Source organism: Notamacropus eugenii, chromosome 3, assembly GCF_028372415.1.
Source record: "Notamacropus eugenii isolate mMacEug1 chromosome 3, mMacEug1.pri_v2, whole genome shotgun sequence".
NCBI lineage: Eukaryota > Metazoa > Chordata > Mammalia > Diprotodontia > Macropodidae > Notamacropus > Notamacropus eugenii.
The window spans coordinates 72,981,352-73,053,440 of NC_092874.1; the positions used below are offsets into that span (position 1 = coordinate 72,981,352).

General features: G+C 39.6%; 1 long non-coding RNA gene across 1 annotated transcript; it reads right to left on the reverse strand.

The window, feature by feature from the left end:
* Positions 1-23,580: 23,580 nt before the first annotated feature.
* On the reverse strand, positions 23,581-44,654 carry LOC140532885 (uncharacterized). Its single transcript, XR_011976720.1, has 4 exons — positions 44,416-44,654; positions 43,611-43,788; positions 24,602-24,689; positions 23,581-24,418 (listed from the first exon to the last, which is right to left on the reverse strand). It is a non-coding gene; the product is annotated as an uncharacterized lncRNA (long non-coding RNA).
* Positions 44,655-72,089: the final 27,435 nt, after the last annotated feature.

Below are 72,089 nucleotides of genomic sequence, written 5' to 3' on the forward strand. Positions count from 1 at the left end.
CCTATGCTTTTTTGAAGTCCACCAGAATATTTTTTGGTCTTGGGTATGAAGACATGGGTTAATTTCCCTGTATTAAAGTGGAAACACCATAGTATTTGGAGTCGAAGGAGCCATATTCAAACCTGGACTCTGCTATAAGTATATGCCCTTGTGGCTTTGTATACATCACCTCTTCCTCTTTCTAAAATGAAGAGTTAGTCTACTCTAGATGAACTAGATGATTTGTTGGGAAGGGAGAGACGGTGCTATTTGACACAGTAGAAGGGAAGTGGGCTTTGTACTTACAGGTTCTTTTTGTTCAGTCATGTCTGACTTTTCATGACCTCATTTGGGTTTGGCTTTTTTTGGCAAAGATACTGGAGTAGTTTGTCATTTCCTTCTCCAGATCATTTTACAGATGAGGAACTAAGGCAAATGAGGCTAAATGACTTGCCTAGGGTTACAGATTTGAACTCAGGAAAGCAAGTCTTCCTGATCCCAAGCCCGTCACTGTATCCACTGCCTACCTAACTGCCCACAGGACTTGGGTTCAAATGCTTCCTCTGACCTTTATCCCCCATGAAAACCTGGTCAAGTCTCTTATCTTCCCTGGACCTTGGTTTCCTCATCTGAAGAGTGAGAGACTGGACCACATGGCCTTTGAGGTCCCTTTCAGTGCTGAATTTATGATCCTTTAATTCCAAAATTTCTAAGGTTCCTTTCAGTTCTAAATTTCCTAAATACTGCAATCTCTCTGGATCTCAGTTACCTCACCTCTTAGATGAGAGAGTTAGACTAGGAGATTCTGAAGTTCCTTTCAGCTCAAAATCTGTGATGAATGACTAAGTCTGGAGGATATCCCAAGAAATTTTTTTTTTAGCATACTTTCCTTACACCACACATTTTACAATAGCAGAGAAATGAATACCAACCAAGGTCTGTTTCCTTCATTCAGACAGGAAAATGTTGGGAACCTTTGCTTTAAAAAAAAAAAAAAAAGGCATCATATTATCTCAGGGCTAACATATGGGCAGATCTACCCTACTGAGGTATGTATGTATGTAATCTTGAATCAAGATGCCTCATGTCTGATCCCTTATGGTCTTCATGGAAGGGATCAGACAGGGAGAAACTGCTTCTCGAGCAAATCAACAAATTAGAATGAACAGACTTGCAATTCCTTTTGTAAAGGTCAGTGCTGTCAATGATTGTAATTCTTGTGAATATAATCAACTGAGCAGTATGCTAGAAGCATCTGCCTCTCCAGAGCTATGTTTAAGTCATCCAGTGGGAAAAAAGAAGAAAAAATAATCGTAAAAATGCGCTGGTCAAATAAAAATAGAGATAGTGTCCTTGATGTAATTGAAAGCTGTGGCACAAATGATTTTCTTTTATGGGTTGTGTTAAAAATAAATGGCTTTAGTTTATAATTGTTGATTTTTTCTTTTTCCAAGATCTAAGACCTAGCAAGGAAAGGAAATTAAGCAAGGGGTCAAAGATAAAGATGGGCCATTTGCAAGTATAGAAAGAGACAACAAATATTTTCAAAGGTAGAAGGATTAAAACTCAACTGGAGAGGAGGTAGCGGGATGTCTGTGTTGCTTCCTTCAGCCTTGCACACACTGTGACTCAATTTGCAGGACCTCACAGATTGGCAGGGGAGACCCTAGTGCTGTCTCTTCTGATTAGGTCCCCTGGAAGCAGGAGTGGCTCAGTGAAATTGGCTCAGTAGTCTATCAGTAGCCGGCTTACCCAACAACTGTGGAAAATTATTAAAACGTACAGAGAGACAAATGACTTGGGAGGGCGTAAAGATAGTGGCTTTGGAAAGCTCAGTAACAGTATATCATGTTCTTTCTTTCCTTCCTAGGGGAAAAAAAGATGGGGCATCCTAAATGTAGTTCAGATTGTAGTTAAATTGTTGTTTAAGAAAGAGTAATGTTAGAAATGGAAGGGACCTTAGTAAACCTCTAGTCTGGAGGTTCTTATATGTGTCATGCATTCCTTTGACAATAGTCTGGTGGAGCCTATGGGCTGTTTCTCTCAGTAATGTTTTTAAATGCATAAAATAAAATACATAGGGTTACAAAGGAAACCAATCACATTGGAATACACTGATCAGATTGAAAAAGAATTACAATTCCTAGGTTAAGAACCTTTGACCTGGTCTAATTTTACAAATAAGGAAACTGAGGCCCAAACTTAATGGTAAGCATCAGATACAGGATTTAAAAGCATATCTTTTGGTTCCATTTAGGTTCGTCTTCCCTATTTATAAATTAGATTTTAAAAAATCATTAACTTTGTGTAGTGTCACATTTGTGTGTGTTCTCCCCATGAATGCTTCTTTCCTTCATGAATTTCATGACCTCTCTTTCTCCAAATACCTATAGAAAATTTGAAAATGGGCCTTTCCTAAATTCCTTTTCATCAGTGTTCACATCATGCAGGTCTCAAGAGGAAGCTTCTGAGAGTCCCCAGGCTGTCCTGCATATGATCAAGTGTATTTCTAGGGAAGAAGACAGATGGCTTCCTTCCTTCTTTCTTTACTTACTGATGACCTCTCTTTTCACTAAGTCAGTTTTTAACAGTTTAATTTGCAAAGACATAGGGGAAAATAGTTTGGGCCAAGCTTCAATGATTCTTTTCTCCATGGAATAAAAATCCCAAACTTCTCAGGTGAGTCTTAAAGGCTGTTTGCTATCTGGTTTCAATCCACCTGCAAAGCACTCAAAAGGAGAAGAGCAAGATGGTGGAGGGCCGTCAGATGATGTCATCTAGAGACTGATACCTTTTAACTCGACCAGTTCAAAGTTATTCAATTAATCTTCTCACTTTCTCTCCTCCTCATACTCTCCTGTCCTGACCTTCTTTGTTCAAAAGGGCCAGAAGGATTGATTGAGGGTGTTTTGCTTAAACAAAGAAAAATTTAGGATAGGATTATTGTCTTCAAATATTTACCAGGCTGTCATGGGGTATAGAGATTAGATTTGTTAGATTCTAGAGAGCAAAACTAGAAAAAATGAGAAATTGCAAAAAAAAATTTTAGACTTGCAAGAAAAAAACATACTAACAAATAGAGTGACAATAATCTAAAGGGGAAGGGGATACAGTGGGTTTCTCTTCACTGGAGGGCTTCAAGTAAAGACTTGATGACCCTTTGTAAAGTATGTTGTAGAAAGGATTCTTGTTCACGTGTGGGTTGGACTCAACAGGCTTGGATGTCTCTTCTTTTTTTAAAAATTAACTAATTTTTAGTTTTCAACATTCACTTCCATAAGATTTTGAGTTTTAAATTTTCTCTGCCTCCCTCTGCATGTCTTTTCTAATCTGAAGTTCTGTGATGAAATTTTATTCGTGATTTTGCCCTTTGTGATGTAACAATGCTTCACACATAGTAAATGCTTACTGAATGCTTACTATACTATATGCTTCATTCATTCTCACCACACTGATTAATTATCCTTTTGTTTCATTGTCCCATGGCTCCATGAATGGCTCATGCTATTTTGTTCAACAATAAAAACACATTTATGAAGCACCTATTGTATACAGAGGTCTGTGTTATACGCTAGAGGAGATAAAACATTTAGGTAAGACATGACCCCTGCTTTCACGGAGCTTACAATTTGGTAGGGAATAAGACACAAATATCGGTAGCTATAATTCAGAGAATTACAGAATAAATCCATTAGTCATTTGAGAAGCAAAATGCTATGTGATGCTGAGGGGAAAGGTCAAGAGTAGACTCTGGGCACGATCAGCTCAAAAAGGGCAAGTGCATCAGGTGATCAATACCACTATGGTATCACATCCAGATAGAATTGAGTAGTCCTTGGGTCAGAAACAGAGTTAGGAAGTAGAGAGGCCAATGGGAAAAAATCCATTCAATGTGTTTCTGTCCAAGGAGGTCTCAAAGGGACTAGAAGCTTTGATAAAGAAGCCCTCTAGATGGGGACCTTTTAACTTGACCAGTTCAAGGTTATCTTTCAAGGTAAATCTTTCCCCTTTCTTCATCATATTCTCCTGTCCTGACCTGGTTTTAAAGGGACACCTGATCTCTCCTTGTTCTGGATTGCCAGGCCCAGATGCAGGTCCCCTCCTCTCTCCCTTTTGGATCTGTGACCCAGCACTGGGTAGTGAGTGACAGAGCTGTCAGTTGGCATCTGCTGCTGCTCCCTACACAAGGTCAAGACATTCTATCCCAGCTCGGAGTCCTCTTCTTGCCCAGATACACTGTTGTTGACTTTTTCATCCCTTGCACTGGAAAGTTCCGACAGCAGTTCCTGGCTAAATTCCATCTTCAGTGTCCTCAAAGCTCTGGCTTTCTATGCTGTCCTGGGCTGGGAAAAAAATGACTCACTGTGATTTTGATATAATTTAAGATACAATAATACTAGGCTCCCTTCACTGTTTAGGCTTTATAATTTGTGGTAGCTAACTTGGATTCAAATTCTGCTTCCTGCTTTTACTACCTGTTTGATGTAAGGTAATCATTCAAACTCTGTGGACCTCAGTTTTCTTATCTATAAAATAAAAGACTTGAATTAGGTGGTCTCTGATGACCAATCCAGCTATAGATTGGTACCGCTGTGATCTTTTGATATAATAAGGTAATTTTCTCACAACTTGAACATTTTTGAAGATGGAACACAGAAGCTGGAGGTATTAGGCTCCCAACACAGACTTTGGATGAACTCTATTATCTCTTTAGAATGCATTCATGGCATCCGCATGTGAATGTGCATACATGTGCATGTGTGTATACATGTGCATGTGCATGCATGCATGCATGTATGTGCATACGTGTGCATGCAGGTGTGTATGTGTAAGAGAAAAGGGAAGGGAAGAGGTTATAACAAGGCCAACACTCACCTTTTATCCTGTATTATATCCAGCTTTCCCTGTATATGATTATGAGGACATGATATGCCTTTTGCCATATCTACAGCTGGGAAATAGCAAGTCTTCTTATAAGGCTGCTCCACCGTAGTTATTCACATTGGGACAGGATTTTTTAATCCATTCAGTGCTGGTTCATTTCTGTTCTTGCTCTTAAATAACCTGCCTTTGGCATTCAAAGGCTGCTGTCTACTTAGGAGCCAGGACTGTAGCTAATCTGTTGAAAGCCTCTGAACAGACCCCTCATCTGCTCAGGACATCTGCAGGAGAGTTAAATCATTTTAGGTTGGGAATTAGGCTAATGTTCTATGCTAGGAACATCATGAATCCTGCTGTTCTGCAATAGGTTGTTAATGATGGAAGTGAATGGCATGGCAGATATACAAAAGAAAAATAAATCCGTCTTGTTTTATTAGAAGCCTGACACTTTCATTTACAGAATTTATATATCAGACCCTTTCTTTCATTCATTACAGATGCATTTTAAATATGACTTTGTTAGGTTAATAGTCCATGCCTTTAAAAACATAGGAGTGGGTGAAAAGGGGAATTGGGACCACTTTGCAGGAGAAAAGAAGCGGCACACAGAATTTATCAAATGATAAGATGAACCCAAGAAGACAACAAGTCGTTTCTTGTCAAAACAAAGGAAATTCTGATATGCCTGAGAGATTCTGAATTGAAAATATTTAGTGCAAATTATTTCTGCTCTGTTGCCTATCTCCGCCCCCCCCCCCCCAAAAAAAAACCCTGCCCAATTCCCAAAACATTTACATGAAAACCCAACTGAGAAATCTAGGGCATATTCCATTACTGATAACAGGTCAATCTTTGGCTGTTTATACTGCATGTGCGTTTTGCTTGTGGATTCATATTTGTAGAGACAATATAAAAGGACTTGGATATAGAAACGGAATAGTGGTGCTACAGGCTGGTGGGGGGTGATAAGATATTGACTGGAAGGGAGAGGAAGGCAGAATTCTGGCAGGAAGGGTCAAGGCTAGATTGAGCATTCTGACTCCTTTCCCTTTCCCAGGGATGCCAGGTGTTCCTGTTTTTATTGGGATAGTTCCAATTTCAGACCATCCATTCTCAGCTATACTGCATTTACAAAACTCACTTCAATTTTCAGGAAGCTAATCTTTCTATTTATTCCATATGGCACTAATTCTTTCATTCATCCCAGAGGCCTTGAGTACGTTTGCTGTGAGTTGCATGGAATATTTGCCTTTCAGTATAGAAGAACCCAGTTAGAAATATGTTGGAAGATACAAGTCAGTGTCTGAAGCAACAGTCAGATAAATTGTAGATACTGATGACCATCCACATTTCTAAATATAGGCAAGTCACTTCACAGGTTGGAGTTTCAGATTCTTCACCTATGAGCTGAAAGGGTTGGATTCAATGTTTTCTAAGATCTCTTCCAGCTCCCAGAACACAGTCTTCATGTCTTTACTTGTTATGCTCATGCCCACTAGTAGCTAGAGGGGTTTTATCTTTATATTCTCTAGATAATGATATCTGCTATCATCTATCACTTACACAAAGCCACTACAAAGTCTCATGCTGAGAAGGGAAAACAAAAAAACAATTTATTGGCCTTCACAACAGAAGTAAAACAATATTTCTTTCTGAAATGATTGAATCGGGATCCTATTTCATGGTCCTCTAGCATTTATTCATTCATTTTTGACAGCATGGGCCATCATGACCAGTATCTGGTTCTATTAAATAGTCAGGTGGTCAGTAGGTGGTGTCAGATGAGCTCTCGATCATGGGCACCACTCAACATCAGAAGATGCTCCGGGATAACCAGTGAATTATATGGTACTACCCTCTTGCTCTTCATTAGCAGACTTCCACTGATCATTTGGTTACGCTCCCTTTGTGGGGAATGTCACAGCTAGTAAGAGTCTAAGGCAGGATCGGAACCCAGGTCTAACTGATTCTGAATCCAATGCTCTGGCAACTCCATGTTGCCACTTTCAGTAAGTGCTTGCCATGTGCCAGGACCTGTGCTAAGTTTTGGGGAAGATATAAAGAGAGATAAGTCATTTTCTCCTCGTGGAGAAAGTTTATAATTGAGTAGAAGAGAAGAGAAATGTCTACATGTAACCATAATACAAAAGTAGATTATGACAAGGACAGCTAGATGGTGCAAGGGATATAGAGCATTGGGCATGGAGTCAGGGAGACTCAAGTTCAAATCCATCCTCAAACACTTCCTAATTGTGTGACCCTGGGCAAGTCACCTAATCCTGTTTGCCTCAATTTTCTCATCTATAAAATGAACTGGAGGAGAAAATAATAAACCATTCTGGCCTCTTTGCCAAGAAAACCCCAAATGGGGTCATGAAGAGTCAGACGTGACTAAAAAATGACCAAACAACAAAGAATATGACAAATGCATAAGGAAGATGTCACAAGCATCCCCAATAGCAGTTCATATTTAAGTAGCAGTTTAAGGTCTGTGAAGCATTTCACTGACAACCACTGTTTAAGATGGGTTGTAGAAATGTTATTATCCTTATCATATATTTAGAGGGGCTGAGATCACATCACTCATCAGCCCTGAAGTTAGGATTCAAACACAGGTCTTCTGCTTCCAAATCACTGCCCTTTATACCACACTAATTGGGGCTAAGGGGAAAGGTTGAATCAGTCAGGTCTTAAGGAAGGAGGTGGTAGTTGATCTGTGCCTTTAAGTGGGGAATATATCATTTCCCAAACCATATCCTTCCTTTCCCCTGCTAACATAACCACCAGACAGGGAAAATAGCACATGTAACTGCTCACTTAGGACCCAGACCTGAGTTCTGTTCACCATCACTTTCTCCTGAATTGATTTCATGATCATCATCATAATTCTAAACAGATGTTTTATTAAATACCAATTAGACCTATTATAAAATGCAGCTAAATGATTTTCTTTCAACTCTGAATTTCTAAGCCTCAAAGTGGATTGATTATTTTATTAATTAAGGCTAGCATATGCTTTGAGAGCAGGTGATTTACATTTGGATTATACTTTTTGGTGGTGGTGGCAGTGGTCTGGGCTGATCACTGAGATGTATAGGCCCAGAAAGTTCTTACCTTATGATTTACATTATTGATAAATATCATTCAGGATAATATAATAATCCCTGGAAAGAAAGTTGGCAACCTCGCCCCTTCCCCCTTTTTTCAAACTGTGACCTGAGAGTCTGGTGACAAATCTCAGCCAGCTTCCCGTGGCATGTCTAAGCCATAGTTTCTGATTAGCCTTTCATGGGTATGGACTAAAAGTTGTACAGCCAGGAGGCTTGGGCCTCTCAGCAGAAGTCAGGAGAGTCCTCATTCCTATCATGCAGCTGAGTAGATGGCTGCTCTGGGGAAAGTCAACTAAGTCTAATTTCTGGAAGGTTTTCCACAAAGTGGTGATTTGGAACAATAGCCCTTTCCCTCTCCCTTCCTTAGAATGACTTGTCATTATCAATGAGTATCAAATTCTCAAGCCTTGCCAAGTATTATTATTATTATTATTATTAAATACCTAGATGGTGGGAAAAAGGGGTGGGTCTGGATTCCTGGGAGGTTTCAGTCTTCTCAAAGAGGAGGATAGCCCTGTATTTAAAAAAAAAAAAGAAAAAAAATGGCAAAACCCAAACAGACATGCTGGAGCAGGGCTCTCTGCCAAAGACTGCTTCTTCTCAGGGTTTTTCTTCCCTATTGTGATTTACTAGCCTTGTCTGCTTCTGTCTGTGGGTACTCATTCAAGTGAAGTTTCTTTACCACACCGATTGACACGATAGAATCTCATCCTGAGTGGGAGAATTTTACATGGATTATCTTTTGCTGAGCCTGAGCAGGGGGGGGTGATAGGCCAGTGGATCATGGTGACATTGGCTTGTTGGTAGAAGCTCTATTTAACTTGAGAAGGAAAAATGTGAACCCAGCATAGTGGTTCCCTCTCTCGGCTTCCCCTTCCTCATTTCACACTCCCCTACCCTATATTCTATCAGGAAAAATAAAGTCTGACTCAATCTTTAAAAAAGGATCTTAAAATGGTTTGTTTGTGGTTTCCTCATTTCCTGTGACTATGAGAAAGTTTGACCTTGCTTATTTTCTTTTTAATACAATTTATTGGCAACAGAGAGAAAGGCGGACCTCTCTCTACTGAGTGACATGACTAAGGAAGGGTGCTGGGTGGTTATTTGTTGTATAAACACTGTAAAAATGAAGACAAAGAACTTTTTGAAAACCTGACCTTTTTCTACTCCTTCATAAACTAGACTGAAATGCCATCGCAGTTTCTGAGCATGGTAATATAATAGAAAAGACACTTTCTAAGACCTATTCCTTGACCTTCAAAGTCACAGGATAGGATGCTGGCATATTAATTATTTTATGGGAGTGGTGAACATTTTTTAAATGAGCTGCCCAAAAGTATATGCAGTAACTTCTTCAGATTTTTACTTTAAAAAAAAAAATTCTTCTCTGGACTGTTCTGGAAGGTTATCCTTCCAAACGTGCTCATTGAGTTTAAAATGCTTGCGTAGTTTTACAAGCCAGGATCCTGTTAGATGAGCTAGCATTAGGATGTGGAGGAGAAAACTTGGAGGACTTTAGAAGGACATGCCTTTCTGGGCAGATGATGCTCCACAGAATGTCTTTCTCATCTATGAATGGGACAGCAGTGTGAGATTTGGGAGCCAAATTGGCTCTTTGTGGTTTTGGGTCTTCTGGGCTTGTCTGCCTTTGGTCAGTGGATTGTAGCAGGCCCCTGTTGCTTTTTATTTCAAACTAATATTGCCCTGGTGATTAAGGCTAGTCTTATCTAAAGTGATAGAAATGGGAGGGAGCTCCCTGATGAGGAGACTTTCTTTCCAAAGTGGGCTAGAATCTTTTCTGCAAATCAAACTTTTTAAAGAACACTGAAATGTTAAGAGACTTCCCCAGGGTCGGGTATACACTGGGACTTGAACTCAGGTCTTCCTGGCTGCAAGGTCAGCTCTGTATTGATTACACCATGCTGTCCCTCTGTTTACTGTGTTAACATCCAGGTCTACTCCCATCTATAGGGAGAGGAAATAATCATATATAAAGTGTGATTTGAAGTATGCCATTGACTCTCTTATCTCATAATGTTTTCCCTTAGTGGCCTGCCTCCATTAATTTCTTTAGGTTTTGGCAGAAAGCTGTAACTAGGCCTGGGTGACTGGGCCTTTTCCCCAAGGCTCTTGACATTGAAATCATCACCATGCTTATCAATATCATCTTCTTCATCATCATCATTTATTCCCCCTCCACCATCTTCAATTCTCAGTTCTTTTCCTAGTCTATCTCCATTCCCTCATATGGGATTCAGTTCCCCAATCTCCCTTATCTTTCTCAATCATTGTGCTGTTTACTTGTTTCCTTCCATTAATTCCTATCTGCTCCCAGATGTGGAAGTCCAAGGACACAGTCAGAACTCTATGGAGGATGGAGTGTCCCTCCCCTTCAGTGACTATACCTGATGAGACAAGACTGTACCTGGGCCCCACAATGAAGATGAAGCTGGGCTCTGTTCACCCACAAAAGTAAGGTACTAGGGCCTTCTAGAATTTTAAGTGAGCTCCTCCTTAGCCTGGCTTCCTTTCCTAGCAGCAGCCTCAGGGGTCCTGAGGTTTCTATCTCCCCACAACAGGATCTTTCTCCTAGAGTGTTTTCCCTCTCCCTGCCCATGCCTTTGTGTATACCTGGTAGGTCTCTCTCTCAAGTAAGTGTTGTAGGTGGGACAAAGATAGAATGGACCTAGAGCTCTGATTTTGCAGTAGGTATGGTATACTCTGGAGGGGCGCTGGGGTAGGGCATCTTGGAAGTCAATGGATTAAAGCATTTAAGCACTTGTGGTTGCCTGGAGATAGAAGAGGGGATATTCTGAAAGGCAGGAGGGAGGAAGAAAAGGAATATGGCAAAGCTCTGACTCTATCTACATCCTGATGGGGAAGCCATGAGATCGGGTGGAAATTCTCTCTGTAATCTGCCCATTTGGTGACCTAGGAAGGCTACGTCTTTGACAAGAAACCTTGGCCCTCTGTAAGACAAGTTCACCCTTTTGCTCCCCCATATCATCATGCTTATACGCCAACTCATCCAAGCACCATCTAGCAATCATTCAGACACTTTCTTGAAGGAGTGATGCTTGTTTAATGTTCAATTGCAGTTTGAGCAAGAGAAATACTGAGTGTTACAAATATGAAGGGCTCTTTAAGAGTGAGATCAAATGCCCCAGGTTGCATTTTGGAAGTTGTTTTCATCATGTCATCGAAGGCATATTGTCTGGAGTCATCATAAGACAAGACATTCTTGGAGGGACTCCCTCATTATTTATTGAAGGTGTCAAAAAATTAACTGCCTCCAGGTCTTTTTAGGGCACATACATTTTCCAAAGTACCTCCTAGAGAAACACAAGCAAGAGATAAATTTGCTCCTCATTTTCAGTGGTGTCCCTCAGAGCACACATTCCATTGGTTTCCTCTCCTGCTGATCTCTTCCGGGTTGTAGAGAAAATAGCACTAAGCAATAGTGTACACGGGTTGTTTGAAAGGTGTCTCGCTGCCTCAGTTAGGCCCATATTCAAAGGCGCCTAAAAGTATTTGACCTGGGTCATCTTGATGAAAAGAATGCAAGGAAAGGAAGTTGGAAATGCAAAAGGCTCTGCATAACTTCGCCATGTGACATTCTCCTGCTTCCATTCCATAAAGGAGCACAGGGCTCTTGACTTAACTGCCCTTGACTACAATGCAACAAGGTAAAAAGAAATAGCTTCTTCGCAGCTATTTGGGAACCTCTTTTAACTATGAGGATTAGCACAGCTTCCTAGAGGGGGCCATGTGCCTCAAAGGAGATCATGGCGGGCTCAGAAAGGCTTCAACTTTTGCTTGGAGAGCCGACAAAAGAAAAAAAAGCCGCATATTAACCTCCCTATGAAGGCCAGATTGAAGCTGTACTTCCCAGCCTCTGGGAGCAGCTTTATTAGGTCTCTGTCTCTGCCTTTCTGCCTTTCTCTCTATCTCTCTTTTATGAGAATATAAACTATGAATAAAGAGCAAGGATTAAAGAGCTTTAACTAGAGGCTTATATGTCAGAAGCAAGCAAGAGTGGAGAGGGGCAGAGGATTCTGGGGGAGGGGGAGGGCAGAGTGCCCCTAGACACTTAGGGATGTGTTCCACACTCCCAAAGAACTAACTGATATGGTATGGGACAAGGCTGAGTAAGAGAGCAAACTGAGGTGAGGAAGAAGCTTTGGATGACACTGTCTGCACACCCTTCAGATTTCTCCAACTCAGCGCGAGTCTATAAAATAGGGATGATAATGGCATTGGTCTCATAGAGATGCGAGGATCTAATGAGATTATATCTATATATTGCTTTGCAAACCTTAAAGGTCTATATATAATTGCTAGCTGTTGTTATTAGTTTTGCTAAGTCTACTCAGCAACAAGTGGGGGGATGGCCGAGGATGAGTAAAGGACAAGTTGGCGATGTCTATCCCCTCTAGATTCACCCCTAAAGGACAACCTCATTTTGGCTCTGTCCCCAAGCAGAGATTTCAGAAAGATCATTCTTGTCCTTTGTAAATAATAGAATGAAGAAAGCTCTTTCTTTCCCTGGGGTCCTTAAATATTGGAACTGTATTACTGGTCTGGGTTAAGATGAAAAAGAAAATAATTTCATGCTGTGTTTATAGGATGCTAAATGCATCCAGTTGAGCCCTGCAAATAGACTCAGTCATTGTGAGTGATAACTCCTAGTCCTGGAATCTTCCCATTCTAAGTCTAGAGCCCCCCTTAGATTGTGAGTGGAGCAGGTTGGAGGATATTAGATACCTCTCATAAAACCTTAAACCCTTTGCCTCTCTCTGTCATTTGAAGTGTCTTCAGGGAACAAAAGCTAATTTTCATATTGATTTGAGAAAATCATCATTAAAAAGGTAAATATCCTCAAACCTGCCTCTTGGAACCTCTAGTTCCTTTCAGCCATCAGTTCAGGTACTATCTTCTCCAAGACTATTTCTGACCTGGGCTGGTTTGCATCTCCTTAGGGGTAGCCTGGTGGCCCTTCACTCCTGGGGATTCATCATATGGTGCTGTTCTTAGTATGCTCATCTTATCAGCTTTAACTCTTCTGTGCCTGAGAATGTTGGAACTCAAGCAATCTACCAGCTTCAGCCATCCCACTAGTAGGGGCATAGTAGCAACCACTCGTTGGCATGAGTTGGGCAGGTGCCACCACCTCCAGCAGTTACTAGTATCCCTAATCCATCACTTTAGATTTTTTTTACTGTCCCTAGCATATTGTCAGATACACTATAGGCCCTTAATCAACTCTAGTTGATTGATAGAAAACATAGTGAATTACACATCTAAGTTTAAGAGATTATTCAATCCTTTATATTATCCATTATCCTTCCATCACTTTGGATGATCAGGATTGACCATGGTAATTATTCACTACTTAGAACCGTTTGAAAATGTTATGCTTTTCATTTGATTGAAATATAGTGAATCAGAATGACAAATTAAGTAATGATTTAAAAATAGAAGTGACATGGATAGAGAACAGGGCTCAAAGCACTGAAAACCAAGGTTCAAGACCTGCCTCTAAGAAATACTCTCTGTGTGCCTATACTGCATGTGGATGAGTTCTGTTTTTTACCAATACCATTAACAAGCTAGAGCTAATACAGCAGAGGTCAACCAGAATAGGAAGGCATCTTGAAAACATGCCACATAAGGATTAGAGGAATTGGCAATATTTATATCCTAGAGAAAAAAAGACTTGGAGGTGACCTGACAGATGTCTTCAAAGATTTGAAGAGCTGTCCTATCTAAGGCAGAAATGATTTGCTTTCCTTGGCTCCAAAGGCCAAACTAATATCAACAAGTGGAAAATTAGAAAAGAAGCTGACTTTATGTTACTGTGAAGAACTTCCTCTCAATTGAAGCTGTTTAAAACCATAATGGGCTGCCTCAGGCAGTAGCAAGTTTCTCATAATTAGAGGAGATATTTAAACAAAGATTGGATGACTATATCTTGTGACTGTTGTATAGAAGATTCATTCTTCAGGTATGAACTAGTTGACCTCTGAGGGTGCTTAGAGACCTAAAATTCTCTAGCTTTATGATTCTCAATTAAGTGCATATAGCAATGGACCTTTGTTTCAGGGAAAAGCTTAGGATCACTTAAAATAACTTGTGGGCTCCCAAAGGGTCTTCTTCTGTTCAGTTGTGGACCTGACCTATTGTCCATCTTTAGTGTCCATTCAAGATTTCTGTACTGATGGACAAGTTGTCCATCTAACTGAATGTCGTCACTGTTCAGGTATTCTTAATTCACTTACTTTTTTCTATATGGATAATTAGACCAAACTCTTTTGTATGATTATGAGTCTCATTTAAGAGACTCTGCAATATTCTGGAGCTTGCTGGAATACAATGTCAGAGCATCTGGAGGACCACACCATGTAGAAGAAATCTTTCTTCTTTGCTGGATTTCCTTCATGTCCTTTGACAAGCATTTGTCTATAATTATCCCTTCCACATGGTGACTTTTCCATCACAGTTTCAATCTATTGTGGGCTGGTATAAGAAATTAAAATATTAAATGGGGATTTGGGGGGAGTTTTGTGGAAGAGGCAGACAACATGTGAAGGCCAGTAGACAACACTGAAAAAGTTCCAAAATTAAGAAATGTATCAAATATATGCATAATATAGTATAATATCAACATGTTTTATCTTTTAATACCACAATAATTCAGACTTTTTCTTAAGTTGAGGGCCAAAATATTTTTACACAGATTTTCCAGATTGTGGGGGCTCCGTACCCCTAACTCCTGCCATGTGGAAGGGATAACTGTATTGTTTTTTCCTCACTTGGTATAAATCATCAGAGGGTCATGGGACAAGTTTATTTCTACTGTTACTATCTTTCAAGGTATCTCATGATTTTGACATATGCATAAAAGAAATCTTGTGGGAGGAGAGCCTTTAAGGTAGAATTTTGTTCTACTGAAACAAGTGCTTTAAAAAATATCAGCAAATAGTAAGCATAGTGAAATCTTGCATTCTTGACATCTTTCAGTCAATAATGTGACCTACAGATATGGAATATCACTAAGAAAACTTGTTTAAAAACATTCCCAAGTTTGTCTTTGATATGTTTATAGATTATTTTAAAAAATTTATGTAGATTACAAAGTAAGCACGCGGGCTTGTTGATGGTTGCCTTTGTTTTTTAAGTCAAAAGGTTCAATTTTGCATCCTTTGTTACATTTATTTCCCATTTTGGGGTATTAATAACTTGTTTAAATAGGTCAGGTTGATAACATTTTAAATGCATTTCAGATTTTTCTCATTTTTATCTTTGAATTTTAATCTTTGCTTGTAGACAACTGATTCAGAAATGACTCCCATATCAGTAATGAATCATTTCATTTTTGTTAATAAATATCAATCAATTTCATTTTTATTAATGTACAATGATATTCAATACTCAAATTTCTAACATCTTTCATTTTTTTCTTGAATAAATTGTTCATGATATCTCAGTATGAGACTTCTTTGTAGTCTACAAATCAATAGCTCTTCTCATTCTTTACTCTTGAACCATATTTTTCATCATACATGCATATGTATGATGAAAAATATGATGTATTTTCATCTTTTATGTGTACGTATACATACACACACACACTCATACATATTCACATTGCCCTCCTTTCCATTGAGGTCAATGAGTACCAATATATATATTGATTTAATTTGGAAGGTCTTAATTTTTTTTATAGATGTCTCCTTCTTCTCCCCCCCTTTGTATCCCCCTTTGTATTGGATGTTAATGCATAAGCTGAAATGATTTACATAATGCATATTTTTGTAGATAGCTATCACAGGCATTGCAATACCAGGTAACCAACTGTCCCATGAAATGGTGTTTCTTATCTTGAATGCACAATAAAACTAACTGACAATTGTTTTATTTTCTTTTCAAGGAGAACCTGTAAATTAGTTGCAACTTCCTTTAGAGCAAAAGTGCCAAGGCAAATATAATTCAGTTACTCCAATAATGCATGCACATTGCGCCAATCAAGGAGCTCACATTTAGAGTACCAATAGCTAACTAAGTTCATGCTTCAAAATTAGGGATTTTTAACTTGGCAACTATGAACTGTTTTTGTTTTTAATTTTGATAACTACAATTCAAAATAATGAGTTTCTTTGTAATCTTATGTATTCAATTTTATGCTTTTAAAAACATCCTGAGAAAGGGTCACAAGGCTTCACCAGACTGACAAAGAGGACAATGACAAAAAATTTTGGAACCTGTATTCTAGATGGTCTAAAGATAATGTGAATCATCATACACTCTTCCCTTTTTTGTCACTTTACACCATCACTGTAGAAGTGGGAGGCATTTGTAGAGGACTGGGGACCATTTTGGCATTTTTTTCCCCTTTAGTTTTGTAAGAGGCCATGGCCAAAGAATTCCCATCAAGTGGCCAACTTACTGGTGATAAGCCTATTTGTACTTAGCTTGGAAAGTAGACACAGCTGTTGTAGGACTATTTTCAAGATTAGGGAAATAGCACCAGGCATACTTCAGGTGAGGTGCTGCTATGGCCAAAATGTTGTCATCATTGATTTCTTTGCTTTTATATCAGCTGTATACTGGAGCAACCAGAGTACCCTCTGTTTTAACTCTGATATCTTGAATTGAATACCTTCTTTGGTTATCCCACATTGCAAAGGCAAGCAAAGTAGAAACTTTTGCTGTTTTTGTTTTACTAAAAGTACCTCTGAATAGTGTGATTAAGGAGCCATTGTTGGGCCTGGGAAGATTTGTAGGAAAGTCCATGCCTTTTGTTAATGAGGCATTGGGTCTCAAGGGATGTGATGTCCTCTGGCTCTAAAAAGTATATAAAGACCCTGAGGTGCCGTTTTATTTTGAGGCTTACTTACTGGAAGTGTTTGGCCAGAAAAGGATTCTGAGAAGCCACTAAGGAGCCCTCCAGATTGGAAAACCCAGATGTTGGTGCTTCCCTCTTTGATAACTATGGTCTAACAGTTGGACCTGTCTATTGATGGTCAGGCAGAGGAAGCCATGTCTGTTGATCTTTGATTTCTCTGTATTTTCTTTGAAGTTCAGGGTGCTGACTCCCCTGAACTAGGTGAATGATAATTGTGCTTGGTTAAAGGAATGATATATGTGCTTCATTAAAGTGATTGTTAACTTCTCAAAAGTTGCCTTTCTTTTTATGAATACAGATCTAAGAACCTGTGATAGCAGGCCCCCCTTTGTATGTTGTGATGCTTACTGTTACATGCATCTACTACATTCTTATTTCTAGTATACCTACGCTTTACCTTCATCAAGACCTCTAAGTTCTAGGATCCTCTCTGTAATCCAACTTAACCATTTTATTCTGGCTTCACTTTCCTCCTACATGAGCTTGATGGATGTGGAATTAGCTCTGCTGGAGAAAGTCAAGATATACAGTATGAGCTTAGACATCCCCTCTCAAGTTAGTACGTCCAACTAGCCTAATTCTGTTGTCATTGGCAGTCTCGAGAGAAACACCTTGTAATACAGCTTGTGTTCTGTGAAATGGAATCATAAGATCAAAGATTTGGATCAGGCAATTCCTTTTAGGGCTTAGAGGTCATTTAGTCCAACTCTTATTTTTTCAGTTGGGGAAACTGAGATACAGAGAGGTTAAATAATTTATCCAAGGTTATAGGGGTATTGGAAGGGACTTCAGAAGGTCTACTCCTCTCCCCACCTTTCCCCATTTTGCGTTTAAGGAGCCTGGAGACAAAACTTCAGTGATCTATCCTAGGTCACATGCATAAAGAGTAGAAGAGGCAGGATTTGAACTGGGGTCCTCTGGCTCTACATTCTTTCTCATGGGTATGTCCTATTTTCCCTTAATCATCCTTTATATCTATATTATTCACAAATTTGTCCCCTAATTCTTTTTAAAATGCTTTCTCATTCCCTAAAATGATCACCTTTTGGAGTAATGAATTCCCAAAGATTTATCTGATGAATAAAATAGGGCTTCTTTTTATTTGTCCTAAATTTACTTTAGTTAAGTTTCAAAGGTCTCCCTTCTTTCTCCATAGCAGTTGCCTTGCCTTCCTCTAGAGAGAAGTGATTTTTTTATAAGGATAGTTCCAGGGTAAAGTCCAGCCTAGAATTTTAATATCCTTTTTTATTAAGAAAATTTGTTCTGTGAAGTCTGAATTCAGTCAGAGGATCCCACTTGAGGACCTAGAGGGCCACATGTGACCTCGAGGCCATAGGTTCCCCTCCCCTGGAGGGATTTCCAAAGATGCTTGATTTAACCCTATGGAGTTGTCAGAGGGGTCTCTGAAACATTCCTGTGTTAAACATATTTGAACTGTTTGTTAAAAAAAAACAAAAATCTTGTATTTTCAGAGACTTATAAAAAATTGTTTTGGATTCTTTATCAGCATCACATGTTTTATATATATAGGTAACAGGAAACAAAAAAAAAAAAACTGGCAGTGTTTTCTTTCAGAAATGATTAACAATCCTATCATTAAGAGAGGAAGCTGTGGTACAGGGGAGGAAAACACTGCACCTGGGCTCAGAAAACTTGGGTTTGGATATGGGCTTTCTCAGCTACCAGGCGGTGACCTTGGGTAGGTCAACGGACTTCACTCTCCTCTCTATAAAATAGGGATAATAATACTGGCAATCGCTTTAGAAAAGAAAAGTAATTAAAAAGAAACAAATGACTTAAGTAACATACTCTACAATACACTGAATGTATAAGGATTTACTGACGTCTACAGTACTCTGTATTCTCCCACTCTTCTCCTAAGAGGCGGAAGGTATGAAGGTCCAAGATCTATTCTTTCAGGCCTTTTTTAGTTTTAGTTACCTAGAGTTTGATTTCCTTTCATTAATCTTTTAAAACACTGTAGTCTTTGCATATATTATTTTCTTGATTCTTTCTTTTGCTGTGTCCTAGTTGCTACAAATACACATACATATGTATACATACATACATACATGCATAAGCACTCCCATACATGCACATATAGTGTCTTTGACTTCCTTAGGGTATATACCCAATCTGAATAGTTTAGACATTTTTTCTGACATATTTCCAAATTTTTTTTTCTAGAATGGTTGGACCAATTCACAGTTCCATCAACAATGTATTAGTGTGCCTATCACAAGCCCTTCCTTCCACATGAATTATTTACATCTCTTAATATCTTGTCCATGTAATGGATAGAAGATGAAATCTTAAATTATTTTAACTTCGTCTGTATTAGTAATTTGGAGCATTTTTGCATGTATGTACTAATCTTGATAATTTTCATTTTTTCCCTTACAAAATTTTATTCGTATCCTTTAACCAATTCTCTCTCTATTTTTTTTTTAAAACTTAGATCTATGATTTCATTGGTATGGGGAACTCATAATAAGGAACTACCTCTACTGATGCAGCATAGTTCTGTCTTTGTAATTTAGTCTTAAATACTTGCCTGGGGCACTGGGAGATTGGAACCAGGGGTTCCATAACCAGTTTGTGGCAGAAACAGGATATACATTCAGGTCTTCCTGAAAGAGGCCAGCTCTCAATTCATAGTCCCACTTAATGCTTCCTAGTCCCAGTTTCCTCATCTTTAAAATGGGGATAATGGCAGCATCTGCCTCACTGAGTTGTTATGAGGATCAAATGAGATAACATATGGAAGTGCTTTGCAAACCTTAAAGCACATTATGATGGTAAAGATGATGGGTTAAAATGACATTGAAGACTGGTTCTAGCTCCAGGAGATGTGAAGCCTTTCCTTTTCATGATGAAGTTGCCACCACTTTGAGTTTTGGGAGATTTGCCTTTGAACATGTGTGTTATTCTTGATAAAGTGGAAATTTCCAACTGTTCTTTCCTACTTCTATTCCTGAACAATCTTTGAGTAAATAGGAATTTTTTTTTCTAAGAAGGGGCAAATTGATGCAGGTCTCACTCCTCTGAACCTTATGGTGTCATCCTGATTTGGGATTATAACATAATCACAAAATTGTGAGATTTTTGAACTGGAGGGCATCTTCAACCCCTTATTTTACAGATGAGAAAATTGAAGCCCAGAGAGGTAAAACCACTGGCACAAGGTCATGTAGTTGGGGAGTAGCAGAACTGTAGGTGAAGTTTTAGGTGTCATGACCTTCGATATGAGATGGAGAAATTTTCCCATGAATGGTGATATGCTTCCATGCCAAGTAAATGCAACTAAAAGATTTTCTGCCTTTAGGCCACACGCATGCTTCTGTAGCAGCTCCAGATTCCAGGGCTTCTACGAATTTTGCCTCCCATACTTGTCCTTCCACCCATGTCCATTTGGATCCCAGTTCTAAATACAGGAGCAACTTCCTTAATTTGAGATTCTTTGGGCCACTTTCTTAGCAGTGGGAAAATTCCTGCAGAATTACTGAGAATGGTAAACTCATCCTTTGTCTCCTCAATGAAAACCTCACCCTTTGTCTCTTGAACAGCACATAAATGCAAACATTTCACTCATGGAAAGCACTTAGACATTCTTGATGTAGACAGACGTCTCTTTGTTTCCAGACCCATCCTCCAGCTGGGGACACTCATTTGTAGACCTGCTGTCAAGTCAGTGGCCGATATGCTCACACTCGATGTTTTCTTTCTGTTCTCAACTAAATAGTCAATTGTTCCTTGCCATCTGGACCCTGGTCACCAAAGAATTATAGAACAAACAGATTCTTTCTATTTTTGGTTTCTTATTTAGGAAAAATACAGAGGGAAAACATAAGACCGGAAGACGGCAACTATTATACTCGCACTTAAGATTCCTTTTTATTTCCTTTCTTTTTAGTTGAAAGCCTACTTCTTTTTCAATCATCCAGCACAGATGCTGATCATTTTAATCAGATTAGGGAAGGTGACTAGGAATTAGGTCTCATTTCAGACAGCAGAAATGAGCTGATTCCTGTGTTAGACTTGTTTTTTAATGGTGAAATTCTGGTTCTTAAGGAGAAGACCAAATCACTTCTCCTTAAGCCCCACTTTCTTCATGTATAAAATGAGAGAGGCGGACCAGGTGATCTCTAAGGTCTTTCCTGGCTCTAACTCCCGCAATCCCTTTATCCTTTTAAAATAGTTATAGCAAAAATGAAAAAACAGCTAGAGCTCAGTGAAGGGGATAAGGAGAGGAGGAAAGAAACCTAAGAAAGGATCAGCTAATGTTTAGGCTTCCTGAGGGGAGAGAGCTTTAACAGGAAAGGATGTGAATAGCTGGGAAGACTTCGATAAAAATGAATAAGCTGTAGGGAAGAGAGTCTTGAAAGGATTAGAAGGTAAATGCCAATTACAGGATGAAAGAGAAAGAGGCCTATTGCTAAGACAAGGTGACATGGTGATTTTTGCAGCTGAGAGAATGATTAGATTGTAGAGGTGATAATAATATACAACTGAGAAGGCAAACTTTAAAGAAACGAATAAATAAGGAGGCAAGGTAAAATAATTAAAATCTTATTTAATGAGCTGGAGATGAAGACCAAAAGAAAAAAAAAAGAAAAAGAAAACAGAACTGAAATATGCTGAAGGAAAAAATGAGTAATCCCTCCTCCCTGTGATGAGGGAAAAGGAGAGAAGAAGCCTGATAAATAACAAAACTAAAGGTTTTCAAAGAATAAAGAGCTGGCCAAATGTGGTTAATAGAAAATTTAGTTTAAAAAACCTCCTTTAATGGGTCTCTTCGATTCGTAAGGTTGCAAGGTGGAGATGTAACCTTCTGATTATGAACTAGTCTTGGAGACCTGGAGTTCTGCTTTCTACTTCCCTTATTCTTAATACGACCTGTGACCATTAACAAGTTTCTTGATTTTTTTCATGTTTCCATTTTGAAAAAAGGCAATTTATGAATGTTCTGAGTGTGAATTGAACAGACCGTGTTTTCAAAAGGCTTGAAAAAATTATAATGCAATCACTTGTCACCCTAAACCATACTAGCAAACAGATGAATGGAGGCAGTTTAATTCAAAAAGCAAATTGTGTTTTTGAATCTCACTAGAGTGGGCTACTCACACTTAACACACGTATATACATACATGAATGCATACATATACACACATATACATGTATGTATACATGTATGTGTGTGTGTATACACCCACACACACATGCACCTACTTAGAACTTGTGGAATTTTCCCACCGGACTGTAAGCACCTTAAAGGTAGGGATTGCCCCACTTTTGTATTTGTATCTCTAGTACCTCATGGATCTTACAGAAAATTCAAGGAAGGCTTCTAATTTACTGAGTAGATCCTCCATGGTGAAGTTTCTGGAGAATATGAACAGGAGTCATACAGGATGGAAAAGCATGGGGTGGGTTGAAAATAGCATCATCGGAGGGACCTTGCAAATAGATGAGATCACAGATCCATTTGAACATTTGAGTATTAAGTGCAAGACTTATGGTCCCAATTTTAGTCAAGTAACTTCTGATCATCGTCACTCTCTCCTCTCCCACTCAATAAACTTTAGCAGTTCCTGTTGCTTCTAAGATCAAATGCAAAATGCTCTATTGGCATTCATAGCCCTTCATAACCTGGTGCCCTTCTATCTTTTCAGTCTTCTTTACATATTATTTGTAGACATATACTCCTAGATTCAGTGGCCTCCTAGATGTTTTACACTTCATATTTTGGCCACTAGGGGCATTTTCTCTGGCTTCCCCCATCCCTGGAATGTTCTCTCCTCCACTCAGCTGCTGACCTCTCTGGCTTCCTTTAAGTCTCAACTAAAATCCTACCTCCTACAGGAAGCCTTCTCCAAACCCTCTTACTTCTAGTGCTTTCCCTCTCTTTGTTATCTCCTATTTATTCTGTATATAGCTTGCAATTTGTTTGTATCCTGTCTCTCCCATTAGATTAAGAGTAAGCTCCTTGAGGGTAAGGGCCTGTCTTTTGCCTCTTCTTTTATCCCCAGTGCTTAGGATGGTGCCTACCACATAATAGGTGCTTAATAAAGGTTTGCTGATTGATCAACTTAACCCAAAGTCATACAACTAGTATCTACTAACCAGTCAAATAACCATGGCTGATGGGGGTGGGGTGGGGTAGGAGTTCTTCCTCATCATGTATGGAAAGTCTGGGTTTCCCCATCTTCATGTGAATGCTTTCTTGCCTTCCTGGAAGGTTTAGTGTACTCAATGGCCTTGATGAGACCCACCTGGGGTGGGAATTTCTGTGTTGTCTTGTTATCTTCACTCTTCAAGGAACATGGCAGTCACTTGTTTGTCTTTGGATACATAATTAGCTTGAGCAGGGATGAAGGCACTGGGTTCATCAAGGGGAATCTGCCTGTGACATGAGTGCCCATGTGCTTGACTGAGTCAGTCATTCTCTTGCCTTAGGGAAGCAGCTGCTACGGGAATCCAGATTTGGGTCTGGGCTGGGATGTAGGCAAGAAAGAGAAAGAGGCTGCTCACTGGGGAGATTGTAATTGGCAGTCCATGTTTGGTTGATGGCAGAGTAGACAGATGTGTGGTCAACGGGTCAGGTCAGGGGCAGAGAAAGCAAGAGGGTGGTGAGGGAGGGGCTGAGCTGAGGTCAGAGACAACAGCCAAACTCTGTCCCTGAAGGGTGAGTTGTGTTGACAGAGGCTTGCTTTCAATCACCCACATTTAATAGGATGACTCAGGAATTTCTGGGTAGGGACAGTCTATTCAGCATTAAAAGGGACTTGGGGGATGGAGTGCCATAGATTTTCCAGAGCCCTAGTTTGTTTGTTTGGGTTTCTTTTGATAATAAGAATTATCTTCTTCTGATGGGGGAGGTGGTGCTGTAACCTAGGGTAGGTGGAAGAGTAAGAAAGATGGATGTAATACTCCCGAAACCTTAGAGGTCATCACCATCTGGTGTGATTACCAGGCAGTCTGTAAAAGAGCATTTGCTTGGAACTTGGAGCAGGAAAAATGGAAGAGAGGAGATAGTTTCAGATATATTTGTTTTTGTCTCTGATTATTTTATAAACTCCTTTAAGGCAAGGTGAATGTTTTTTACCATATCTCTGTCTCCCACAGTCCTTAACACATAGTGAGTACTCAAATACTTGTTGAATGAAACATACAGTACTTTTTTGTACTGTTACTTAACTTTTCTTATGTACATGTCCTATCTCTCTGAATAGACTGAACTCTCCCAGGACCTGCCCTGTGTATTACACCAAGGTTGTGCTGTGCATATGAATGATGCTCAAAAAACCCGTATACTTAGAGGTAGAATGTTATCCACTGCAATCACTTTATTCCATACATGAAGAAATTGAAATCTTGAGAGGTTAGTAATATACCCAAGATCTCCCAGGTAGTTGAGTAGCTGAGCTGGGACTTGAACCCAGGGTCACACAGCTGGTAAGTTATTGAGGTCTTTCTTACCCCAGATCACCAATGTTCTCTCCACTACACCATTCCATATTAAGACGGGTTTGGTTCCAGACCACTGCAATCAAGCAAATATTACAGTAAAATGAGCCACACAGATTTTTGCCTTTCCAGTACATATAAAAGCTTACATTGTATTATATTCTATTAAGTGTGTAATAGTATTATGTCTATAAATAATGTACACATTCAATTAAAAATACTTTTTTTTGCTGGAAAAAAATGTAACCATCATCCGAACCTTCCTCAGGCTGTAATCTTATTGTAGAGTCTTTCCTGGATGCTGATGGCCGCTGACTTTCTGAAGGCTGGGGTGACTGTGAAAATTTCTGAAAATAAGACAACAATGAAGTTTGCTGCATGGATTGACTCTCCCTTTCATTTCAATACTTAGAGGCCATTGTAGGGTTAATAACTGGCCTAATTTCAATATTGTTGTATTTCAAGGAATAGGAAGGCTAGAGAAGAGGGAGGGAGAGGGGGGAGGGGGTCAGTGGAACAGTCAGAACACACACCATGTTTATTGATCAAGTTTGTCACCATATATCAGCATATATATGTATACATATGTGAGTATATATATATATATTTGTGTATGTGTGTATATATATATATAATGTATATATACCTTATATCAGTAGTTAGTTGAACCCCAACATCAAAGATCACTAATCAGAGATAACCATCAGCAAATATAATAATATAATGAAAAATTTCGAAATATTGTGAGAGTTACCAAAATGTGACACAGAGACATGAAGTGAGCATATGCTGTTGGAAAAATGGTGTCAATAGACTTGTTTGATGCGTTTAAATTTGCAAAAACAAAAGCAAAAACAAAAACTAATCCATAATATCTGTGAATCTCAAGAAAACCAAGACCAAAAAAACGAGGTATACTTGAGGGGCTGATTCTCCAGGGCCACCCTGTTACGTGTTGGCATTTATTTAAATTTTCCCTTCCTCTCTCCAATTTTTTATTTTTTTCTTGAGAACAAGGACCAACGTTCCTGATTGCGCCTATTTTAGGAAGGCAATCTGAAAGGTTGTTTAGTAACAAAGCAGAGGCATATTTATTTACTCATTAACAAATTTGCTTCTTGCAGCTGCATGTCCTGGATTGTTGGCTAATTCTTAGTTATTCAGCGTGCTTCTCTTGGCAGCAGCATTGTTGGTTTTAGATTTTAAGTCCTTAGGGGAAAGAGTGGGATTTTACTTGCTTATACTGTACCCAGCACATAGCCATGGCCATTTGGCAATCAATTAATAGCTGTCTTCAAGAATTTGAAGGGCTATCATGTGAAGGAGAGATTTGGTTTATCCTGCTTAGCCCTAAGGGATAGAACTAGGAACGATGAATTGAAGTTACAAAGAGAAAGATTTAGCTTCTGATAATACTCAAAACTTCTCAGCAGTTAGGGAGGGGGACTGGATCCATGACTCTTCTGGATGAGAAAATTCTCTCTAACCATCCATTAGGCAGTGGATGTTGGTGTTGTCGTCTGCTATGGATAGAAAGTCAGAAGTTAGGAAGACTCATCTTTCCAAATTCAAATCTGGCCTTAAACACTTCCTAGCTGTGTGACCCTAAGTCATTTGACTGTTTGCCTCAGTTTCCTCATCTGTAAAAATGAGCTGGAAATGAAAATGGCAAACCACTCCCGTATCTTAGCGAAGAAAACCCCAAACAGGGTCGCAAAGAGTCAGACATGACTGAAACGAATGAACAACCATAAAGCAATTAGTTCCCATTAGCATCTTGTTTTCAATTTACAATCCTATGCAATTAGAGTTTGAAGGACTTCACCAAGGTCACATAGTATATGTTAGAGGTGGAATTTGAACCCAGTATTTCTGGCTCCAAGGCTGCCAATGAGAGGTATTCAAAATTGTAATATCCTGTGTCAGGGGTTGGTGGGCTCCTCCTCACAAGAAGTCTTTGAGGAAGATGATCATTTCTTGGGTATGAGGTAGAGGGAATTTGTGGTGAACTTTGTGCTCCCTCTCAAGTCTGAGATGCTCTGATTTGTTTTTAATACTACCACCTCTAGAAAATAAATCTATGGAACTGTAACTCAGGTAGGGAAACTGAAGTTATGATGCAGAGTGTAGACATTTAGAAGTGCTAATGACACTTCCAATCATTTGGCAGGCACCTAGTTAGAATATCACCTAGTTCTCATGAATAATTAATTAAAACAGGAAGCTACCTGATCATGTGTGACTCTCTTTTCTCTTCAGAAGCAAACCTCAGGTAAAGTCTACTCTGGCTTGTTCTATCCTTGGACCTCCTCACTAATATTTGAAGGTGAATTTTGTACCATCTGCCCTAAGTGCAATAATTACTCCTTGTGGATTTGTAAAGCAACCAAAGAGTTACTGAGAACCTAGTGAATATGTATGAGGTACAATATTAGATGCTGAGGAAGATACAGAGAAAGATAAGACAAAATCCCTACTCTCAAGGAGATTACAATTTAATTGGAAAGAAAATATGCAATATATATGTATATATATATTGCACAAACTTATGTAGTCATCATATGAGAATATATGATATTTGCTAAATAAATGGTACAAATACAAGTTGCATTGGAGTTAAAAGGAGGAGAGAGAAATTGTCGTGAGTTGCAGTGGGCTTCAAAGATGATAGAGAGTTTCAGATGGTTTAGTTAGTTCACATGGACAGAGAGGGTATAAGAAAGTATTCCAGGGAGGAGGTACAGTATGAAAGTCACATGGAGGAGATTTTAAGATTTAAAGTTATAAGGGACAGTGAAGAAACACTCTAGCTGGAGCAGAAGTTTGTTGTTATCCTGTGTTGTTACATAATCTGTCTGGGTCTCAGTTTCCTCATCTGTCAAATGATGGAGTTGGACTCAATGACTTTTAAGCTCTAAAACAATGTGATCCTAAGACCCTTTAATCAATCAATCAATCAATACACATCTATAAAGCTTCTGCCACGTTCCAGGCACTGTGTTTCAATGATGACTTGAGAAAAATTGCCACCATGAATATTTCTTTAAATTGCTGGAAACAATATCTACAAAAGAAAGCTTTGGGAAATGCCACCGAGTTGTTCCCTCAGAGGACGACTCCTTTTCTCATCTTTCTCTGTTGTTGTTATTGATGTTTGTGAGTAGAGCTGTTCCTGAAGAGCAGCCCTCATTTTCACTCAAGCCCTGCTGCAATCCTTCTGAGTCTGTATGAACCAGGACACCTGGGAGAAACCAAAGACAGACTGGCAGGATTTGCAAAGTCCCCAGCAACAACCCCAACCAGAAACTTATTTTAAAATAAACATTCAATATTTATAATAGATCAATGAAGGATGCTCCTTTATATAACTAACATCTAAGACATCAGAAGCATCTTTGAAGCTTGGGTTATATTAGTCAACTTCCTGTTACACATGATACCTAGGTCTGAGCGCTTGGGAAGTTAGTGTGGACTGAATGCGAGGGTAGGAGAGGAAAAGAATTAAGAACTACTAACTAAGGGTTAGAAAATGATACAGAAAATGTTAAAAATTCAGATTAAAACTGAAAATGTACCCTGTATATGTGTGTACATGTATATTTAAATGTTTTATATATATATTTCTTCTAGAGAGCTAGTTGTCAAACATATACTAGTATACCACTGATGTCCCTCTGAGGGTCCAGAAGGGAACAAGGCAGAGCTGTTCTGGTGAATCTTGTCTGGGGACCTGGGCTGTGGTAGCCCGAGAGTGGAGGGGGATGGAAGGGGACCATTCATGCACCATTCATGGTGATCAATCCATATTCAGATATTATGTCTTGCCTTTTGGTGGAGTGCTGCCTCGTCCCCTTCCTCTTCCACCATAGCATCATATGCAACTTCATCTTTTCCTTCTTCCTGATCCTAAATGCTTCTATCCTTGGCATTTCAAATTGTCTGCTTCTAATAGACATTACATAAAAATTTTAACATTAAGTCAGATAGATGGCTAGGATGATGTGATCAGTATGGGGTCCCTTGGCAATATGTGTATGCTGGACACATATCCTGCTATATGCTTCTTCATATATATTCCTGATCTTGATGTATTTCCTATGCATGTATCTGATGTGTTTTACCTCAGATCACATATATTCTCTTTGTATTAATATCCTCCCTCCCTGGTGGTGTGGTAACCTGTGACTCATGCATGTGTGTAGGAGTGGGAGGGGGATGTTTTGTTGCCAATTATTTGCTTCACTGTTTCCTAAATGCCTTTTATTATGAACTAATATATGCCCCGCCTGGCTGGTTAAAGATAAACCCATCAGTGGGGGCCCATGAACTATGGTTTTTCTTTGTGATGACCTATATAGGATATTTCAAACCTGGGCTAGTTTTTCTGGGGAAGGGGGTTGTCATGTACTAGAGGGGATTTCCCTAGTTGGAATATTTAAAGAAAGTCATCTTGTCCACATTCAGTCTTCTCTTTTTCAGGCTGAATTATATCATTCAACGTTATCCCTTTTGTGTCATCCCCTTTTTTTCTAGTACTCTCTTTTCTCATCTCCTCCATGCCTCTTGCATTCATGTTATTACTCTTCTGTTTTGTTACCTACTCTTCCCTTCATCTCCTCTGCCTCTTTTTAAAAAATATATTTTATTTTATTTCCAAATTACATGTACAATTTTTAAACATTCATTTAAAAAATTTTTGAGTTCCAAATTCTCTTCCTCCCTTTTACCTCTCCCTCACCCATTGAAAAGGCAAGCAATATGTTGATTATACATATGAAGTCATGGAAAACATATTCCTATATTATCCATGTTGCAAAAGAAAACACACACAGACACAAATTAGAAAAATAAAGAAAGATTTTTCTAAAGTATGTTTCAGTCTGTGCTCTGTGTTTATCTTTTTCTCTCTGGAAGTGGATTGCGTTTTTCCATCATGGGTCCTTTGGAACTGTCTTGATCAGAGTAGCTAAGTCTTTCATAGTTGATCATCATACACTATTGCTGGTACTGGTGCCCATCATTCTCCTAGTTCTGCTCACTTCACTTTGCATCAGTTCATATAAACCTTCCCAGGTGTTTTCTGAAACCATCCTGCTAATTGTTTGCTAAAAACAAAAGCATTCCTTTACAATCATCTCCCACAACTTGTTCAGTCATTTTCCAATGGATAGGCATCCCCTTCATTTTCAATTCTTTGTTACCACTAAAAGAACTGCTATAAATATTTTTGTACAAATAGGTTCTTTTCCCATTTTTTTCATCTCTTTGGAATATAGACATAGTAGTGTGTGTGTTCGTCCTTCGTTGTCAAAGAAGACCATGCCATCATAGAAATAATGACATGACTTGCACTTGACTGTGTTTTGAGTGAGGGAGGGCTGTGCAGGTCACCAGCCTCCTCCAGAGCCATCTGAGTCCAGTGACCAGATATTCATCAGGATGACTGGAGATGACCCAGGATGAGGCAATTGGGGTTAAGTGACTTGCCTAAGGTCACACAGCTAGTGAGTGTCAAGTGTCTGAGGTGAGATTTGAACTCAGGTCCTCTTGACTCCTGCACTGGTGTTCTATCGACTGTACCACCTAGCTGCCCCAGACACAATAGTGGCAATCCTGGGTCAAAGGATATGCACAGTTCTATAGCTGTTTGAACATAGTTCCAAATTGCTTTCTGTCATATTTAGATTAGTTCACAATTTCACAATAGTATTAATGTCCTCATTTTCCCCCATTCCCCTCTACCATATTTTATTGTCCTTCCTTGCCATCTTCTTTTTTATTCTCATATCCTCTCTCCTAGGCTCCCTCAGCTGATCTCAGCTGATTTTCATATTTTTCACTGCTCTTCTCATTTTCATTACCCCATTTGACCATTTTGCATTCATTCTCTGGTAACTTTCTCTCATTTCCTTCTATCTCATTTATTGTGTCCCCTCCCTCTTAGGTCCTCTTCTCATTAACCTTCTTTGCCTCTAAAGAAATTTAGCAATGGATGGAACTTTCATGATCATTGTCTCAGTATATTAAGCTCTTATTATATGCCAGGTGCTGTGCTAGGTGCTGGTGAGAAACAGACAAAAATCAAATAGCCCTTGATCTGAGGGAGCTTCCTGTTCTGAGGGTCAACTAATTCATTTTACAAATGAGGAGAAAGTCCCAGAGAGATTTGGCAGTTTAAGTAGAGCATTATTTTGAGGAAAGCATTTTGTAAAGCTTAAGGCTCCATATGTAAATATGAATTATTATTCTTTGTGTTCTACCTGCAGGAAGTCATGGCTACCACCTAAAGGAGAGGTAAGACAAGTTCAGTTGAGTATTAGGAGGAGAGGAAGACCTGAGGAGACCCTTGGACTTGGGAAACAAGGACTTGTTTGTGGGTAGTAGAAGGAATAGAAAGATCACGAGAATATAGAGACAAGAAAACACAGCTGAGGAAGGGCCGTAGAGGAACTCATTCTAGGAGTGATTACAGGAAAGACAGAAGGGAACCCAGCATCTGGTTGTTTGCTGATTTAGTTAGTTATTCTTGCTAAGTGTAAGCTCCATTGTTTCTACCAGAAGAAGGAATACAAGTGCTGTTAGCCTCTAATGTTTGGTGCCCTGAGGCAAGGCTCTATATCTTCAAGTTTTGAGGGGGTTGTCTTTAATTTTAATTTTATTTTTTTGAGTATAGTGGATAGAACACTGGACTCAGAGTCAGGAAGTACTGAGTTCAAATTCTGATTCAGGTACTTACTAACTATGAGACTCTGGATAAGTCACTTGGAAGCGTGATGGGGGAAACATCATCGTAATGGTATTTGTGATAAAAACATGACATGGTCTCACACAGTAACAGAATGATAAGCAAAACAAGGGCCAATATAATTTAGCTCAAGGGAAGATACAAGCTTAATATTTCAATGAGTCAAAAAGGCACAGAAAGATAGCAATACTGATGCATGTCTGGTCAAAGGTTTGATGTTTGAGTGACTTTAAAAGTTTCTTCCATTTGGGATCAAGAAAGCCATTTGCAGCACTCTGTAGTAAAGCATGCGTCCTTCCTTTTTTCTTCCCTTTGACCTCCATTGGCAAATAGACTTCTTTCTTCCTATGGGCTGAAACATTTCCATAGGAATTATCATGATCTCCTCGAACAGAGATCAGTATGGAACCCTGCAGCATTAAATCCAGCAGCACTCCAAAGAGCTGTCCTGACAAGACTAATATAATGGGGAAATAGCTAACAAAATATAAAAAATAGGGTAGATCATAGATAATGTAAATATGTGTTTCTTTAAGTCAATATGCAGCTGGCAGGGATCCTCATATATGGTTTAGTGTCCTTCTTTCTATTTGAGGTTGACATCACTGTTCTAGAGGGATTCCCTATAGATGAGATATACAGCCAAGAATCATGAAACACTACAAATTGCCAATGATCCAAAGGTCAACAGAGAGCTGCATAGTGGATGTAAGCAGTCTGTAACAAGACATTACCAGTAATGTCTTGTGCCAAAGAAGCCATGTGAAATACTCTATCAGGGACACAGGAAACTAAAAAAGGAGGTGGGTTGTTCATGAAGCAGAGGAGATGAATGGGGGATGGGTAACAGATAGATAAGTATTTCACTGGTATACACGAAACATGGAGTCCAGAACTCCAGGGCATTAGGTAACTCCTTTATGGATAAGTTAAGGAAGAACTTGGACAATAAATGACATAGAATGAGAAGGCATAATGAGCTTGTAATTTCTCTCCTCCAAACCCACAAGGAGGACAGTCATTTCAATTTAATAAAAATAAATTCTATGAAAATTCAATTCAAAAATAAAGCTAAGTGCTAGGGATGCGATTAAGAAAAAGACAGTTCCTGCTCTCAAGGAGTTTACAGTCTAATTGATGGGAAAAGACTACACACAAAAGGAAATTGCAAAGGGGAAATATCCAAGTAAGTACTCTAACCTATCCTTCTTCTAGCCAATCCATAAGCATTTATTAAATGCCTACTTTGTGCCAGGTACTGTGCTAACTAGGTATAAACATGAGTATATACTGAATGAGTAAATGTAAAATAGTTAAATACAAGGAGGTTTGAGAGGGAAGCATTAGCAGTTGAGAGGATCAGAAAGGACTCTGCAGTGCTGTTTAAGCTGTGTCTTGAAGGAAGAGCAGGATTGTGAGGTAGAGAGAAAGAAGGAGTACATTCCAAAGATGGGAGTGGGGGGGGGGGGGCAAAGCAAAGACACAAAGATGGAAGATGGAGTGTCATGTGTGAGGAACAGAGAGAAAGCTAGTTTGGGTGGATCACAGAGTTCAGGAGAAAGAGTAATTATCCATCAGGGCTGGAAATCTAGTTTGGGGCTATTTCTGGTATGTAGCACTTCAAAAGCTAAACAGAGAAGTTTATTTTAATTCTTTAGCAGCAGCAATTTGCCCATATAGAACCAAACTGAGTCACTCTTATTTCAATACTGATTTAATCTGGATAGGTCATCTCATACTTTGGTAAATGGAAGCTCCCTTACTAAGTGATTTTGGGGATGACAAAAAAATAAAAATTGATCACCACATGGCCAAACTTTAAGTGAAGGTCTTCTACCAGTTTAGTTAGGCTGGGCCTCAGAAAACACTTCATGTTCATGTCCATTATGGAAGCTATAGAACAGCTTGGAAGGGCTTGTTCAAACTTGCTACCTCTTTGGTAAAACCACTGAGAACTCCCAGTCATCTCCATGCTATTATCACAGGCTGCAGAAAAGGGAGCTGACTCATACTCATATATCTCTTTTATAAGATGAGTAAATTAAAGAATTAAAAAAAATTCTCACTTGGCTTTTATTTTTATCAACACTACTTCGGCTCAAGATTCTTTAGAAAAAGCATTTCAAGACAAGCAGAATGATGTCCTTCCTGCCACAACATAATTTTCTAGCTGTCAAGGGAAAACCACATATTGTACCCCCAACAAAAACTAAGATAGAATAGGTAATAAACACTCCCTAAGGGCACCATGCATCAGTGCTACTCAGAAGGGAAGGCAGTAAAAGCTTGAAGTTACTATTAACTCTTTATTTTAAAAGATACGAAACATGTGACTGACTGTACTTAGTAGATCCTCGTTCACTGCAGGCTGGGTCACCAGTTTTAATGGACAAAAATGGCCTAATTAGCCAAAAGCCATGGGAACATTGTGTCTGGGCTAAGGTGACCCAAAAAGGAAAGGAAAAATCTGCGAAGTAAAAGTTTTTTTTATATTTTCTGTGAGGTTTCTTGTCAAGATCAAAAATCCTACATGTGTGAAAACCACATGTTTATGTGTTACCCATCTCTTGTGTCCTTATAAGGAATATCTTGCAATTTATTTGAAAGTATCAGGATGGAAAACCAAATACATTGTATTTCGACAATATTACCGATAGTACGGAAGGGCAGTGCTCCAATCTTTCAGATATCAGCTATGTACAACTGAAGTTTCCGTTTTTTTTTTTTAATAGCTACCCTATTCTAGCTTCCTACAAAATAACCCATAAATATGACAGCTTTTCTGAGTTGACTCTTGATCATCTATATCAGAGTTTCTCAAACTGGGATTTCGAGATTTCAGGGGTTCCAAGCACTTGGATGGGAAAAAATTACATCTTTACTTTTGTAGAATTGGTTTCCTTTATGTTCCTATGCATTTTATTTCATGTTATTCTAAGAAGGGATCTATAGACTCCACCAGACTGCCAAAGGGATTTATAACCCAAAAAGGTAAAGAACCCCTGATCTAGGCAAATAAGAACAATTGATATCTTGAACATCAACCCTCATATATCTTCAGTTTATAAGGCAGTAAAATGTTCACTTTGAATTTTGGGGGACATGACCAAAGCTTCCAATCAATTTCTCCCAGCTCCCCTTGTTCACTTGGGCTAAAAATCCAGAGGGACAGTGATCTTATTTTGAATAAAATCAAATAGAAAATGCTGGTTTGCCCTTAAGATGCAGAGGCCTCCCAGAAAGAAAATAGAAAGTGCTGGAATAAATTCCAAGAGGGAAAGAGGCTAAGAACAGAATCCCAGGAGAGTTGTGTTAATTTTTAGAATATTTATCTTCCCCAGACTTTTGGGGGTGGGTTGTTAGAAAATCAGTGAACCTTGTGGCAAGAAGGGACTTTGAGAGGTCATTGGGTTCTCTTTCTGTCTTCCTCCTCCTTCTAACCTCCCCTCCTTGATTTCAGATAGATAAGACTCTATCATATTTTTAAAGACTGCCAAGTAGATTGCACAATCTCCCCTGGTAGCTCATTCCAGTGTTTAATAAGCCCCACTGTCAGGAAATTCTTCCCTATCTGCAACTTAAGCCCTTGGTGCAACAGCATGGGCCTGTTTTCTTTTGATCTCTCCTTTGGGGAATGGAGAACAGCTAATTCAATGTGTTGGGGTCCTTTACATGCTTGAAGATCCATGCAATTCACTTCCCAATTTTTCCTGCTCTGGATAAAGCAGTTGTTACTTGTTCAATTTTTTCTCACAGATCTATTTTATTTCCCAACATTTCAATTTTCTACCTGTCCCCTGAAACCTTATCAGGTCTGCCACATTTTTCTTTATAGAAGAGAAAGGAATCTGACACAAAGCCAAAGAAGGGTATACTATGATGGGAAGATGACCCCCAGGGTAACTTCCCCCTGTCATTCCATGACTAGATTTATATTCCGAGGTCTAACAAAAATTTCAGTTAACTTTGAGTCACCCTCGCACTTTTTGGAAACCTTTCTGAAAAGTCAATATTTCCCCTCAACATCTGAGGGGAAAAAACCCACTTCAAACATTGCACACCTCTAACCAAAATTTTGCCATGGAAAAACAACACAGAACTTGAGCAGTTTATCTTCTGGCCTAAATTATGACTGCATTTTCAAAGTTGAAAAATAACTTTATTACAATTAGCATTGATCAATAAATCATCATTAACTCTAAGTCTCATTCCAGTGTTATAAATGGGAGACCTCACCCAACCTATTATTCTGAAATGTGAAGTGTCTGTTTAAGAGAACTCTCATCTAGGCCATAGAGTCAAATCATAGAGACCAATAAGAGAAAACTGAGCTTTGCCAAGCACTCTTAGTAAGTACCACAGAACTGTTCACACTTTCCATTAATCACCCATCAAAGAGAAATTGCAGAGCGTGTACATGTGGCAGGCCCTGTGTCATGCTTGGCACCTTACATAGGTTTGAAACAGACCATGGATATTCTTCAACTAGGAGTTTTTAGTCTATGAAATTCAGTTCCCCGCACGCTAAGCAACTGCTTGGCATTCACTTTCAGCATGTGAAAAAGTCATTACAGGCTCCTCGCAGAAACCCTTTAAGGCATAAAGTCGTTTTGGCCTCTTTGTTGAGAACTCACACTCCAGAAACGAACCAGAGGGACCATTCCAGATTTTTCAAGCATATTAAAACAAAGGAAATTCCAGCCCACCACACAGAGATCCTTTCTTAAATTAAGGTAAAGGTCCAGGTTGGTAACTCATTCTTATAAATAGCTAGCAAATGCATAAAACAACCAGGGGAAAGATTCATTAAATATAAAGAGGGACCGGCGATTTGCATGTCTTGTTTTACCTACAGATGTTTGTCTCCAGACCTTCAGTGGCTTAATCTTTTAGATTTTTAGATTCATGGTATAAGTAAAAGCTTTTAGGAGATTTGGGGGAGGTAATTGATTAGAATCATGGCATATTTCGCATTCAGCTTTCTTGGTTTAAAAAATGGCAACATCTGTATTTTCAGGGCATGTGACTCAATGTTGTAGGAAATTTCAATCAGATTAACATCTGACTCATATCTAGAAAACGTTGATATAATTTTGGAGGGTTGTTTTCCCTATCTTAGAAATATCAAAGATAAGGAAGCAAGGTGGTTAACTGACTGACCATTGCAGAAACATGAATAGGATACTGGTCTCTTTGCTGCCAGCCTAATTTACTTTGTCTTTAGCATGAACCTTGTCGAGCAAACTTCCTCGGACCTGTGGCTGTTCTGCAGATTACCAGGGTTTTTTAAAGGCTCTTCTGTCTCAGATGCTCCAATTCTTATTGTAGGATTCGAGGAAGAATATTGTGAGTCAGATGTATATCTGATAAGGTTCAGGTTTGTTTCCATGGGCTTAAACAGGGACATTAACATGTATATGGTAGGATGTATTTAGGTCAGAAGATGAACTCCAAAACTCAGCTGAGCCATGGTGATTGGGCTTTTCCTCTTAATCTGGGGACATCTTAGTGCCTACTCATATGACTTTTTGGTTATATAAATATGCCATTGACTATATTTAAAGTACAATGCATTTTGTCTGGTGAATCCACATCAGTTTATTCATTGTATTTGGGGAAATATTTCATCTAAGAGCATAAAACCAACTCCATAAACCTCAAACTTGATACTCCAGAAACTAGGCATTCCATTCTACATGTGTTAGACAACTGTTTTGAATGAACTTACTCCATGTGAAAAAGTAATTACTGCAGTGCCCGAGGAACGAGGCTAATTCTAGAGAGAGCCTTGTGCAGATAACTAGAGGGAAAAGCCTTGGCTGCCTCAGAATGCTGCAGACTCTATCCCATGTGAAAATTCACCCTATCCTAATGATTGAGAATAGAGAAAAACGTGACTTAAGTGTTAGCTGATAGCTTGTTCAGTTGAAGGTCTGTAAATATTCTCTCATCCAGCCTTCTCTGATGTAAAACCAGCCATCTGCATTGATGGCTTTGCTCCCTCTTTAATAAGTTGTAAATTGAGCTGCATAATTCTTCCCATGTCCAAAACTTGTAAGCCACATACCCCATTCATAAATTGGCTGACTGTATGTTATAACTTGTCTGTCATCACATTCTTTCATTACAATCCTGGGGTTGGTTTCTATATATTTCAAGGGCCCATCCACTCGTGATTTGCTTCATTCGGGTGTGTGCTACAAATTAGTTCTTTGGAGGTGTTGACAGGTCCCTTGTTTGTGTTTGACCAACATATCAATGTTCCATGACTGTGTCCAGAGAGCTGGAACACAATCTGAAGCCAGCGAAAGGTTTGATTTCAATTTGCCAAATCTGTCATTCTGAAATTTAATTTTTCAATTAAAAATTGATTTCTCTCCTCCTTATCTCCTTCCCTCATTGGAAAAAAAGGAAAAAAGAAAAACAAGACTCTTGTAAATAAATATGCACAGTCAAGCAAGACAAATTTTTGCTTGGGCCACGTCCAAAAAATATGTCTCATTTTGTCTCCTGAGTCCGTCATCTCTCTATCAGATGGTGGCTAGTATGCTTTACCATTGGGTCTCGTTTATAATGGCTGATCATTTCATGGATCTTAGTTCTAACATCTTTCAAAGTGGTTTGTCTTTCTAATGTTATTATCACATAAATAGTTCTCCTGGTTCTTTTCACTTCTTTCTGAATTAACAAAAAAATTCCCAGATTTCTTTGATTCTGTCCCTTTCGTCATTTCCTATTGCACACCAGTATTCTATTAAATTCATGAATCATAATCTGTCTAGCCATTCCCCAATAGGTAGACACCCCGCTTAGTTTCTAGTTCTTTGTCACCACAAATAGAGTGGTAGTTGAAAGTATTTTTGTACAGAGAGGTCCTTTCCCCCTTTTTCTGATTTCTTTAGGGTTTAGACTGGTAGTGATGTCACCAGGTCAAAGGATCCATGTGATTTAGTGATTATTTGGACATAGTATCAAATTGCCTGAATGTCTGGACCAATTCGCAGCTCTACAAAACAATATAATTTGCCTGTTTGCCAGCAGTCCCTTCAAATTTTTTCATTTTCCCTTTTTGGTCAACTTTGCTAATCTGATGATATAAAGTAGAAGCTAGTTTTAATTTGCATTTCTCTAATTATTAGTGATTTGGAGCATTTTTCCACAAGGCTACAAATAGCTTGTATTTCTTTCTTTGATCATTTCTTGATCAAATGCTTTTGGTTAATTGGGTAATGACTCTTGTAAGGCTCATCTTGAAGTTGGTCTTACTGTCCAGATTTTTCAGACATATCCTATTCTGCCATGACTTTATAGACACTCTGTGTCTGAGTTGTAGAGTCCCACCCTTCAATTTCCTTTTGGGTCTGCATGTTTCTGAAATCAAATCATTGTTTTCTTGTATCTGGTTCCTTATATTCCTCACTAGGTCAGAGATGTATATCTAGAGAAAGGTTCTTAACCTGTGGTCCGGTCTGTGAACTTGTTTTTTTAAAAAAATTTACTAACTTCTTTAAATACAATTGGTTTCCTTTGTAACCCTATGCATTTTATTTTATGTATTTAAAAACCTTATTCTGAGAAAGGGTCTACAAGTGTCAACAGACTGATGACAGGGTCCATGACATACAAAAAAGTAAAAAAAAGAACCCTGATCCAGGGGAAACTTTACAAATATATTAAGGGAAAATAACTTTTCTTGCTTTTGAAAAAAGTGATCATTTTTAAATGTACCTTTTGCCACAAGTATGATGGAGCAATGGTTTCATTTCCTTTGGCATCAGGGAAATTTCTTATCTTATAAAAAATTACAGGCCCTATAGGCATGCATGTTGTTACAGAAGCCAAAGGCATAGTTTAGATCGTCATTATGGAAGTGGATATACTGTGTGCTCAGAGGGCAAAGATAAGATACTGCTGTATGCACACATTATTTTTCAAAATATTTATGATCCCTCAAAACAACATCTCTTGAATGAAGTAGTAAATAACTCAAGCCTAGCTCAGGATAGTGTCTATATTTTTATTGTCACTGGCCTACCTAAGTCAACCATGAAGGAGAAACCAACAGGCACTTGAACTTCCTTTCCCAGTGACTACCTTAGTAATAATAACATAGAAACTACTAGAAGGCAGGGACGCTGTTTAAAGTAGAAAAAAGTAGTCACAAACATTTTGCGGATGTTAGATAAACTGTCACAATAGGTCTTGGTGAACCTGTCATAAATAAGAGGTATTGGTATAGTGGAATGCCTATAGCTGAAGTAAGGATGCCTGAGTTAAAAGATCACCTCTGACACTTACCACCTATATGACCTTGAGTAAGTCACTTAATCCTGAGGGGCTTTCCTTTTTTCTTCTGAAGATGGGGGTAGGGGCAAAGAATAGAAGAAGTTTGATTAGATCCTTACTCCCCTTTGTGTGTGTGTTATAGACCACTTTGTTGTCTGATGACACTTGTGGACCCCTTCTCAGAATAAGATTTTTAAATGCATAAAATACATAGGCTTATATTATATTGGTTAACAAAATATTAATTTTTAAATATTTTATAACTTAAAATGTAATAAAATATTTTAAAAAAATCAAATAGGTTCACAGACCCCTGGGTTAAGAACCCCTGGTCTAGATGATCTCTTCTACTTCTTAATCCTATGAAGATACAATGCTTTTAGAGAGAGTCCTTGAATTATTGGATACTTCACATAATTGTGACAAATTAAAAAACAAAACTAAAAAATAGTGTGATTATAAATAGCTTCTGTTAGAATGCCAATAGGGCATTTTGCTATTTTCACTGTCTGCATAGGGTAATTTTTGGTCTCCCCTGTGAAATTTATCAGAGAATCTGAGTTTGAGGAGGATCTTAGAGGTCACTTGGGTAGTTAGGTGGTGCAGGGGATAGAGAACCAGGTCTGGACTCAGGAAGACTCATCTTCCTGAGTTCAAGTCTGGCCTCAGACACTAATGATGTGACCCTAGACAAATAGACACCCTCTGTTTGCCTCAGTTTCTTCATGTGTAAAATGAGCTGGAAAAAGAAATGGCAAACCACTCCAGTATCTCTGCCAAGAAAACCTCAAATGAGGTCATGAAAAATTGGACAAGGCTAAACAGCAACAACTTAGAGTTTACCTGGTTCGGTTTTCATTAGACAGTAGGCCTAAAGCTTATTCCAGTGCCTGGCATGTAATAACTGCTTAATAAATGTTTGTTGACTTGACTTTCTACTCAGGGAAGGACTATAGGTGGCCTTGTGACTACTGTGCTCGACAAATGACGGTAGTCTTAAAAATAAGAGACATTAATAATCCCTTTACATCAATCAATTAAACAATGAATATTTATTAACTGCCTGGGGAGAGGTATAGTGGCTAAAGAGCTAGTTGCCAAGTCAGGAAAACAGGTCCAAGTGCCACCTCTGAAACATGCCAGCTGTGTGCTTCTGGGCAGATAGTTTTCCCTTTCAATGCTCTGGGTAACTCTTTAAGACTCTGAGTTGTAGTGAAGGTGTGGACCTGCTGAAAGCCTGCATTCACAGGCCCACTCCCTATTCAATTATGCATCAGGCACAGGACCAGGTGTTGGATATACAAAGACAAATGTGAAGCAGTCCCTGCCTTCTTTAGGGGGAAGTAGCATGTACATGTAGCAGGGTACACAAAATATTTGCAGAGTAAGTAAATGTATCCTCACAGTTGCAGTGGATGATGTAGATCTTTATTGCCTCTGCTTTTTATGGAAAATGAGGTTTAAACATCATAGAATCACAGATTTAGAATCAGAAGGACCTTACACATCATCCAATCCAAAAATTCATGTTTTTTTTTTTTTGATGTCATATACCCCACTGGCAGTCTGATGAGGCCTACATATGTACCCTTCTCTAAATAATGTTCTAAATGCATAAAACAAAATATTTATGATTACAAAGAAAATAGATACATTGAAATCCAGTTATCAAAATATTTTTTAAAAGTTCATGGACCCCAGGTTAAGAATCTCTGATCTAGTCCAACTCTCTTTTTTTACAGATGAAGGAACGAGAAGAAACCTAGAGAGGCTGTGACTTGCTCAAAATCACACAGCAAGTATATGCTGAGGCAGGACTTGACCCTGGGTGTAGACTACAAGTCTACACTTGCTTTGGGTTGTGATTCTTGAGAAATATGGAACATGCACATAAAATTTCCACCACTCTGGAATCAAATTACACGTTTATACATATCAATACACAGACCAGCGGCATAAATCACACATGAAAATCAGTCGTTACATCTAGGTTCATCTTGAATATGGTCATAGGATTTAGAACTTGAAGGGAAGTTAGAATCTTGCCCAATTCAACTTTTTTTGTTGCTGTGTCAGTCGTTTTAGTCTTGTCTGACTACTCATTGTAACCCTATTTGGGATTGTCTTGGCAAAGATACTGGAGTGGTTTGCCATTTCTTTCTCCAGCCAAATTTACAGATGAGGAAATTGAGGCAAATGGGGTAAGTGACTTGCTCAGGGTCACACAGTTAGTAAGTGTCTGAGGTCACATTTGAACTCAGGTCTTCCTGACTCTTGGCCTGGTGCGCTATCCACTGTGCTGTCTAGCTCCCCAGCTACCCAATTTATAGAAGAAATTGAGACCCAGGGATGTTAAATGACTCATCTAAGATTGAATAGGTAGTCAGATCCAGGACTTCTGACTCTAAATTCAGTGTTCTTTCCACCACACCATGGCTGTCTTTCTCTATGTTTATTCCTGTTTAATCCAAATAAATTCAATCCCAAATATAAGGGCCATTGCTTAATGAATTTCATAATTAAATGAAAAGATTATGTAGACATAAACTAACAGGGCACAGATTTAACTAAACTTAAGGGGAGTGAGGAAAGAATGAAAAATATTCTCCACATTTTATTATACTTTTAAAAAACACTGCTAAGGATGCTGACCTTAAAAAAAAGACTTTTACTTTTATGCTTAGATCCCTAACATGCCTTTAAATCACAACCTTGCATTCACCATTGAGTTCCCTGGCGACTTAGGAGCCCGGAATGTAGCCCATCCATAGAGTCATTAAGTGCCCTACTGTGGGCAATCGTATCAAACGCAAACATTTGGAGGTTTCCTGCTCTCCCAAGCCTTATAGGAAATGCAGCCAGGAGTTCCATCTGGTACGCCATTTGCTAAATGTCCCATTTATGTCGAATACCAAGAAATGTGACTGTTTAAAGTCCTGAGGAATAAGGTTTCCGCTCAGCAGCTTTCTAATGGACACACACAACTCTCCGTAGAGAAAGAGCAACCCAGTGAGATGCTCTTGTTACAGATGCTTGCACACGAACTTGGTCAGCTTTCCCTGTGTGGTACAAAGACATCCCAGGCACGGAGAATCGACTCCTTAAGCTTTGGGGGGATTTCCTCATATTTTAGATACCCATAGAGGGCAGTGTTGCATATTTGCAAAAGCCAGCTCTCTGCAAAGTCACTGGCCCACCACGGCATTTTCTGTGCATCTTTCTCCCACAGTCTTGGCATTAGCTTAATAATGGAAATGAGCATTTAAAGAAACTATCCCGTGGAACATATGGCTTTTCAACAGAGCTCCTTATTACTTCATCATAACTTTGAAATTTACGAAGGGCTTGGTAGTCATTTTTATTCATTATCCCTCACCAACAACCCTCACAACACTTTTCAGAGACTGAGGGCCAGAGAGGTTAAGAAACTGGTTTCAGATCAAAAAGTCAGCCATTGTCAGAGCTGAAATGAAAACCCAGAATATTTGTATCACAGGCTGAGGGGGTCATACCTCTGAGTGGAGTCTGCTTTCTCCTTTGGGACCTTTTTTGAATTAATGATAAAACAATTTCCATCAACTGTGGATTATCCAGGAATAAGTTACTTGGTGTAGTGATTAATTGTGCCGTGACATACCTGATTTCTTTCTCTGACATGCATTAGCTGCCCTCTGTAATAGCTGTGAATAACAGAAATAAACTAGAAGAGAGGATTCTTAGAATTCTTAGAATTCTTTTATTTTTAACACTCAGCTCAAGCCTTTTTTTGGATCATGAACCTCTGTGGTAGTCTGGTGATACCTTCGGCCTTTTTTCTTAAAGCAGTTTAAAAAACTCATAATTAAAAGAAATGTTACAGTTAGCAATTAATGAAAATAAAGATGCAACTTTTTTTTTTCTGTTCAGGTTCAAGGACTTCCTGATATCTAACCACAGACCCCTAGATTAAGACTCCCTATGCTACAGGTGGCACAGTGGATAGAATGCCAGGCCTGAAGTCAGGAAGACTCATCTTCCTGAGTTCAAATCTGGCCTCAAATATTTACTGGCTATATCACCCTGGGCAAGTCCCTTAATCTTATTTGCCTCAGTTTTCTCATCTGTAAAATGAGCTGGAGAAGGAAATGACAAATCACTTTGGTATCTTTATCAAGAAGACCCCGAACAGGTACACAAAGAGTTGGACATGACTGAAATGACTAGACAACAAAATAACATTTGTTTCATATATACTTACATTTGGATATGTTGTCTACCCATTGGAATGTAAGCTTCTCCAAGTCAGAGACTCCACTGTAGTTTCTATATCTCCAGATTCTAAGGAAGTCAGTATCTGTATCTGGCACACTGTACGTACTTCATGGCTACTTGTTGATTTATTAATTGATGAAGGCATTTCCTTCCTTTGTCCTAGCCTTGTAAAAAGAGGTAGGGAAGATGGAGCTGATCAGAGTTGAACAGTGAAACTGATTTGTGTTTGTGAGGTATCATTTTGTCTATGCCCCAACCTCCTGCTGGCCCCAAGAAGGGAGAACAGATTTTCTAAGGCCAATGAGTTGTCTCCAGTTCTTACTCTATAATCTTTATCACTGTTGTTGACCTTGGTCAGAAAACTATTTACTCTTGCTATTGGTGTCTCCCACTCTGCAGGTATCTGATCATTTCTTAGGTTAAGCACATGTCTTTGGTATCACTTCACACCCAATCTCCCTATTTCCCCAGAAGCCTGGCGACACATTCCATTATGTAATGCACTGGCAGTTGAATAAGAGTCAAGCCCTTCCTGGGTACAGCTGTAATGTATGAAGTGTCAGTTCTAAAGCGGAGACTATTTCTTACAAAATGGCTTTGATAAATTGGTAAATGGAACTGACTAACAAAAACCTCCATAACAATGCAGTATCCTTTCATTGCCAATTTATTCCCCAAACACCAGTAAGGCACAAAGAGGCTTTATAGACTAAGTGGATGCCATTATATTTGTGAGTGACAAATTAAGATGACAAGATTTTTTCAGTTGAGCACTTGCATTAAATACGCACCTGTCAGTGGTCGATTTTTCACCCTTGTTGTTCTTTTCCAGGTCTCAGAATGGGTGGCACACTGGGTGGCGGAAATGTCTGGATTTACATGAGCTTTTTTTATGTCTAACTATCTGACTGTCCTCTCTGGCCTTCCTGCCTACATGGACCCTTTGTCAACCACCCAACAGATTCTGTTGGTCTCTGTAGAGTCATGTGTTACTTTCATTCTTAGTAACCTAGATGCCAACCCAAGGGCAGTCGGAAAGGGTGGAGAAAGGCTAAGGTGCTACTCATAGCCTAGGACTGGTTTAATGGGACACACCCAGATCAGAAGGTGTTGTGCCCACATCCTCTGAGTCTGTAGCTAGGTTGCAGATTTAAAACATTTCTGCAAGGGTTGTGGTGCAGCTGCTGAGGGTGGTTAGTGCCAGGCAGACTAGACTGATATCTGGAGTACCTGGACCACAAACACATGCATTCCACTTCTTTTCTTACCAACTCTTGGAGATTCAGAGACACTTTTAAAGACAATCTTGTCTAGAGTCTACAAGAGTTTTTTCTGAGCCAGAAGGATGTTGCAGTAATCACTAAAGTCTTGGTGCGTACTTTTAACAGGATTTATAAACACTCGTAATAACATTTAGAAGCCATGTACATGTGCCATTAGGAGGCAGCAGCTTGGTGGCCAGTGGATGGAGTGCTGGGGCTGAAATCAGGAAGACTCATCTTCACAGGTTCAAATCCAGTCTGATACTTACTGTGTCATCCTGAGCAAGTCACTTCACTCTGTTGCCTCAGTTTCTTACTCTGTAAAATGGCAAACCACTCCAGTATCTCTGCCAAGGTCACAAAGAGTCAGCCATGACTGATACAACACAAAATAACAATACCAATGATAATACGCTAGGGAGACTTTGGTAGCTCCAAATTAGAGCACTACGTATAGTTTGAGCTGAAAGACCTCTAACGTTATCTAGTTATAGTTTTATAACATGTTAGATTGGGAAGGAACCTTCAAGATCTAATTTAAATCTTTCATTGTACAGACTGAAAACTCTGGTGGTGAAATGACTTACTCAATGTCCCATAACTAGTGAATGGCAGAGCTAGATGCCATCCTCTGATTCTTCCTGCCTGTGTGACCATAAGCATGAGACAACCTCTTTCGGGTCCATTTTCCTCATCTGGAAAATGAGGGAGTCCTTAACATGGTATCCATGAACTTGATATGGCAACTCTATTTCAACATACTGGATTGCCTTTGAAATCCTTTGCATTTTATCTTATGAATTTAAAAACATTATTCTAAGCAATTCCTCTGGCAGTTAGGTGGTACAGTAGATAAGAGTGATGGGCCTGAAGTCTAGAAGACGCATCTTTGTGAGTTTGTATTTGGCCTCAGACATTTACTAGCTGGGTGACTCTGGGCAAGTCACTTGACCCTGTTTACCTCAGTTTCCTCATCTGTCTAATGAATTGGAGAAGGAAATGGCAAGCCACTCTACTATCTTTGCCAAGGAAACTCCAGATGGGGTCACAAAGAGTCACACACAACTGAAATGACTTAACAACAAGTTCCCAGGCTTCACCAATCTGCCAAATGGTCCATGAATGAATGAATAAAAAACCATTTCTTAAATGCTTCCCATGGGCAATACACTGGGGTTACAAATAGAAAAAGTAGGACAGCCTCTGCTCTCTAGGAGCTAACATTCTTATGAGGGAGACAATGCATAATGGTTTCAGTGCGAGTCAGAATAGGACAGTGCCATGGTCCTTTGGGTACTGGGACAAAGCTGACGTTAAGACTTCTTCTTTAATATCATTTCCACAGTTAAAATCATATCAGTTTTTGATGTTGAGCCTTCCACAGTCCGAGGACTATGGTAAGAATTTTCTTTTCTGGGTCTTCATTAGTGGGGTCTGTAACAGCCTGGGCAGAAACAGCTGCTGGGCCGCACCTTTACCAGGGCCCCTTTCCAGGATGACTGTTGCAGGTGTAAGTGTTTCTAAGACTCCTTGGTTCAGGGTCCTGGCCTGTCTCCATCAAGGGCTGAGGGCTAGTGGTGGTTTGATTTCCCAGGTATATACCTACCTCCTTTCTCTCAGAGTTTCTTCTGGCTTTAGCTTAGGCTAGGATACAAAAAAGGTTGTGAACCTGTGAATTAGATATCTCTGAGGTCCCTTACACCTCTAGAGCTATGATTTTGTGATCCTTATTCCCATTCTAGCTGTTTTTCCCTATATTACTTCTACTTTTTGCCAAAATGCCCAGCATTCTGCCCCCATTCAGAAAGGCAGCTGGTTGGTTCAGTAGATAGAATGCTGGATTTTGGGGGAATACTGAATTCAAATCCTGCCTGAAAAACTCTTTACTTTTGTGACTGGACAACTCACCTAACCTCTCTTAGCGTCAGTTTCCTAATCTGCAAAATAGGAATAATTATACTACAGGATTGCTGTGAAGATCAGAGGGAACATTTAGAGTGCTTTGAAAACCTTAAAGTGCCATATAAACGCCAAGTATTGTCATTACTGTTGTCATTGTATTAACCAATATTCCTACTTTTACTTCTCCTGTCAGTACCTCTGTTCAAAAATTAAGATTACATAATGTAGGGTTCCCCTCGATCTCTTTTGTCTGGATTTTTGTTGTTATTCAGCCATTTTCATTCATGTCTGACTCTTCATGACCCCATTTGGGGTTTTCTTGGCAAAGATACTGGCATGGTTTGCCATTTCCTTCTTCAGTTCATTTTACAGATGAGAAAACTGAGGCAAACAGGGTTAAGTGACTTGCCCAGGATCTCACAGCTAGTAAGTGTCTGAGATCAGATTTGAACTCAGGTCTTCCTTAAACTAGGCTTAGCACTCTATCCACTGTGCCACCTAGCTGCCCACCTGCTTCATAAGGCAAGGATTATTCCAGTGGAGTTTACTTTTTATTGCAGCCAGCATAGTGCCATGCATGGGTGGATACTTAACCACAATGTGATGTGGTAGCATAGATGATATGGACAGAGATGGTCAGGATGATGAGATGATCTTGAGGCACTTTAAAATGAAAAACAAACAAATAAACTTGAGTTGTAAGTATGGCAGATACACTTTATACGTGCTGCTTGTGGGTTCACTTCATTTCATTCAACAATTCAATCCCTATTATGTGCAAGTTGAGAGACAACTTGGATTAAGGTATTGAGAGATGATCTCTGAGTCAGGAGGCCTTGTCTTCAAGGCCTAGTCTGATACCTACTATATATACATATGTATATACACATATGTATATATATACATACACTCACATACATATACACATATATGTTTGTATATATATGTGTGTGTACGTATACACACACACACAAACATACCCCTTAAGCTGTCAGTGCCCCCAAGCAACTCTTTAAAACAAAGATTCTTAAAATTTGGTATGTGTGTGTCAACATCTGAAGCCTATGCGCCTTTTCTCAAAATAATATTATAAAATGCATAAAATAAAATACATAGGATTACAAAGGAAACTAATTAGTTGAAATAGAGTTATCAAAATATTTAAAAAGACAAATTCACATACCCTAGTTTAAGAACTCGTTCTAAAAGTACCAATTGTAAAACAGATGATGATTTGCTTTAGTAAAGAGAGTTTCTGTTTCAGTTGTTTCTGACACCAAAGAAATCACAGGCCGGTACCTATTTTTAGGTTCTGGGGCTAAAATGAAAGATGAAAATCACAATCAAGAAACTGATGGTCTCCTATAGGAGCCACAGTATGGACACAACTACATTTGACATCAGGTCGAATGGGATAAGGCAAAAGAGAGATCCAGGTAAAGTTCTGTAAGAAACTTTGAGGAAGGAATGATAGCTTTCAGTTGAGTGTGATAGGGAAGATACCATGGAGGAGGTGGCACTGTCGTTAAGACTGTTTGAAGAGTAGCTAGGTGGCACAGTGGACAGAGCACCAACTCTGGAGTCAGGAAGACCTGAGTTCAAACTCTGCCTCAGACTAGCTGTGTGACTCTGGGAAAGTCACTTAACCTTGATTGCTTCTTTAAAAAAAAAGTTTGTTTTTCTTGTCTTAGAATATTTGCAAATATATTTTTATTTGTAGTGAAGTTTAAAGTTTAAATATTTAAGTTAAAAAATTTATATTTAAGTTTAAAATAAATTTAAGAAAAAAACTATTTGAAAGAAATTTAGAAGCTGCAGAAGCTAGATCATTTCTCTTCAGATTGAGGGTACCAGGACTAAGTCTTGGGGGAGCCACTTGATTGTACAGATGTCAGTGAGGGTGGAAGTGGTAGATTAGGAATCATTGTTCAACGTACCCTAAATGGATGTGAGATCTTGGGTAAGGAGTCCATTAGCCTCACTGGGCCTCAGTGTCCTCATCTAAAGTTAAGCAGGAAGTAAAAATGCCTGCCCTGGCTATCTTACAGGATTGTTGAAAGGGTCAAATGAGATAATGTCTGCAAAGGACTCATAAAAGATATTGCAGTATGTACGGTGGTAAGTTTGACTATGAACTCAGCTACTTATTGTCTGATCTTGGAGAAGGAATTTAGCTTCTCTGAGCCTCAGTCTCCTCAATTAAAAAACAAGGGGATTGGATTAGGTGACCTTGACATCCGTTTTGACTCTAAATCCCCAAACCCTAAAAGCTATGTAAATTATTGCTTGTATCTGAGACTCTGACTCACGAATACAGCATGCATCTCCCCAAAAGGGGAGTAACATCTGTTTTTCAAGGATGAAGGGCATAAAGTAAAATGATGGATGAAAACAGAATCTTCAGAGAAAGAGGAGAGGAGTTCCAATTATTTGACTCCAAAGGAGGGGAAGTTGGGACATAACTTGTAACTGACATCAACTATGTGCAAAGTGGTCATATGGCCAGAGAGTGGAGGTCGGCTGTTTCCTTTTCTACCAAGGCCAGTACATAAAGTGATGGGCTTGCATGGAAGAAGGAATTAAGTTTTCTATAAGATGAATTTCCTGGCTATAGAGACTGTTAAAAATAATAATATACCAATGAATGAATGAATAAGTAAGAAAGGAAGTGTTTCACCAGGGAGATTGTATAATTTCTTCTTCAAAGGACTAGATGACCAGTGGGCGCCTATTCAAGCTCTTACATTTCTATAATCCTCTGGAAACACAAAACAAGTCTGGAGGTGAAAACTGAGAATTCTGGGCCTGAAGACATCAGGGAGGTGGGGTTTTTTTCAAGTTGTTTGCAACAAATATTGTTGTTTCAGTTTGTTATCTTTTCTTTCCTCTTAGCATTGTGCTTGTCTGGATCATGGGCACTGGGATTCCTAATCCTTGGCAGTGAGTCCTCTTTTAAATGTAAACAGATGGGGAAAGTGCCAACACAGTCGAGTGTAACACATACTCATATAATAACATGCTGACATTAGTTGGGCAAATGGAGCTGTTTAAATAACTTTATTTGCAAGGCTCTTTCCGGCAGGGCAGAGCAGAACTTGAATGGCCTGGTCACACCAGAGCCCCCCTCAGCCTCCAGGGGAGCTGCACACCTAATACTCCATGCAATTCTCCAAATCCACCAGGTTGATGCAAAATGGCCCCATTGCAGTTGGACAGATATTTGAGAAGGGGACTTTTTTATGAGCTTTTATGGGAATGCACCAGCATAGCCAACAGTGACATTTAATCATTCCTGTTATTTTCCTCAGCTATTTTTGAGAAGCAGACACACACAAAATGAACCCAGCAACCCCAAACCAGGCACCTCCCCATCCCAAATACCTTCATGATTGAAATCAGCCCCGATGCTAGTTTGACTGCTCTCCCATGAATGGGGAGGATTTAGCCCCAAGCTCTGGATTTCTATTTCCTATTCATTCTCTCATGGTGCCTAGTACAGTGTTCAGTGTGTAACAGATATTCAGTAAGTACCAAAGGAATCGTCTTAACTGGAGGGTTTGTCTCTCCAAAAATCTTTCTCACTGGCTTGTCTAAAATCCCCAAATTTTGTCATCCTTCTTTTGAAGGCTGCTATGAAACTGCTCCCCATCTGATTAGAATAGATTAGAATATCTATTTAAGGCCCTAAGGAGACAGGAAAAAGAATGGTAAAATGTTGATAAAGAGGAAAAACTAAGTCTTAAGGGTGCCTTGGACAGAAATAGCTTCAGAGCACTGAAGTCATGGGGGTGGGGGGAGGAGGAATATTAAGATGAAATTAAATTAAATTAAAGGAAGCTGAAACAAATGAATATATTCCCAAACTTTGTTATATGACCTTAGACAAGAAACTTAAGCCTTAGTTTCTTCATATGTAAAAGGATGGAGTTGGGCATGAGGATTAATAAGGCCCTTTCTTGCTCTGTTATTTGATATGCAAATCAGCTTATTAAGTGTTTTAGGGGAATCAGAAATATAAATCATAGCCTGCCCTCAAGGTGAGTATGGTCTGGTTGGCATATCCAGAGGTAGATGAAAGAAAAGTAGACTGATAATACAAGTCAGAGCGTGGTAGAGAAGATTGGGGCAACAGGATCCTTCACCAGCCTGCCAGTTTTACCTAGATCCAGCCCTGCTCTCAGGTCTTAAGAATTTTTGTTTAAAAAAAAAATATGGCATTTAATACAGTGCTTTAAAAATGTTTGTTGAATAAATAAATTCTTGTTGACTAAAAATCATCAATTTCTGTTATTTTAAATGAGAGTTTCCCATGGTTTATATCTTTTCCCCAGATCCGTTCAACTTCCCATGTTGCCATGATACTGATTTTCTACAATTTGTACCGCATTCCCCACCATTTGCACTCTTTTCATAGAAATATTTGGGAAATATGGCAGTGTTTGCTGTGAAACTGGTCCTGAAGGGCAGATAGAGGGTCTTCTTCATTCATTTGTTCAACATCAAATAGGATTATAAGATTATAGATTTAAGTCCAGAAGGGATTTTAGAGATCTTCAAGTCCATCTGCTCCATTTTACAGATGAGAATACTGAAACCAGGGAGGCAAGTAACTTGACTAGGGTCAAGAGATAATAAATAGAGATAGTATTGGTGCCCAGCGACTCTGACTTTAAATCTAGTGATCTAAGGTATAGTGATGGGTAGTGTGCCCCTCTCCCCCAAATCAATGTTAGCGAGAATCAGTAGTTGAGTGAAAACTGTTGAATATTGGCCTGATAACAACATCAGCAGATGACAATCTTGTTCATGAAGTCCTTGGGTTATTGCATTTGACTTGTGGGTGACCCTCAGTTTATTTTTCTAATGGATCAGTAACCTATTATAGAAAAAAATAAGATTTTCCATTATTTCCGACAGCCAATTAAGAATAAACTAACGAATTACTATTTGCCAATTGTGTTGCCATTAAGAGGGAGGATGGGATCTGTTATTGTTGTCATTCAATTGTTTTCAGTCCTGACTCTCTGTGACTCCATTTGAGGTTCCCTTGGCAAAGATGTGGGAATGGTTTGCCATTTTCTTTTCCAGCTCTTTTTTTTTTTTTACAGATGAGGAAACTGAGGCAACCAGGGTTAAGTGACTTGTCGAGGGTCACACAGTTGGTAAGGACCTGAGGCCTGATTTGAACTCAGGAAGAATCGTCTACCTGACTCCAGGTTCAACTCTTTATTCACTGCCCATGGATCTGATTACTGGTAGGGAAAGAGAAGACTTTATCTGAGGATTTAATGGTTAAAATAATATGAAAGCATTCCTTGATACTCCTTTCAGCTCAAAATTCTGATTCTGTGTTTTCCAGTTGTATCCAAACAGGTCATCAAAGAGGCCTGGAAATCATTTTTATGGGTTTAAGTTATATTTTACTAGCTACCCCACAGCAATTCATGAGTTATTTTAACACGGTAAAGAATCTTTATCGTGTAAAGATAAGTCATAGTTAGGCTGAATGTTCTGTGATAGCTACCTAACATTAAGAGCATCGAGGTTTCCAATCTACCCAGCGGACCACCTCTGGCAGATTTACAAGAGGTTATGGAGAAGAGTCACAAAGAATGGGCCTGCATTGACTTCATGTTAGGCCCCATTTAGTAGAGAGAATTTTTTCTCCATTTCTTAATCACCCTTTTTCTCTTCATAACTATCCTCAAGACAACACAAACATTCACCTGCAGCAAATACACTTTAGACTCTTTCCAAACACAGAGTGTTTGGAAGACTAAGTCGTCAGGTTAAATCAATAAGCACTATTTAGGCACCTACTCTGTTGAGTGCTAATAAGCACTAATGAGGCACCTATTGTGCTCTGTGCTGAGGTTTCAAAGACAGGAAAAAGACAAGTCCTTTGCTCTCAAGGAGTTCATAATTTAACGAGGCAAACAACTATGTGTAAACGGGATATATTCAGGATAAATTGTAGATAATCTCAGAGGGAAGGCACTAGCATTTAGAAGGCTGGGGACAGATTTCATGCAGAAGGTGGGATTTTTAACTAGGACTTGAAGGAAGCCAGAGAAGCCAGAAGATGAAGATGAGGAGTCTTCCAACCTTGTGGGACAATCAGTGAAAACATACAAGGTATGGAGATGGAGTGTCTTATGTAAGGAACCGCAAGGAGGCCAGTATTGCTGGATCATAGAGTATGTGGAGGGAAATAAGGCAAGAGAAAACTGGAAGGTAGGAAGAGACCACATCCTCAAGCCCTTACTACCTGGCCCTTCCTACTTTTCCAGTATTCTTACACTCTATTCCTCTCCACATGCATCAGAAAGGAAATTCAAAGGAGAGGCACGTTCTTTATTTTTCTTGCTTTTTTCTCTTTTGGCAACATGGCCAATATGGAAATATGTTTTGTGTGACTTCACACACATAATTGATATCATATTTCTTGCCTTCTCAGTGGGTGGGGGAGGGATTTGGAACTCAAAAAGATGGATGTTAAAAATAAATAGATTAATTAACAAACAAACAAGGGAGAATCACAGCAGCCAGGTGGTAGAATCGATAGCCAAAGTAGGTCTAGCGTCTGAAAGACTTGAGTTCACCTGTGACCTTAGACACTTCCTAGTGGTGTGACCTCAAGCAGGTCACTTAATCTCCATTTGTCTCAGTTCCTTCATCTATAAAATGGAGATAATAATAGCGCTTATATCGCAGGAGTGTTGTAAAGAGCAAGTGAGATAAAAATCGCTAAGTGCTGACCACATAGTAAGCTCTATATAAATTTTAGCTGTGATGATGAAATTACCTTTCTTCCCACAGCTGGATTTTTTTTGTGTGTGTGTGTGGTGCTTACTGCCTGATTCCTTTTTTGAAGGTTAGAGGGAACTATGATGTGTCTTTTCCCATCCATCCCCCAACCTCTCATACTGATATCCTTCCTGTACTTTTCCTCTTCCTGACCCATCCTTGAATAATTCCTATTTTCATTGTCCTTCCTACTTGCTACCATACCTGGTGGTCTATCATTCACAGAGGCAGCCACCCTGGAAAGACCAGGTTGGTACCTTCTTACCAAACTTGGAAGCTTAGTCAAGTGCCTTCTTGGGAAAGAGGAGAAGTTCCTTGTTGTCAGCTTTAGGGATTTGTCCTTTAGGAGGGCACAGCACTGGTGGCTCTTTCTTTTGGTTATAATCTAGGACCAATACAAGAATTTGCTTGAAGTGGTCTCATTATTTGAATTTGCACTGCATATTTCCATTGGATTTGACTCAGAGACCCTATTTCATTCACCTAGTTATAACTTCAAAAACTGCAAATTTGAAGACATGCAACCATTTCAGGGAATTCAATATTTGTACTAGTCAGGTTCTAGATATACTGCAAAGTGTGTGGGAGAGTCATTGGTTTCACACTTACAAATTATATACTTCAGCTTAGCTTCCCCTAGTTGTGGCTAACACAGGGTAAACCCATTGGCCAAGTCAGCTGGGGGACCATGCATAATTAAAAAAAGCAATAATCTGAGCAACGTGCAATACAGAGTCTCACAGTTCTCAGAGTCCTACTTGATAACCAAGGATGGTCCAGTTGCTCCCCACTTAGCAAAGGCAGCCATTTCCAGGAACATTATTTTGGAAACAGTGTGAATATATCAGGTATCTACTTCCAAGATGGACTGAATTAAGATATGGAGACTCGCTGAGCTCTGGCCCTCCACTCCACACTCCTATCAGGTTACTATCTTCTTAATATGGTTCACTTGCTCCCATGTACCTTCCCTATAGGCCATATGCTAGGATTAGGTTTCTGGTGGAGTAGAACTCATCTAGGAAATCTCATTTGGGGTCTATAAAAAATGTGGAATTGGGATCTGTACTCAGCTGTTCATGACTGATGGACTCTCTCTCTCTTTTTTCTTTATTCCACCTATTCTTTGACTCTTGTGGTTGTAGCTTCCTGCCTGTCTCTGCATTTCACCCTAACCTGGGGTCCCATGGTGACCAATGGCTAATTCAGATCACCTGCCATTACCACACAGCATAACCCAAGGCTTTTAGTGTTCAGGGAGGATGAATGGGGATAAACAGGGAAGTGAGCAAAGCTATTTGCTAGCCCCCAAGGAAAACATAGATGCTTTCTCTGATTGAAAATTTGATTGTCCTATGTTCCTGGAACAATTGAAAAAAAAAAAAGATCATGGCCCCCTGGGGAGGGGTGATTACTCCCAATTCCTCTTTCCATGACCTTAATCACAACCTTCAATCAGTCTGACCCTCTATGGTCTCTGAAAGAAGAAAACCTCAGAGAGGACTGTGTTTCTTGCCTGTGAACATGGCAGGTACACCAAGGATGCCCAGTGGAAATGAGGGAGAAGAAAAGGAAGTAAGGTGCTTTGGATTGATCTAATAGAAGGCAGCTGAAAGGGCATGAGAACTTCAGTTCAATTCAGTTCAGTGGGAAAGGTCTCATGCAAGAGGCTGATGCTTTCACTGGTAATTTGATTGGCTCAGAGCAGCTGGAATTAACTAGATGTTGTCATCTTGGGCCTGTCACTACCTGACAGGAAGTTCTTCCCTCAAAGCGTGCACTTATCGCCCACTGAGGGAATCGATGGGAAGAAGGGAGAACCAGAAGTACCAGAGGAATCATAAATATTTTATACTGTCAAGCCAAATGTAAAAGGCAAAGCTATTTCTTTTTTCAAATTAAAGCTGCAGAGACTTCATCTGGTCGAAGATTAATAGGGATGCTGCACAATGATCAGAGAGGAGAGACAAAGGGAAAAGGAAGGGTGGATTATGTAGAAGAAGGAAGCTTGAAAACATGGGGGTGGGAGAGGTGCTGGGGGTTGGTTTTGAGAGTCCAGGAATCAATTAATGCCTCTTGCTTTGTTCAGTTGCTTGGGTACTTTAAAACTGTGCATAAATTGAGTAATTTTAAATTAATAATTTATAATTAACAATAATATAGTAATAAATAAATTAAAATTATTTAAAATAAACTAGAAAAACTCACCATTTGGAGAATTCCTACAAGGAATCCTTTTAAAAGTAAGGAACCTTTTGTAATGTGAATAATCATTCCAAAATCTATTATGTATACAAGTATATGTGTATTATACATATGCACATATATGTATATATATGTTATGTGTATTTTTTATAATTTCAGATCTTCTTATATTAGATTTTTTTTGAGACAAGACATAGCTACGCAATTATGGTGGTAGAAGGAGTTTGAGAGTTTACTGAGGTATAGTGGAACAAATCTAAGACCTAGGTCTCAGTTGAGACCCCAGTTTTAATCTTGGCTGATGCTTACGTATTAGCTATATGGCCTCAGTCAAGTTATTTTAAAAGTTATTTTAAGTCTGTTCTTTCCTCTGTAAAACTGAAGTAATAATAGTAATATGGATGAATGTGATAGTACAGGGGTGGGGAACATGTGGCCTTGAGGCTACATGTGACCTTCTAAATCCTAAAGTGCAGCCTTTTAACCAAATATAAATTTTACAGTTGGGCAACCTTTTGAGAGTTCTGTAAAATTTGGATTCAGTCAGAAGGATCTAGAAGGCCACATGTGGTCTCAAGGCCACAGGTTCCTACTGGTATGTAGTGTATTATACTATACTATAATAGTGTGAGTGAATGAATGAAGGAAGGAAGCATTTATTAAGCACTTCCTGTGTGCAAAGTATCTAGCTCACAGATTTGTTGTCAAGATCAAATGAAATAATCCATGTTGTAAGCTTTGTAAACCTGAAAAGACTGTATATGTTTGGGAAATAATTTCAGACAATTGAGAATCTCTTCCATTTTTGATTACAAAGAGGGAATAAATCAATTATGAGTATATACTAAGTGTCTACTAAGTGTTCAGGCACTGTGCTTTCTTTTTTTTTTTTTTTTTGGTAGATGTTGTCTTATTGTTATTGTATCCATCAAGAAATTTTAATATCATCAACTTGTAATGATGAGATTCTAGAAAACTCTCCCTAGATGCCCAGTAGGAGGCAGAACTGGAGACCTAGCATTAAAAAAAGACATGATTATTCATAGGGCTTGGCCATCTCTTTAGGGCTAATGTGCTGAGAACCAGTGTCATTTTCAGACAGAAACCAGGGATGTAAAAGTTGGTCTAATACACACCTCTGGTTTTTAAATGGGAAGCAGTGGGAGTCTGCTTCTGGTTATCAGAATGAGCTGACATGAGGCAGACATATTCCAGAACAGAATGATGGATAAAGCCAAGGATCAGTAAAGGGCAGCAGGAGCCATGAAAACTAGCAAGTGATATGTAGCAGCCAAACCCAGCAGTATGATAGAATGCAATACAATACAATGCAAACAATGACAAAAGGTTATAGAGAAATAATGGGTCAAGAAGGAGGCTGGGGGAAGGACTGGACCGCCTAACCAGTGACCAAAGAGTAGATTTAAAAAGGAAAGAATGGGACCTAGAAAACTTGGAGATATTTGGGAGTAAATCTGGAAGGCTAGGGAGGGAATACATTTGACTAGGACTCTAGGTCCTCAAGTTGGACCCTTTGACTGAATCCAAACTTCCCCCCGACACATGTGAACTCAAGGCCACATGTGAATTCGAGGCCACAGGTTCCCCACCCCTGAGCTAAGGGTAAAGGACAGGTGTCTGGGCGCCTTGCTATCCCTTGAGCAAGAACTCCGTATCTTGACTCTGGGCAATTTTTCAGGGGCCATCTCTCTTGCCTGGAATGCTCTCCCTCCTTGGCCATTAAAATCATGGGTCTTAGATTCTTGGGATTTGATCTGATCTTATGACCTGGAGCTCTTTTATTGTGAAGAACAAATAGGATCAGGGACATAACATACTTTGCAAACCTTAACGTACTATATATAAATGTCAGTTATTGTTAAGATTTTCCTGTTTCTAAGAGTAAGAGCCAGTTATTAGACATTCTTGAACCTCCTTTCTTTCCAATCCCTCATGGCTGCCCCGGTTTATGTTGAGACAGGAGAATGGCCTCATGTAATTTATCCTGCTTTGCTGCCTGTCAACCAATCAACCTACAAATCTTTAAGCTACTCAGTACCTCTTGTAGGGACAGTTCCTGAGAGGCAGCAAGGTATTATGGATAAAGAATGAGACTTGTGTTAGGGGCTGGGTTCAAGTCTAGCCTTTGACATGTCCTGGTTGTGTGGTCCAGGACAAGTTACTTACCTTCCCATTGTGCCAAATAACTCTTTGCAATGGAGATACTTAACCTGAGGCTTGCCTTTTGAATATATTTTTATTATTTTGTTTCAATATAACTAGTGCCTTTTGTGATCCTATGTATTTTTAATTTATACATTTAAGAACAGTTTTATGAAGGGGTCCATAGGCTTCACCGGACTACTGAAGGGGTCCAGGACATAAAAAACATGTTAAGCCCCCCTTCTCTAAAATGATACATTTTTTAGAGCCAATGCCAATTTGCATTGGTAGAGGATATTACCCCACCAGAAATTCCTTACACTAATTCCTATTCTTTATGACATTCCTAGATAAAATACCTTCCATGTGTTGAAGAGGTTATGTTAGAGGGCACAACTTTAGACCTTTTAAGCTGCCCAACACCTAACTTAACAGGGATTTACTGAGACCAGTCAAATGTTTTTTCAATTGAATAGTGGTTGAGCATGACAAACCTATATAACAGAAATCAAACAACAGGCACTGCTTTAAACCTTATGTCAGACCTTCAGACAAATACTTGCCCAGGAACTGACTCCCTGCCATCCTCGTCTCCCCAACCCCTGAGAAAAATTTGCCTCAGAGAATAGGAAAGTGAGCCTGAAATACCAGTCATAGTCAGGGCTGCTGGCCCTACTACCTTGAGATGCTTCTGTTTTTGGGGTACCTTGAGCCATTTCCAAAATGACCCCTGCTCTCATGAGGTTGATTGTGAAATTTAAGATGTAATTAGAATTGGAGGTGAACGTTAGAGAAGGAGGGAGAGTAAAAAGGAAAAAATCTGTGCCATGTCTCTCTGTGGGGTGAGAGATGGGGTGGAAGGGGATTAGAAGGGACACAAGCCTCTTCCATGCCTGGCACCCCAGGGGGATCATTCATTCAACACTCATTCCACAAGCACTCTGTACTTGGTGTTAACTAACCTGGTCCCCACCCTTGAAGACCTTACAGTTCAGTACGAGTTAAGACACATAGGCAAACAGGATCTAGATTAGGATTGAGCAATAGTCCTAGTACTAATTGTACTGGATTATACTATTTAGAACTGAAAAAGACTTTAAGGATCCAATCTTCTCATTTTACAGATGAGGAAACTGAGGCACATAGAGGTTGGGACTTGCCCAAGGTCTCACAAATAGTGCATAGTAAATATTAATATTAAATAATGATATTTAATATATAAATATTAAAACCCAAGGCTATTAATTTCAAATCCAATGCTTTTCCCACTCATTTTAATCACTTTAAAATTAGGGGAAGAGGAAGAATAGATTCTAAGACCTCTTCTGACAGATCTACCTCATTTATATAAACTGAGGTCCTGGGAGGTTAAATGTCTTTATTATCTCCAGATATTAGAGGTGATGAAAATGAAATTCAGAGAAGTTAATTGACTTGTCTATGGTCACACCTATATTAAGTGTTAAATTTGAGACTTGAATTCAGGTTTTCTGACTCTTAATTCAGTGTTCCTTCCAATAAAACATGCTTCCCTAGGGAAAGCTGTTCACAGAGCAGTTTCAAATGTGTCCTGTTGAATTATCCCATGCTTTTAACTTAGTATCGTATGCGGTCCAGGTGCAGAGCCCAAATGTAACCATTTAAATTATTTATCAGAAAATATTTCCTCATCTGCACATGAATGTTGAAATAGGTTTCCAATACAGCTTTAAAAATATGCTCCAGGTTCATGACCTCCGCTTTAGGGAGTCATTACATTCTCATCAGTTGGCAGGATCAGCAATCATTCAACTCCAAAGGCTGTGTTTGCTTTAAGGGGGCTGACTCAACCCCCTGTCTTTGGAGAATTCTACCAGAGTGCAGGTCTGAGTTCAAACTGACTTGTTCAACAGTGGGCAAGTCTCAGAAGAACAAAGCTGGGGAGACGATGCTGCTTTTGCAATTAATCTCCCCCCAGAAAGATTGGATGAAAAGTCGCCTTGGGTTTCCAGAAGCTACACAGGTTCCATTACTGTGGCTGCAATGAAATTTTAAAAGGCAAGACTTGTCAGGAGCAATCGCTGTCAAAAATGCATGTAGCCCAATCATGCAGATTTTTTTCTCCCAACTTCTAGAAAAGTAAGAATGTGGGAAATGGAGGAGATCATACCAATGGGTTTTCAACTCTCTGTTTTCAGAGTCATCTATATTTCTTCCTACAGGAAGGAATTAGGCTAATTGGAATGTTATTCCTTAGGGCCTAGATGCAAGGATATCGATAGCAATAGCTGCTTATGTTTCTTCAGCATGCTAAGTGCTATGGAGAATATACTCCACTAGTGCTTTGAGCTAGAGATTCAGTTTCATCTGAAGATATGCCCTTTGGAAACTTTTCATGGCCACCATTTCATGTCAAGATTTCAAAATTACTTATAAAGAGAACCTAACATGTATCTTGATACTCTTTAGTACAATACAAAATTTGGCCTAAAATTTGGTCCAAATCAAAAAGTGATTCCATAGTGTATTCATGTAGACTAGGTTCAATCTAGGGAACCTGACCCATAAGGTCAGTTTCTTTCTTTGGTTATTACTCCTACCTGGTTTGAATCTTGGAAAATTTCCAAAATAAAGCTTAGGTATAGCTTATGTCTTGTTTTCCCCAAATAATTGGTTACAGGGGCCCCAACCTCTGCAAGGCACTCAGCATACACTGTGGGCAGTGGATGTGAGAAGGCCTTTATTATACCCCACAGAACATCAGTGAGACACAAAGGACTCACAGGATCCCATGAATAGATTTAGAAACCAAAGTGTGCAACCAATCCATCAGTTTCTTCTGGAAGGGAACTGAACTTGAGAGTTGCTGTTGTGACAACCTCCATTATACTAGAAAATCATTCTTCCCTGTATTGTATTCCACAGTCTTCCCAAGATTTGTAGTGCCTATGGCTTGGACTCCCACTGAAGGTAAATATACTTTGCAGTTTTCTGAATGAGCAGACTCGTCGGACTGGCCTGCCTTTCTCAGGGACAGTTAGTGGTTCAGAAAATAGAATTCTGGGCCTAGAGGCAGGAAAACCTGATTTCAGATGTAGCCCCAAGACACTTACTAACTGTGGGACCTTGAGCAAATCACTTATCTCTGTTTGCACTTTTCTCAACTGTAAAATGGGGTTAATATAGCATCTATCTCCCAGGGTTGTTGAGAAGATCAGATGAGATAATACTAGTAGTACTGCTACATTTAGATGCTTAATAAATCCTTCCTTCCTTCCTTCCTTCCTTCCTTCCTTCCTTCCTTCCTTCCTTCCTTCCTTCCTTCCTTCCTTTCTTCCTCAAACTTTGCACTTTGCAAACTCACCAGTGCAATGCTCCTAGACTTGCCACCTGACCATGCCTCTTTCAAGACCGTTGCTCAGTTGCTTCCTGACTTCCCTGCCTATTGCTACATCTCTGGTCACCAGTGGCACCTTTGAATCATAAGGTTGTTGTCTAGACATGGCCACTTCAGAGTACTCACTTGTCCATTATCAGGAGAGCCAGAGGCAGCTGTGTGCTCACAGACACTATGGCTGGGTGGGAGTTAGGGCTGATGTTCCTCCTCCACTAGCTCTCACATCAGTTCCAAGCTTTCCTGCTTCCTCATAGCCACAAAGGAAAGAGGAATCAGGGCTTATTCTGTTCTGTTCGTTCCTACCAGAACTGACAAATAGGTAAGCCGCTAATAAACTTAGAAAGGCTGAGTTTAAAATGCTAATTTTACTTCTTTCTTTCAAAAAGGTCAGTTCTTTTCTCTGAAATCAATATCCTCTTCCTACTGGACATAAGCCTTATTTCCCTTAACATTTGCATGTATACAAAGTAGGAAAACCTAGAGCAGAGTTACCTAATTACACAGCACACTAAACACCAAATTTACTGCAGTATACCTACAATTTCTATTGATGGTAAGGTTCTCCCAATATTATCATTGACATATGACACTACACTAATTTCATTGAATTCTGAAACACCAAAGATGTATATGAATATGTATGTACACACACACACACATACACACACACACACTGACACACACACATACACAAATATATCCTCTCTCTGTCTCTCTCCTAGTGAATGTGGCTGGTCTAACCATCTACACTTGAAAAGTAAAGTGGATGAAAAACTGGATAGGCATGTTCATTCAGGCATAGTGAGCCAGGCTTAGAATTGAATTTGCAGGTCAAGATTTCATTGCATTTGGGAAATCAAAATACTTTAAATGATGTCAAACTGCTTGTTCCTACAAAAGCCCATGAGGCAGCTAGGTGGTGCAGTGGATAGAGCATCAGTGCAGGAGTCAGGTGAACCTGAGTTCAAATCTCACCTCAGACACTTGATACTCACTAGGTGTGTGACCTTGGGCAAGTCACTTAACCCCATTTGCCTTATCCTGATGAATATCTGGTCACTGGATTCAGATGGCTCTGGAGGAGAAGTGAGGCTGGTGACCTACACAGCCCTCCCTCACTCAAAAAAAAGTCAAGTGCAAGTCACGTCCCCATTTCTCTGATGGCATGGTCTTCTTCGGCAATGAAGGACAAATACACACACACACACAAAAGCCCATATGTTTACCATCAACATTCTTATCATAATGCTATATAGCTACAAACTGTGGGAAACTGTGAATTTGGGAGAGATAAAATTACAAATAACTTGATACATGTTGATACCAATGACAATTTGCATGCAAAAGGCAAAATACATTACTGTAGCTCCAGTGTAAAAATACATTACTGATTAAAAGAGAAAGCAACAGTAAGCTAATTAGAGTAGGTGAAAACAAGTGGGTTTTGGTACTTCAGAAGCAGTAAAAGAAGAGAAGTCCTTCCTTTTGGGGAGATCCTGGAATGACAGAATTGTGGAAAATCATAAACAAAAGTCCCATGTCATGAAAAGATGGGGAGGATATGATCTATCAATGTGGATGGAGTCATGGGTAAACCACCTGCTAAGGGAGGGTCAGGGATGACAGAATATGGAAGCATTTGTACCATCTAATAGAAATTAGCATTGGTGGATAAACCTTTGAGATAATAATTGCCTATGATGATGAAGAGAAAGCAGGAGGATTGGGAATAAAAAGGAACAAATGGAGAAAAGAGAAGGATGAGGCAGGTATCCATCTGGACCACTGAATGTCTGGAGTGAGAGTTGACTTGGTGGAGAGATTTCTCTCTGTGGCTGAAACACCAGTGAAAACTTTGAAACACACCAGAATGTCCTAGTCCTCCATCAGACTGTGAGCTCCTTTGAGATCAGGGACTATTTGGTTTTTACCTTTCTTTGTAATTTCAGGGCTTAGTCCGCATCATAAGGCAATGCTGGTTGATTGACTTTCATATTGACAGTATAGTTGGTGCTAAGCCCTGATCTTAACATAAAGTCCTAAGATTTTCAGCCTACCAGGAGTTGGCAGTTTCCTGGACATCTTCAGCTTTGCCATCCACACTGAAGTCTAAGACTAAATTATTTTTCTTGCTTCCTCTATCACAGTGCTGACCCCACTCATCTCATCTATTACATTTGTTAATCCGGGTCAGCTAAGTGGTGCAGTAGATAGAGTTCCAATCCAGCCTCAGACGTTTATTAGGTGTATGATCTTGGGCCAGTCTACTTAATCTCTCCCAGCCTCAGTTTCCTCAACTGCAAAATGGGGATAATAACAACACCTACCTCTTGTAAAGATCAATTGAGACAATATTTGGAAAACACTTAGCATGGTGCCTAACACGCAGTAGGTGCCATAGGAATGTTAGTTATTATTGTCATTCATGAAGATACTTCGGTCTTTGGCAGTCAAGCAGTTGTCCATCCACACCTCCCTCATCTTAGACTTGTGGAGGTGACTTCTCAAACTCAAATATAAGACTTTACATTTGTCTCTTTTCAATATTATCTTATCCATTTTGGCTCAGAATTTTCTTTCCTGCAAAGGTCTTTTGCAACCTTGACTCTTTTATCCATTGTGTTAGCCATCATCCCCCACCATTTTGTGTCATGTGAAAATTTGATAGTTTATACTTGAGTCTAAGTCACTGCAAAAACAAAATGAAGCAAATTAAAGAGCCAAGCTCCAAGGCACTCCACCAGAAACCTCTTCTAAGCTGACCTCAGACAGTTAGTTACTGGGACCAAATACATTTCAGTGGAGTATCACATAGCTCATATTTCCCCAGTCTTTTCTTATCAGAACAAAATGAAAGACTTTGTCCAATTATTTTCAGTTTGTCAAAATATATTTATTCGTATACTGTTAAGGCAAACCTAGAACCACTTAGCAAATATATGAACAAATAGTTTTCCTTCTCCACCTTTGTAAATAAAATAATTATGCTGTCTACAGAGAAAAGAGAAGTGAATAACTAAATGTAATAAAGGCTTTTTTGGATTGACTGATTGAATGAGTGAAAGAGATGGAAGAAGGAACTTTAGGAATTTCCTAGTTTAACCCCTTCTCTTTACAGAGTAAGAAACTGAGGCTCAGAGAGATGAAAGGATTCTGGTGTTGTTTCTTTTATGCTATGTTTGAGCTAGTCACTAGGATTAAACCTTCTTGAGATTTCTGAAGGTATTTGGAGGATTGCTTCTCTGCAATGTGGTACTTTTCCTATTGGCTCCTTGGGTCTGACCACAACTTTTGTTCAGTCCAGGAATTCTTCCACTTGCCTAAAATCACACCTATCACCCCACCACTACTAGGAGTGGGTCCCTACTCCCCTACCTTTGACCATCTGCAGGACCACAGGTTCTTTTGGCCATGTGCTTCCTGATACATGTGGTTACCCAGAGGATCCCTATTGTCCAGATAACTATTTTATTCTTTTGTCTCTTCATCTGTTCCAAGCTGGGTTCCAGATTCCTCTACTATGCCCCAGAAACTTCTTCAACCTAGAAGCTAATAGCAGCTCATTTTAGCCTTGGGAATTCACACACTGGAAGTAACCCGTGGCCTCTCCTTCTGACTGGAATCCAAGAACCTTCGTTTAAGGAAGGGTGTTTAGGCCAGCCATGGCTCATTCTTCTCCAGGAGCTGGACTTTCTCTACTGTTCTCCCATGCTGGGTACCTCCATGTCTCTCTCCACCTTTTCATCCCTTATTTCAGTTTCCTTTTATGTATTGAATTCCCCTGTTAGAATATAAGCTCGCTGGGAACAGGGACTTACTTTTACTTTTATTGGTTCTTTAATGACCCATTAATTGTACCTAGTAATCTATTAATAAATGTTTGTGAATGACTGACTCTAAGTCCTTTCAAATGAAAGAGTTGAAAATGTTTTGATGAGCTCCCAAGGTATGGTGGCCCAGGACTCTCACACAACAGTAACACTGCCTGTTCCCTTGAGAAAAAGAAATCTAAGCAACAGACAACAGCTCCAGCAGAGGGCAGCAGCAACTCATAAAAGATAGAACAAATTAATTTTTTAGATTCGTAGTGGAAAATAGAGTTCTAGGGCCACCCCAAGGTAATTGTGAAAAGCAGGATGGAGAAGCAATGAGAGCAGGTAAGCGGTTAGGGAATGGAGCCAGGATATTCCACTCTTCCAATGCCAGGGTGTGGGTCAGTTTTCTAGGGAGAATTTCCCACTTCACCAGAACAGAATCTGTTGGAAATTATAGCCCTTCATGTATGGATGACTGAGAGTGAATCTTCTGCTTGTTTCTCTCTGATATCTCCTCTACTATTCTTTCCTAATTAAGTGATTTACTACTTCATCTGTGGCTCCTGCCTGTTGGTTTATTAGTGAATGTGACAGATGGAAGCTAACGCCATATTGGTATAATTTGGCTCAGATACTCTATACTGAACCAAGGATGGCTAGCAAGGGGTCCTATGGTCAAATAGGACCTATGCCACCTGTGACCCAGGCATCACAAAAGTCATATACTTTATTTTTAGACCAGCCTGTGGAAGAGGAACCCAGGCAGCCATCCCCTCAAAAAAAATCTTGCTTCAAGTGGTCATTTGTTTACTTTGCCGTACCTGAAACTGTCACTACCTTTCCATAAGAGAAAGTAGAGAGACATGGGCTTTGATTTTTATTTGGATGAAGACTCGATGACAAATCTAGTCCCAATACTCCACTGACCTCTGTCTTGACCATTAGTCAAGGTCAATGCCTGGACATGCCCTGCCACTGTGCATATGCCTCTTTCCTCCCCAGCCCTCAATCTATGTGACATATGGGGCAAGAATGCCAAACAGGTTGGCATGCATCCCAGAAAGGTGAGGCTGGAGACAGATGAGACACACACCTCCTTCTGCGGAGCTTAGTCGTTTTCCAGGTTGTATCAAGTTTCCATGACAACTTGACATTCAGTTATGTTTTTCATTTAGCACTTTTAATCAGAAGATGATCAGTCACCTCTAGATCTGCTTGTTGTTGACATTGAGAATATTGGCCCCTGACCCCCCTGTTGACCGGGATTCGGAAGGGCAAAGGAGGAATAGTGGTTTCCTTCATCATTCACTGTGTTCTAACTTGCACATATCCCTACGCCTGCTGCTTGGTTCAGCCAAAGCCAGTAGTCCCCTATAGAGTGGAAGACCTGTGGTATCATTAAGTACTCAATGACTCCCAGGGATAAAAGAAGAAAACGTAACTGGGATAGTATTTTCAACCCCACTGCCCCTCAGACAGAAGTCTTAGGAAAGTCTTATGACTTTGCCCTGCCCTACCCTACCCTGTAAAGAGAAGCAGAGTAGGAGCATCTTAAGGGAAATTCCTCTTGGAGCAGAAAAAGGCTCAGCCCCAATTGGCCAGGCTCACTCAGTTAATTGTCAGAGGTGACAGAAGCCACAAAAGACTTTGAAAGTTCTGAAGCAGGATTTGGCAGAATAACCACAGGATGTGCGTACTACAGATACAGGCATTGATGGAGGGGCGGAGTGGATGATGGGGGGCTGAGGGTGGGGGGCATGCCACTAATTGGTTTAGTCTGATCTACTGTCTGGCCTCCCCTTGGCAGACACAACAGTTTCTATTAAGAGAGACTGAAACTAATCAAAGCTATTTACGGTAGATGTGCCAAGCCACGGAGACTGTGCAATTATGCACAGAGACCTATCACGATGATTAGCGTGTGGCAACCTTCTCAGCAGCAAGAAGGGGTTCTGGAGTAGCAAGAAGGGAGTGTTTCAAAGAGAAATAAAAATTAAGGTTTACCATTGATACAATGTGCCAGGGTACATGCATCCTAGCACCCTTGCTCATCTCTTCTATAGATGACATACAACCCTACAAAGAAAATGGGGCATGCTAAGCAAGACAGTGATGTAGAACACAGTCAATTGAGAGATTCATAGGCCATCTTAAAAGTGTCCATTTCAGTCAATCTTTTTCTCCTTGATGGAGGAATTTCCATTAAGTATTTTCCCAGGCTTGGCAGCCAGTAGCACCACCTCCCTCTCTCTCAGGGTTATTGTGAGAAAAGCATTTTGTAAACCTTGAAGCACTGGAGTAATGTGAGTGACGGGAATGGTTAAGCAGCAAAACTGCCCCATTGATCCGGGTCCTTTTGTTTCTCCTTTGACAGAGGGAGCAAGGAAATGCTTCTTAAGTCAGGCAGCCAGAGGGGAGAAAAGAAAAGCACCAGGGGTGAGGGGAAAAGAAGAAAAGAGCTGTAGTGGGTTCTCCAAGTGGAGAATCAGCACAGCACAGTAGGACTGCTTGTGGTCTGAGCTAATGGCGAAAGCCAGTGTGTCCATGGGTGTGACCTTGCTAGAGGACAGGCGGGACAGGAAGACAAGATTCTGGTTTTCTTGGCTCACTGTGCATCCATATTTGGTCAACAAAATGAATTTCGGTGTGAGTTTGCAAGCATACCAGGCAGAGATAGATATCTGTGTAAATAATTTCATTCCCATAGGAATTTAGAAGGTTTTAGAACACACAGAAGAATTGGTAACCGAAAAGGCATTTAACCCTCCCCCATCAAAAAACGGTTGTGTAACCTTGTTTTGCTATGGAAAGCTATAATTAAAGCCTATAATCTGATCATAATATGAGAAGTTCATGACTGAATTATATTGAGAATATAGTTTGTAATAATAAAGACATGTATATTTCATAGCACATATGTTATATATATGCATAGATGTGTGTTTTATATATGGTATAAACATAAATGTACATATGTATATATAACATATGTATAAATATATGCATTTTAATAGATATATGATTTCATTGGTACAAGGAATCCATACCATCCTTTCAGTGAGGGGACCCCCTCTACCAATGGCATTTGTCATAGTCTTTACACCTTAGAGTTTTAGAAACTATTTTGGGAATATTGAGACTTTAATTGTCTTGTCTAGGTTCATACAATCAGCTAGTCAAAAAGCATTTATTATGCACTTATGAAGGCACTGTGTTAAGCATGGCTGATGGAAAGATCCAAAGGTATAGAGAAAAAGAAGAAAAAAGTTTCAAAGAAAGGAAAAACCCTCAGAAGCCTGCTCTCAAGAAGTTCATCTTCTAGTGGAGAAAAATGACATAAAAACAACTCTGTTGTTTTTACAACCTACATAAAATGTAGATGAAAAGTTTCCTTTCGAGGGAAGACACTAGCAATGAGGGCAGTAAGTGGGAAAGGCTTCCTGCAGAAGCTAAGATTTGAGCTGAGCCTTGAAGGAAATTGTAGAAATTAAGAGGCAGAGGTGATGAGGGAGGGCATTTCAGGCACAATGGGAATCCAGTGAGAAAGTATGGAGTCTGGAGATGGATTGGTGCTGGACAGTAAGAAAGCACGTCTTACTGAACTGTATGGAAACTACGTGTATATCTTGCTTTTAGAGTGTGTCTTGCTGGAAAGTACATAAAGTAAAGTGTAAAAAGAGACAGCATGGGTCAGAGGCAGGACTTTAAGCCAGGGCTTCTGGATTCTGAATAATAATAACAATAGAATGCTTGAAAGTTTGTAAAGTGCTTCCCAAACATTATCTCATTTTATCCTCATGACAACCATAGGTGGGGGAGAGGTGCTATTTTTATCCCCATTTTATAGATGAGGAAAGTGAGGCAAACATGTTAAGTGATTTGTCCAGGGTCTCACAGCTAGTAAGTGTCTGAGGACAAATTTAAACTTAGGTCTTCTTGGCTCCAGGTCCCATTCTTTATCCACTGCCTCACCTAGCTCTTTATCCAGCTTTTCTTTTGTTTCTCATTCACATAAAGTCTCATATACACAGACACATGGACACACACATATGTATATGTGTGTGTATACACGCACACACATACACCCTTATATGTGTAAGCATGCATTTGACTACATCTAGCTGAAACCTAAGAGAGTAGAAAGAACACTAACTTACTCAGAGACTGTGGTGTTCCAGTCCCGTTCCTTACCTTCTCTCAGCTCTAAAATGAATCTTCTTAAAGGACAAATCTGATCATGTCACTTCCCCTATTCAGTTAGCTTCACCAGCTCCCTCTAACCTGGCTCCTTTCTACCTTTCCAGTCTTGTTACACCTTACACCTCCCATACTCGTTAACTCAGTGACTCTGGTCTCCTTTCTGTTCTCCTCACAAGACACTCCTTTTCTTAACTCTAGCTTGGCTATCCTCCATGTCTAGAATATTCCCTCCTCATCTCTGTCTCCTGGCTTTCTTCAAGTCTCAGCTAAAATACTGCCTTCTGCAAGAAGCCTTTCCCATCCTTCTAAATGGTGGTGCCTTCCTCCTGCTGATTATTTCCAAATTTATCCTGTATGTTAGTATTTGCTAGTGCATAGTTGTTTGACGTTGGATAAATCATTTCAGCCCCTATGGACCTGATCTTTAAAATGACATAGACTAGAATTCAGAGATGGGGAACTTGCAGTCTCTTCGAGGTTGGACTAGACCATCCCTGGACTAGATCAATCGATAATTAGTAAGGATTCATTAAGTGCTTACAATGTTTCCATCACTGTGCTAGAAATAGAAAGTTAAAAAGTCCCTGTCCTCAAGGAGCTCACATTCTGGGTGGAATAAACACGGTACACACATACAACTAAATGCAAAATATACAAACTAAAAACAAGGTAATTTGGGGGGAAGCAGAGGGAAATGGAGTCATTAGCAGCTGGAGACTGGGGTCAAGACAGGTCTCATTCTCTGCTGTTCCTAGTCTGTTCCTAAATCTCTGAGGTCCCTTGGAAGCTTTCAGTCTATTCTCTTTGATGTAGCCCTCCCTGAACTGAATAATCAGTTCTCTACTTGGTCCACTTCAGCCACACAGAAGAGAAAGAAACTTCACAAACAGTAGCATTGTTTTAGCTTCCACGCTAGCTACAGGAAAGAATATCAATTGTTGTGCATAGTAATGAGCAACTCTGCTCTCAGTAGTAAAGTGGGAATCTTTTTGTTAATATTTATTAATTGCCTGCTTTGTGCTCAGGAAGCATTGTGTATGTAATCAGCCATTTTGTCATTTGCTATGAAATCCACTGCACATAGTAGATGACTTAGTTAAATCTTCATTAAATTGAAATGACATGCTACTCCTATCTAATGGGTGGCTTCTCCTTTAACTAATGGAGGGGGGAAATGAAAATAGTGCTGCAAAAGAGCTGTTTGTTGTGGGCTTGGCAGGTGGATTTGATCCAGTGGGAAGAGCCCTAGTCTAGGCAGGGAGGGTCAGATTTGGGGCATGGTCCATAATATAATCACACAGCTGTGTGCCTCAGCCTGAAAGCAATCAGGCAGGGAGTCTATAGGTTTGCAGTCTGCCTCTGATTAATTTTCCTTTTTGTTTGATTTTCTGGGAATCTGTGTTTGTTGGGGAGTTCAGTATATTTGCTTCAGGCAGATGTTGTGTTCTCCTCGCTTAGTGATGGGGGGAACAGTTAAAAGAAAATGTGGTTGTATGGGAGGGAGAAGGACTGGCACTGGTGGATGGGGGACCGCTGAGACCAACTGCGCATTTTTCAGGCTGAATAATAGAAATTTTGTGGGCCTCATGATTTTGGAAAGCCATCTTGGAAATTTGCCCTCTACAGCAGAAACCAGCATAAGGCAGGTCCCTTTTGGGTGAGTTACTAAAGTATCACATAGACTTCGTTATAAGGTGGGCTCACCTCTAAGGTATGAACACAAGGGATAGCATTATACAGTCCTAGTGTGTTGGCAAGGGCCATTAAATCTCCATATCTGTTAGGAATCAGTAAAAGATGAAGAAGGGTGCACAATGGAGACAAGAAACCCCAGTTTCACACCTCTAATCCTCCTTTGCTGAGATTTGGCCATGGATAGCCTTTATCTCTCCTATACAGTCAAACACCAGTGGGTGATTGAACTTCCAGATTCCTGGAGGCATGGAGAAAGAGGAGGAGAAAGGAGGAGAAAGGACTTACAAAAATGCAGACAAGGCTGTTGTTGTCCAGGACTGAAGATCTGGAAAACAAGTTTGGAAATGTTATTGCTCAAGCTCTCCATTGTGGCTAATAAGCCTTGGGGGGTGGGGTGGGGGAACCTATTGATAGGTGATCAGAGCCAGAGAACTTTAGGTTTAAGTAGACCCAGTAAATCAAAGCAACATGGAAGCAATAGTCTGTACAGTTGCAGAGATAAAAGGATTAGGGAAAATTCAAAACCACAGAAAGACCAGAGAATTTCAAGTATTCTTGAGGTCCTCACAGGAAGGGGACTTGTGTAACTCAGGAAGCATCTGGGAGAAAACTGAATTCCACCCTGGGATCTGGGCTAGAGTATTAAGAAACAAAACAAAACCCAGCCCACAAGACTGCTGGGAAATTTGATGAGCTGTTACATGATCCCACCCTCCCCTGACCCAGGGCTCTGTCTCAGCAGAACAAACTCCATGGGTTCTCTTTTGGGACTGTGCCCTGGCCCTAAAATGGGACGAATTCAATGTAACAAACATTTATGAAATACCTACTATATTATTTAAAGAAAACATTATAGAGGAATTCCCTTCCATCCTTCCTCCACTTCCCCTCCCAAAATCACTCAGTTCTAAAGAAGTAGTCTTGAGTAAACAAAAAGTTTCCTATTTCTTTACCAGAGTTCACTCTGATACATCATTGTGGCTCTGCAATCTGTTAGATCCTACTAAACTTGAAAGCCTTTGAGTAAGGACTCAGTTCCA